The 72,089-nt window shown below is 41.1% G+C and overlaps 2 protein-coding genes across 2 annotated transcripts; both read right to left on the minus strand.

The window, feature by feature from the left end:
• Positions 1-13,873: 13,873 nt before the first annotated feature.
• On the minus strand, positions 13,874-21,510 carry LOC131233862 (ferric reduction oxidase 2-like). The gene is made up of 8 exons (XM_058230687.1): positions 21,245-21,510; positions 20,991-21,090; positions 20,273-20,467; positions 19,770-20,004; positions 17,237-17,564; positions 16,802-17,045; positions 15,790-16,499; positions 13,874-14,436 (listed from the first exon to the last, which is right to left on the minus strand). Exons 1-8 carry the CDS (start codon positions 21,414-21,416, stop codon positions 14,297-14,299), a joined length of 2,124 nt encoding a protein of 707 aa, XP_058086670.1. The 5' UTR covers positions 21,417-21,510; the 3' UTR covers positions 13,874-14,296.
• Positions 21,511-51,914: 30,404 nt separating this feature from the next.
• LOC131232330 (ferric reduction oxidase 2-like) lies at positions 51,915-64,471 on the minus strand. The gene is made up of 8 exons (XM_058228565.1): positions 64,276-64,471; positions 63,968-64,067; positions 58,729-58,944; positions 58,135-58,369; positions 55,603-55,930; positions 54,477-54,720; positions 53,154-53,863; positions 51,915-52,054 (listed from the first exon to the last, which is right to left on the minus strand). The coding sequence occupies exons 1-8, from the start codon at positions 64,469-64,471 to the stop codon at positions 51,915-51,917; spliced, it is 2,169 nt and encodes a 722-aa protein (XP_058084548.1).
• Between the last annotated feature and the right edge of the window lie 7,618 nt (positions 64,472-72,089).

The raw sequence follows: 72,089 nt of genomic DNA on the forward strand, positions 1-72,089 counted from the left end.
TAGTCGAGAGCAACGCAACACAACGGTCTAGTCTCACTACTATGCAGTCGATGTGCTAGGGTGGCCTAAGATGTGGAAGCTCCACCTCGGCCAGCGAGGCAGGTCAGACATGCAATTTGAAAGACAACCGATAGAAGAGAGACCTATTAGCTGCGGAAGGCATTTCCGCCCCTTTACTGTTAACCTCAGTAAAAAAAACTCTGAATTAGAGGATGGTCAAGCCTCCATCGACTCAAAAGGGAGTCTAGAAAAGGATCATGTAACCCAAATTCTTAACCGCCCCTGACACAATGACTCAAACTCAGAAATGCCATTGGAAGTAGTGCTAAGCGGCCATAAGAAGAGAATTGATAGAGATTGAGAATGCATCTCGACCAAGAATTGGGCAATCACAACCATTTTGGAGAATTCCTCAATCGTTGGAACAACTAACCATAAATATAGTCGAAACAATTCTGAAACCTGTCATGCACAATCATGTCACAGACAGTATCTAGTCATGCTCCATAATTAAGCAATATGGGCAATCGTGATGGCTAATCCAATTATCTCAGTAATGAATAGTTTTTAGGAGACGATCTGCTGATTGAGGAACTCGACAACCAAAGTATTGGAAGTATCACCGCCCATTTTTAAATAAGCGGAGGCATCTTCAATGGCCGATGAGGGTACCGGGCGTTCTGGTGTAAGTTCTAATGAGTATCACCACTTGAAAACACTTGGGAGCAATGTCTGGGTTCAAAATTTATTTTTGGATCATTGTCACTTATGGTGTTTGATTGCAATATAGTACTTACTCTTCCATCTAACTTTCAAGCCAGATTGTTCCAAACTTTTCAAATGATAGGTGATGTGGAAGAACTTTCTCCTCCTATAGTAATACAACATGCTTCCTCTAGAAAGATGCGAATGAGTGAGACTCCATATGTAAATATTGTTATCGTGGAGTGTGAATATTGTTATCGTGGAGTTAGGGGCATCATCTGAAAGTGTAGTTATAAAAAGGCTCACTCATGATATGAATCAACATCTTAAACCGTTGAACATATCCACCTACCTTGAGGGCTGCCTAGTCACCAAAATCATGTTTGACAACAAGGCTACCGTCAATCTTTTTCTGTAAGAATGATGCCAAAATTAGAAAAAACAACAGTCGATTTGGAATTTTTTAGTGTCAAGGTTTTAGGGTTCTAACTTAAGTGTTCTATAGGTTAATCATTTTCCTAGTCAGTTTAATTTTAGGCGATCTCACGAGAATTCTGTCTAACTAAAGAATTGTGGTTTATTGGATTTAGGAATCCGCAATCAATGTGGTACAGTGTGATCTGTTTGTGTGTGAAATCTAATTAAGTTCGATTTTCCAGAACAATGCTGATACTAGCAAGTTCTGATGTTTTCAAGTTTATTCAAGTATGAGCGCATGTGATTTTATATTTTGATTAAAAAAATTTCAGTACCACCGGAAAACATTATACCCAAGTATTGAAGAGCCGAAGTATTACACTTTACACCGCATTGAGGTGCATTTGAACACATTTTTTAAGCATGACTGCCAGCTTATAAAGTAAGCAATGGGTAATTTACTTTTAAAAAGGGACCAAATGAATCTTTTCCAAGTTGGAGCTCTGCATAAATTCACATCGTGTGGACTTTTCTTGGAACGTAAGGTAGAAGAGAGGACCTTTTAGTAAATTTCACTATGAGACAAAAACCTCATGATCAAAGACCACTTGAAAATACTTTTAGTTGTGACTGTAGCGGCAATGGAGGGCTCATGCGAGGGTTCCCGGCATGAGCTAGGGTCTCCTTTGTTTGTAACTTGTGCAGGTAGAAGGCTCCTGGAATTTCTGCAGTGATAGGTTGACGTCGTTTGTAATAAAGCCAAAGGTACCAACCTTCCTCAGCTTAGCAGATAGCCCCCCTAAATTGACCTGGTTGGCCGGCGGGGCTTCTAGTCCGTGGGTTGGATACGGGCACGATTAATTTAGAATTATTTGCATACTTTTTCACGAGGAAATGACAAAATATTTGACATTTTGCTTAGAAATTATAAATCAAATAATAAATAGTAAATAGACCGGTTTTTAAATCAATAAATTGCTAGTCGTTGAATATTATTTTGGTCGGACTTGAATCCGGTATAATTTTCCACATGAAAGGTCTAAGGTCTTTACTTTTCTAGCCAGGAGGTAATCACGTGAGCTTGGGTAGTACGGTGATGAACAAAAATACAATTTTGCTAAGCTACACACACCTACAAGTTAGGTAATCCACACGCCATCATATATGCCAACGTGGTAGACTGGTGAAATATCCAAGCTTTTCATCAGAAGAGTATTACTATATAGATTTTCTATCCCAAGAATCAGGTAAAATGGATGGTTGTGAAAAATCAACCGAAGTTTGATGACCCACCAACTTATTTCTAATATAATGCATGATTACGAAATGGATCATATATATCTTTTAGCAGTAACATCTACAAGGTGAGATCCACCTGTTGGATGGCTTGGATCTTCCATGCTCACATGTATGGTGACGTGGATAGCAGCCGACTTGTAAGCATGTGCAGGTTTAGCAAAGCTCGAGAGGAACAATCAAACATTATGGAACAAAGACCCGTGACTTTGACCAAAGGAGACGAAGTTGCGATTGCCTAATCACAACTTAGACTATTGGAGATCGATAAGGAAAGACGCGAGTTGCCTGTGATTTATGTGGGGTCCACTGCAATGTTGTGAAAACTCCACTCCATACATCAGTTATTATTATTATTATTATTATTATCTAAGGCATACACTAATACTAAGTTATCAAGCACTCTATATATGTGCCATGCTAACGAGATCCAGACTGTTCATCTGTTATGGCCTACCATGGATAGGCCATGAAAAGGAACCCGCACCAATCCGATGATTCTAGCCATTAATTATTGGAGGACTTTCTCCCAATGAGCATAAACCGTAGGATCGAAAAGATCAGGTTAGAAAGTCCCATCCAAGAGTTTAGAGCCCATTATAACACATAAGTAATTTATTATCCATTTCATGCGTATAATATATTTTTAAAAAGCTACCTCTTAGCCCTCCCCAAGGGCTTACTAAAAAAATGCAGGTTATTTTCAAACTTAAAATTAACGTATAGTTAATTTTAAGTTTGAAATTAAAAATATTAACTATTTTTGTAAGTTATAATATTTTATTATTTTAAAGATATTTTAGGATTTCAAAAGTCTTATAATAATTTAAAATATTTATTGAAGTAATGAGAAAGAGTTTGAACTAATTGAGATGTCATTTCTTATTTTCATAAAGTTGGCTATTTTCACATAATTGCAAATTTAAGCTTAGGATTTATATAAATACACTTTGGTAAACAGATTTTATTAATCAAACTCTTCATAATAATATCAATTTCCTTTTCTTTTATTCACACACAACAGATATGTTAAAATGGTACAATAAGATGTTTACCCTGGTAAAGTGAGTCATCAATCAAGCATGGCATATAATATCTTAAAAGGAGAAATTGATATGATAAGCCATTGTTTATTGTGATAGGGAAAGCACTGATCACATGGGAGCAAGTGATATCTCAAAATCATTTTTAAGAAAAGAAATATAGGGAATTTTTTATATATTTTGTTTTTAAGTGAATTTAATTATCACTCCCCCTTCCTTGCTTGGTGGCTTACCCTATTACAGCACACCATGGTTTACTGTATCATTACCCCTTTGAGCCTGACCCATTTACAAGCCAGAATCTAACTCCAAGCTGCAAAGTGAACTCAGATAAGATGACCAGCCAGACAGCTAGCGCACAGTTATTGGGCTTATTTATTAAACATATACAGTTGTGGTAGATTGGGATTTGGATTTCCTGCCAAAGCCTTTCACAGGAAGTTCCTGCACGGTAATGCTAGGTGGGCCTTACCGTGATATTTTTGAGAAATTCACCTGTCTATCCATTTTACAAGCTTATGTTAGGGCACGCGATGAATATGAGATGGATCCAAAACTCAAGTCGGCCACACGTGAGGGAAGAGTAGGGAAAGAAATGCCTACTGTTGTCACCTTCCTGAGCTCCCCCTTGACGTTTATATGCCATCATTTATAAAGTCAATCCCACTAGGATGAAGTGAAAAAAACCTAAAACTTAACTTGATACAAAACTTTTGTGAGCAGATAAATGTTTCAATAGTGGTTGTTCCCACTATTTCCTCACATGCAGCCAATTTAAGTTTTGTATCAACTTCATTTTTTGTCACATGTTCTAAAATGAGCTCACAAAAAGGATGGATGTGGCGGATTTTTCACAAACATCATGGTGGGCTCCACCTAGCATCCCAACATATGAACTTCTTTGGGGAGTGGTAAATAAGCCCATGGGCGCCCATAGTGTCATTGGCTTTACGCGTGTAGTCCTTTTAACACCTATTTGAGACATAAATATTTCATCAATTGATCTTTAAGGGGGTAATTTTGGTGAACTTTTTATTTGATACATGGTCTCAGTACGTCTACTCCTAACCAATGGAGCCGGACCCTTCGAGTAGGCTTCCAAACCTAAAACGAATAGGGTTTTCTTTATCTGAACACGGGTTTTGACCGTGCTTTCAAACAGGCCCTAAAAGATGCTAGCCATCAACTCATCCCTCTTTCTTGGACTCATTCGTGTATTTTTCTCTTGACTGACTTAATCTTGGGGACTTTTTCAGAAGTCCCAAGTTCACATTAGAAGTCCTTTATTCATGGACTCCTTTCACAAGCAGTGTCCGAAACAGGACCTTTTGGTAACCTTACCACCAAGAAGAAGTCACATGCATTGGATTACCCTCATGTGAAGGGATTACGCATGTGTAAGAGATCACGACCACTAGTTTTTGGATCAATTCATTGGATTACCACTATTTGTGTTTTCCCTTCATCCAAGTCTTTGACGTTATCAATAGGTTGGATGTCAAATAAACATTAAGGTGGGCCCTAGGATGTTTTTAACGGTGGACATTCAATCTATACTTTTTTCTATGGTGTGGTCCACCTGAGATTGGTTCTGCTTCATTTTTAGGCCCATGCCTTGAAATGAGTTGGAAAAAACGGATGGATAGCGTGGATATACAACACATGCATCAAGGTGGACCCCATGGTCATGGCAACACACACTACCGCGTTTCCCGCGTAACACATAATCCCCACTCCCGTTCTGATCGCTAACGAGTACCACGTGAACGGATGAGATTCCAGCATCTTGCTTTCCATACACGATTATCCGAAATTGTGGGCCCAGTCCATTAGAATCATTTTTCACTTTGTGAAGCACTTTCTTTAAAGTGTCACGGACGGTCGCAGATGTTCTAACGTGTGAAAGGGAAACCCCGAGGTCCACGCGGCTCCTCTTTCTCACCTGATAGTGCTTGCGGGGCGTAATCCGATCCGTGAACCGATTGGGTACGGCCCCGGCATTACCCAATACAGTGCATCCCTTACGGTGGGGCCCACCCTGAAGTATGTATTCTCTATCCACACCGTTCATCCGTTTTTTCAGATCATTTTGGGATATGAAGGAAATCCAATTCTCAAGTGGACTATACCGTAGGAATTGAAACAGTGGAAATTGACCGTCAATAGGCCATGAGAGTTTTGGATCAAGCTAATATTTGTTTTATTTTTTATTTTTCACTTCATCCTGGTTTATGTGACCTTATCAACAGATTGGATGGAAAATAAACATCATGGAAACATTACGGTGGGTCACAGGAAACTCTTAATGTAGAGCGTTTAATGGCCACTGTTTCCATCCACCTGAGATTTAGATCTGCTTCATTTTTTTGCATCATGCCCTAAAATGATCTTAAAAAAACTTATGAACGGCATAGATATAGAATAAATAAATCAAGGTGGGCCCCACGGCAAGGGCCTCACCTAATGCGCTCCCTATCCTTCAACCTGTTTTCGCTAACGGGCGGTCTAAATGGCCGGCAGTGGGTCCACACGGCGAAACCAAGACACGTGCATCATCAGGTATTGATATGCATGTATGAAAAAAAGAGGATTGAATCCCACCAACCCACTAGGAATTTAATAATTATAATAAAAGACTCTAGTTTCTTATCAACTGATGGTATGATCATGATACACACATCTTCACTTTAATTATGGCCCACAAATGAAATGTAACTTTGGTGGGCCGTTTTAGCATTTCTCTGGTAAACCTCTTATTAGATTCTTGCATATTGATCGTTGCTGCATGGGTAATGATCTAAACCGTCCATCCGATGGTCTTTGAAGTGATGCCACATGGCCCGAAAATGTACCAACTTTAAATTGGCAGAATAGGTGTTCACGTGGACAGTTAAAAATTATAATCAAGGGTGCCAATTCGACTAGTAAACACCTCATGAAGGATCTCTTAGAGAGCTTGTGTTTGGACTGTATTAGAATTCATATCACAAATCAAGTTGATTTGGGATCATTAATTGTTTTTCACAACTTGTATTGGGAATGTACTGAATTTAAAAATAAAAATGCATTGAATTCAATTTGATAATATATTTATATGAATTTGAATTTGATTACTAAAACAATTTTAATATATCAAATTGGTATACATATCTTCTTCTTTTTTCTTTTTCTTTTTTCTTTTTTTTTATTTAAATTTTAAAGGATACCTTCATTCAAGTTTGGAGAAAATATACATGGATTTGGACATTCGGGCTTTCCCAGGAAAAAAGGACCTCGGAGAAGCCTATCATGATCAACAAGAAAGAAGAAAAAAGGCAGACAAAGAAACGAAGCCGAAGAATGCCCGTCCCCGAAACAGTCTGCTCTAGGACACCATCAAATGCTCGCTTTGGTAGAAATCTTCCTGACCGCACCTAGGCCCATCGAATTCAAAAAAAGAAAAAGAAAAAAGGACCTCTAACCTGCGACAGGAGCTCCCTTCAGTCCCGAATCAAAGAATGCAATTGGGTAACACTACCCAAGCGGCCCATACCATTGGGCTGTGTACATATCTCATATTTGACATAAGAATTGTAATAAGCTGATTGGAATATGTACTTGGCTAAAGAAATGGCGAAATTTGAGTTTAGAGTACGCCACAAGCATAGGTCCACAATCCCGAGACTCATCAATATCTTTAAATTACCAGCTTAGATTACTAATGTTTAGACGGTTCGAATCATTCTATTGATATAATTTTAGTAATGCAACGGATGTAATTACAATGGATAATAAATTAGGGCCTATTTAGATCCTTGAAATATCAAGGTAATGTGGTGAAAAACTCACATCATTATTCCTTAACACCGGTTGAATAAAACCCTCAAATCATGGTAATACTTTGGAATCATCGCCGAGAAGGATGTGCAGAGGTGCGTTGATGTGGCATAGTTTCGTAAGCTTTATCATGATATATGTGTTATATCCATACCATCTATCCATCTTGCAAGATCATTTTATGAAAAGTGACAAAAAACAAGGCACATCCAAAACAAAAATTCACCAGACCATAGAAAACAGTGGGGATTAAATGCCTGCCATTGAAAACTTCCTGCAGTCCTCATAATTGTTGGATGAAGTTGATGTTTGTGTTTTCCCTTCATCCACACCCCATGAACTGATTGGATGACAAATAAACATCCTAGTAAGCCATAAGAACGTTTTAACGGTGGGCATCATTATCACATTGCTTTTTATGGTATGGTCCACCTGAGCTTTACATCTTTCTCATTTTTGGTGCCATGCCTAGGGGTGTACATTGAGTCGAACTGAGTCAAGATGGCCTTAGCTCGACTCGGCTCGGCCACTAGTTGACCTTAGTTCGAACTTGGATCAGCTTGGTCCTTAAGCTTGACTGGCCAGCTCAGCTTAGTTCAATCAACAACTCGAACCAGTTTGAGCCGAGAACGAGCTGAGTTTGCCTGTGCAGCATTTCCACAAACAACTGGACTACACCTTCAAAATCCCACTGTATGGGAAATATCAGCAATAGTTTTCAAGGTGTTTTATCAAAGACCTTCTAAGTAACACAAAAACCAAGAAACAAGAGTATTTATTTCATGTACATACCTTCCTTGCTACCAGCCACACTTCGTTGAGTCATTTCATCAAACACTTGGTGAGCAACATCAATATCAAAGTAACTGAGTCACCGAACTGGTTTGATCCAAGTTCGATTTGAGCTACATTCGATCCAAGTCGAGTCGAGTTGGGGCCAGCTCGAACTCGGCTTGAACTCATTTTTTAGCTCAAAAAATCAGCTCGACTCGGCTCGAACTCATCTTTGAACCAAGTCGAATCGAGCTTCTTCGAGTCGAGTCGAGTGAGCTAACCGAGTTATCTCGGTTCATGTACACCCCTAGTCATGCCCTAATAATATTACAAAATGGATGGACAATGTGAATATAAGATATATTAGGCAAGTTATATTCACACATATCTCATCACAATTGAGTACTTTATATGCATATCAAAGGTTAAAATTAAAGTTACCCTAGTAGTATTAGATATAAATAGTAATAATCATTACCCATTTACAAAATATTACAACACATTACTGTAATGGTTAAAACAAACAAAGTCGTTTGGCACCGTGGATTCGAGGGGATTTGAGGGGGTTTCAAATCTCCTAGTTGTTTGACAGCATAAAGTAACGGGGGGTTTCAAATCCACGGTGAGAGCTTAGATTACACCTAAAATCATTTCAATAGTTGTTGGTGTAACATCATTTCAATAGTTACAGGTGTAACATGTGTGTCACTATATATACACTATCATTCTATTGGGCACATGACCCATTAATGATGATCAACACCGTCCAAACATTGTCCATGTAAATCAGCACCGTCCAAACATTGTCCAGCATCGTCTAAACATTGTCCATGTAAATCAACGATTAAAAATCGTTTGTTAGTCACTCAGACATGATCTTGTGCTTGTGGCCCATCCGAGACTTGGAATTTCATCATTTTCGGGCAAAGCATATATTTCAATGGGCTTATCACAACCATTGTGTCAAAAAATATATATCTCACTAGTTAGATTTATTAAAGTTGATTTAGTAATTAAATTCAAACCCTGGCCTTTAAATATACAATGCATAGGTACTTTTGGATTAAAGTTGACTCACACTCCACGGTGAAACACACCGGGAGGATTTCAAATCCAAGGAGTTTCCAGGGGTTTCAAATCCACGCTCCCAAACAACTTTACATATGTGAATTAAAGGAAAGATTCGACCTCTTTATCACATGTGTGGTGCGTAAATGGGCTTACTTACATGTGGCTTGGCATACGTCATTTCAGTTGCTAGAATAATTTTTTTATATACATATATATATATATATATATATATATATATATATATATATATATATATATATATATATATATATATATATATACATATTGATACTAAAACTGGTTGGACCTGTCTTAAATTGGTTTTTATGGGGCCCATGACAGTGGACCCAACAAGCTTCTCACAAGATCCTTTCTACTGGGTCCAAAACCCAGCCAGATTTCTAAATGGTAAATAAATTAGGAAACAGCTAGAGCAAATTTGTTTTAAAAACCCTACTAAATATCTTAGTAGCACTAAAAAATACCCCAGAAATACCTGTAAAAGCAGGAAAAAGTAGAACAACTCCTAAATATGACTCAAATCCTATTAACCCCATTATAAAATTGTTTTAAATACAAAGCCTTAACCGTTCAATCAAAGTTGTTACATTTCATTATTTTTATTTTTATTTTTTAAAAAAAGAGAAGCCTTTACCGATCTATAAATGGGTAGTCTATTGTCTTTAATATCTTAAATCAATTCATAAATAGTGTCTGTCGATGCCATCGACAAACCATTCGATGCCTTTAAACAATTGCTCGATACCATCGAACAGCTACTCGATTGAGAATTTCAAAATTTGTCCAATTGGTTTTGGGTACCTATTTAATGCCATTGAAACTTAAGTTCGATGCCATCGAGACCCATCAAAGTGCAATCAAGAAAATTCGATTTTTCATATTTTGTCTCCGTACTATTTTGTTGTTATTTCGATGCCATTGAAGTGGGTTCGATGCCATCGATGATCTGTCAATAACATCAAAGTCTCATCTAATGTTTTAAATATCGTTATCATGTAATGTATCGCACCCTTAGGATACAAATACATATTGGTTATCGCATGGGATATCTCACTTGTATCATGTAATATATCGTTGTTGTTGAGAAACATGGGAATATTGGAAAATTGGTCAAATTTTCCAATGAAACTTCAGAGATTGTTGAAAAAGACATTAATACGCACTTAGAAATCAAAATTACGAATCCAAATATATTCAAAGTCTATTCATATAATTTATAAACGTAAGAAGAGATGTATGGAAACACTAGTAATACATTCAAAAGAAAAAGAAGAATCACTAGATCAGGTTACATATATGTTTAATTTTGTGTTTGGATACAAAGATTGTAACTGATTTGCGAGAAATTGTGAAGTTTTGATTTTTCTTAATTTTTTGCAACTTAACCCATCTCCCCTAAATCTTGAAATCGAAGTTCCAAATCTATGATTTTTCATGGAAAATATGAAGAATCATATATTTGTAACCATTTGACATTGGTTTAACGTGATTTGTAATAAAAACATGGATTGAAAATCGAAAATGCTCATTGGATTAAATAGGTGGGATATATCGGCACTACCCATGTGTTTCATATCGCATAGGTGGCATACAAGAAATATCGTGTGATATATCGGTTGATATTGTCGATATTTAAAACACTGGTCCCATCGAAAGTGCCATCGAATGTATCACAGAGTTACGCAAGTTACACAAAGTTGTGTATTTGTGGGATTTGTTTCTGATTTCGATTGTGATTCTTCCTAAAGCTATGCATAGGAGTGTAATCGGGAATGGGGTATGTACAAGAGCTTTCCAATTTGTTCATAGGGTTTCAAGGGTGTAGCTTGGGGTGATTTGAGATTATTCGGATCGGGTATTTTCTAAACTCTTGTAATTTCTGCTTTTATAGTGATTATATGTCGCTTTATACTATAGTTTTTTTCCTGAATGGAATTTTCCACATTAAAATCGGAGTATTTGTGTTTATGCTTGATTAAAGCGATTGGATTACTCTACTTTATTCATCTCTTTGTACTTCCACAGTCTCCCAACGTGGACAAGATGTCAAAGACTGGATTCATAAATGCCGCAACCACGAGAAACAAAGATTAGCTCATGGCATGTATTCGTAGAAAGAAAGAAAAAAAAAAACACCCTTCTAAGGAACCATGGATTAAGAAGCCATTTGAGTCGACTCAGACCCTGTCTGCACTAATACAAGTAAGTGCCACGAGTCAACCCAGGATTCAACCTTGAGTCATGTGGGTTAGGTCGCATTACTCTTAAGTAGGGAAAGCCGTGACTTGACTCAACTTGAACAAGTCACCAAATAAAATGCTAAGAGCTCCCCCAATAGACTCACGAAGCCCCGCTCGCACTTGCTTATGCAGCACAAGGGACATTAAGCTCACCCAAGGCTAGAAATGAAAGCCCATCGGACTGTGTGGCCCATGAACCTTGTTGATGGGTTGATTATGATAGAGATGAAGGAAAAACAAGAGCTTTTGAATTATAATCTGCTTACCATCTTCTAGTTAGAGGTGGGCATTGAGTTGAGTCAGACCGGTCCAACTCGACTTAATCGGGTTTTTACAAGTACTTGACCCGAACTCGATCCGATTCGGGACCGAGTCCAGTAGGGCTAACTCGATCTGAACTGATACCTTGCTTGCCTGATCCGAATCGAGTCCGACTCGGTCAGAAAAACCAAGTCAGATCGAGTTGAGTCTGTCCAAGCAATTTGGCCTAGGCTGAGTTAAACCGAGCAGGTGTTAGAAAGGAAACGGGAGGGAAATCGGGAGAGAGAATGAGAGAAATAAGGAGAATAGGGAAATTGGGAGAGAAAGAGGGAGATGAGGGAAATCAGGAGAGAAAGAGGTAGAGAAAGGAGGGAATGAGAGGAAGTCGGCTCGAGCTATGGGTTGGGTTAGGGTTCGGGTAGAAGAAGGGTAAATGTAAATAAATTAAAATTTTAAAAAAATCTGACTTTATACTACCCAATTCCGGTCCGGATCGGATCGGATCGAGTTGTTACATGACTCAAACTCGACTCGGTTTGGCATCAGATCCGAGTGGGTCTACTCGACTGACCCGACCCTGGCTTTCGGTTCGGGTCAGATCGGATCTGACTGGTTCGGTCGAGTTGGATCCAACGAATCGCGTCGGATCCTGCCCACCTCTACTTCCAGTACAGAGCTTTATTTGGTGAAGGTGGGCTCCTGATGTTCTCATGACATCCAATATTTTCGTCAGATGCACCCCCTCATGTTATTCTTTGTGTCCAATCCGTTCTGATCCAGACTAAGGAACCATCCGAGTCGACTCAGACCCGGTCAGTACTAATACAGGTAGGTGCCACAAGTCAACCTAGAATTCAACCTAGAGTCATGTGAGTTAGGTCGCATTACTCTTGACTAGGGCAAGCCATGACTCGACTCAACCTGAACAAGTCACCGAATAAAAAGCTACGAGCTCATAGAGCCCTGCTCGCGCTTGCTTATGCAGCACAAGGGACATTTAGCTCACCCGAGGCTAGAAATGAAAGCCCATCGGGCTGTGTGGCCCATGAACCCCGCTGATGGGCTGATTATGATAGAGATGGAGGAAAAACAAGAGCTTTTGAATTATAGTCTGCTTACCATCTTCCCATACAAAGCTTTATTTGGTGAAGGTGGGCTCCTGATGTTCTCATGACATCCAATCTTTCCATCAGATGCGCCCCCTCATGTTATCCTTTGTGTCCAAAAATCATGGCGATCAAATTTCATGTAAGAGAAGTAAAAAATGATTCAATGAAGGGTTAGGATCGCATAAACTTAGGTTAGAGAGGACTCGATTAGGCAGAAAGGCATAACCGTGCACTTTATCTTGATGGTAATAACTTTGCAACTGGTTATTTCTTTTGCATATAATATATATTTAAATGGCATGCCTCGTAGTTTAAAGCTTTAAGCGGCCCATGTGGGAGAATATATTAAGGAGATATACTCCAAGAGAGTTAAACACAAGATATTCTGTTCTAATATCATGTCAAACAATTAGTTGCTCTAAAAGCTCAGGCTGTCAGAGAATAGTATATCATTGTATGTTAAGGAACTTTAACAAAGTTTGAGATAGATAACAACAATTGATGGAAAATTGATTTATTGGAATGTTGAAAGCTAGAGTTGGATAGTTCTTTCTAAAAAGTTGATGAACAATGGCAATATCAATATTTTAAAATAATAATAATAATAATAATAATAATAATAATAATAATAATAAAATGATGTATTTTTGTGGAAATGTTGTGCTTTATTATTAATTTTTATTATTAATTATCTTAAGAGCAAAGATTTTTGTTACCATACAATCTTGTGTGATCAGGAATATATATCTTTATTATTCTTGACCTTTTGATGATCTTTCTTGAAAACTAATAATACATTAGTCGCAATCTAGCCCACCATGGGAAACCACCTCCAATCCCACATTCTCTGCTCATTGAGATGCTTTGGGTGTGTTTGGTTGCTTATTATCTGATTAGAATCACAATAAGACAAATAAATATACAAGAACAAATCCAGACTAATTGCTATGAATAGATTTATTGCAATCCAATTGAATTGAGCATCCAAACGCGGCCTAGGATTCCCATCTTAGTTAGTAATTTTGTTTCAATCACATAGAACCTTGAGACTGCCATTTCTCATTTTCACAAATCATGCTCCATGTCATACACTAATATGAAACCAATACCTACACTCGGCTATATGCTATCCTAGAATGCAACCCCCACAATCGAATGTAAACGGTGGGCCCCACCAAGGAGATTTCCTGCCGTGAGAACCAGACTGATTTACTCATCTGGCCTGACAGACCATCGAAACTATAGATTGACAATGGTCTGACTTGGCATACAGGTGTGGCCCACCTATAGAATGGATGAGCAGGATTTTCGAGACAGGAAATCTTCACGGTGGGACCCGTTATTTATATGGCTCGGATGTCCTGAACAAGTGATGATTGATGGTAGATGATAGGTTCCCCTTACATGTACCTACCATGGTAGAAGATACTACCATATTTATTAACATTTTTCAGTCAAACCCCAAAACTCACACGCTCACACCCAATGCTCTTGATTTCACACGTGCCTTTCTCTGGGGTCATGCCAATGGAAGTGCATGCCATCACCAGCTGAAGCTGATAGACTCAAAGTGCAAGTGGTCCGCCAAACCAGAAGAACAAATGGTTGCAACCTCATGCCTCATTTTGGTGGGACCACACACCAAAACTCCAACGCTGGATCCTTCACACTCCAACAGCATCTCTGCAATGATCACACATGTACAATCCAATATAAGCTGTTTATACTAGAAATAAATCAGGGCCATTGGTCGGCTGGCCAGTCTGAAGTCCCATTGGCCTCAAACCGACATGGGCCACAGTTGGGTTTGTTCTATCAGACACATTAGAATTATAAGAGGCCAGATCCTCTACAACGTTTGTGGAATCAGCTTATTCTACAAACATTGTATGTGGACCACTACAGTATGTATGTGCATGGCATTGAACCTGTCTAGAAGGCTAGCCAAATCAAGAAAATGGGTGGCTCAAAAAAAAATCTAACCAATCCAGCTATCATGTGGGCCACCATGTGAATTTGGAAGCTTTGTTGTCCATTGTTTATATCTTGTGGTCCACCTAATGGTTGTATATGTCCGATTCTTTAGAGGTTGAAATACATAAAAACAATGCGGCAAAACTTCACAAAAACCTTTAATTCATAGTAGCCTACATAATACCTAAATCCGAGGCGTCTTAGTTTTATGGTGGGGTGACTTGGATGCCGTAAGAACATCATGGTAGCCCCACATGCAAGAGTTGGAGAACAAGCTTATTCCACAAAGGTTGGAGATAGGGGTGCACACAGAACCAGTAGAACCGGTAAACTGGACCGGAACCGACCCCCCCGCATGGTTTGGTCCGGTTCTGAAAATCAAAGAACCGGTTAGTTCGGTTCATTTCTTAGTTTGGTGTTCTGTAAAATTGGACTGGACTGTGAACTGGCCCTTAGTCAATAAATATTTAAATTTTATTTAAAAAAAAAAACACATATAAATAAATAAATAAAACTAGACCATTCATCAAATGGATCACAACAAAAATAAACATTGGTAGCAAAATCATTTTGGGAACAAGAAAGGATCATAAAAACAAACCATGACAATATTTGGGCTGGATTATAAAAACAAACTATGCAATTGATTGGATTATAAAAAGCCTAAGACTGTAGAAACGAACCGGAATGAACCAGTTTTTTACGATCCGGTTCCAATTCGGTTGTAGGGTGCAACAGTCAAGTTTCTGGTTTTAGTTTTCCTAGAATCGTTAGGAACAGTTTGATTCCGATTTCACCCCAAAACCGGACTGAACCGAGCCGTCTGCACCCCTAGTTGCAGAGGATCCAGCCTCTTAGAATGGATCCATCAGAATGAAATGGGCCTAAAAGACGGGAAGGGCCACTTCATGCAAGCTTCAATGGAGAAGGTTGCACCCCTAGTTGCAGAGGATCCAGCCTCTTAGAATGGATCCATCAGAATGAAATGGGCCTTTAAGACAGGAAGGCCCACTTCATGCAAGCTTAAATGGAGAAGGTTTTAAAGGGTTAGTATCAGCTTACTCTTGAGATTGGGCCTTTCACCAAAGTGCACCTTGGTAGCTTGCACAAGAGACTGGTGGGGCAGGCTCTCCAGCTCCCTATCAGCATTGTAGAACCATGACCCAGGTGACACTGTCGGTGTCGCCGCCTCCATGTTTTGGATCTGTTGGGCTTTCATTGCATTTTGTTTCTTGTTCCAAAGCACCGCTGCACTCGCCGTTGTGGCTATGCCGACGCATATGAAAAGCAAGCTAAAGAGCGCTTTCGATGAATAGGAATAGATATTGTTAGTGTTATGATCGATGGGGTATATGTAGTAACGGTTGAGAATGCCCAGAAGTATGAGATACATGATGAATGAGGCTGATATGATTGCGCCGAGCCATAGCCAGTTGTTTTGGCCCAGCACTGGAGAGATGGGTGCGTCTGTTGGGCTGGGCTTGAACCACATTGCCCGGAGTTGTTTTTGGGCTTGGGCATTGGTGGGGTCTTTCTCTCTAGTGACAAAGGCCTCAAGCTGGAGTTGGAAGCGGGAGATGTCGGATGGGGTGCCAGTGATTGGAAGGAGGAGATCGAGCATGGTGAGGTCCTCAGAGTTCTTGAATGCACAAATGAGGAGGACGCGTGGGACCGACGAGCTTTCTGTGGTGCTACGGAAGATGAGCTCTCGAATGATGGAGATGAATGGAGTAATGCCGCTACCGCCACTTACCATTATCAATGCATCGTGCCTGCACCGTCGATCGATGTCCATTAAATTTAGTGGGCCATGTCCATTTCACTATGTTTGATTGGGCCACTAAGGTCATTGGATACATACAATGTGGAGGCTGGCAATGGGCTAGGTAGCTATCTTGTTGGGCCTCTAGGCCCACCATGATATCACAAGTGGAACCTGGGTTGACTTTCAGGCCCCACAATTGGAAGAACCAGGCCTGTCAACCTGGGCTGAATCAGGCCCATTGCCATCCTTAGATGTTTGGATCCATCAAAAGCCCAAACCTGGCCTTTTAAAAACAGATATTGTCCACACCTTAGGAAGTGAGTTGAAACTGGACCATAAGGTCCTTCAACTGAAACATCCAGACGGTCGACGGAAGATGGCGATGAAATCATCTGGTAGAGCTTTTGGGTCCAGCATCCTTCGTTCTTGATGATGACGCTGAGCTTATCGGGCTCCATGCTACTGTTAGAGGTCACAGTGAAAGGATGCCACTGAAGAGCCGAAATGCTCGGCATGTTGATGAACACGATGCTCGTCGGAGTGTAAGTCAGCCCTGCAAATCAGAGCTTCAAAGATCAATCTTGGATGATATAAGGTAGGACCCACAATCTATCTGGGCCACAAGATGTAAACACCAGCTCGGACCACTGATTCATTGTTAGACTCCAACAAAGGCCCATGAAAGAGCCCATAGGCCCAATGCCAGCCCATAGGAAGATGATGGGCCTATGATCAAATCCTCACCTGGGCTTTTGGAGAAGTTGAGCTCGATCGCTTCACATGGTAGGATGCGGGCCGAGACCAAACGGACGTTGCGTCTCGACTGTAGGAATCGCAGGTAGCGGTCGAGGAGGAAGAGATAGATGCCAGGTAGAATGTAGCAGAAGAACGAGATGCCGACGTGGAGTAGGAAGAAGAAAAGGAATATGAAGTAGAGATGATGTGTGTAGTAGAAGAGCTCGAACATCTTACGCCGTACACGTGGGATGCTTGTGGCCCACATGAGCAGCCCTGCGATTAATGCTACTTCTCCTGGCACGACCGCCACCCCGATCGTATTCCATTTTAGCAACTGCAACGTAACAAAGGGAGAATTACATTTAAGATGGGTGTGGAAGGATCCGTTTGGATGCATGATTGAATTGAATTGTGATCAATTGGGAAATCACAGGCACTATGTTAATCTGTAATGACAATGGAATACTTGGTTGTGTTTCTATGCATTTTAAGTTGGAGTTGAAATGATTATAGTGGTATTCTTAATGGATCATCAACTAGAGTTATTACAATTCATTTGGATTGGCCATCCAAACGCACCCCAATATAATTTCCATTTTGTGGTGTCTATTCATCAGGGTGGGTCTCACCTACTGAACAGATTGGATGGCTTATAACAAGCTGGTGGGGCCCAGTTCAACATCTGGAAGGTTCTTGATGGTGCGCGTCTGACATCACTATCGCTCCTTGTGGTGTGACCCATATGAGTTTTGGATCTTCCTGATTTTTGGGTGACTTGGAGTACATGAGGGGGCTCACATGATAGATGGATTGGATGTCATGCACACCTCACTGTGGATCCCGTACAAGAACTTCTCTGATGAGAAGTGCGTCCCACTTGATCAGGAAATCAAACGAAAAAGGTCCATTCCCATAAGATATACCCACAGCAGACTTATGCTATGGGTCTTTTATTCATTTATTTATTATTTAATGGGATCAAGCCCAAACTAGTGAAATTATCCAAGAAAGAGAGCTCATTTGACATCCTAAAGCATCGAAATAAAGTGGACCACATCTTCGATATGGTTCACCAACAGCCAGATTTGCCTGTAGTGGGTACACCCAAAAGCCAAAACAGAAATATCATCTTTCTTTCTTTACTCCTTTTACTTTTGTTTGGATGATTTTATTATGGCTCGACCACAAAAGCCCAACGGTTGAGACGAGGCTTTTAACAAACAGTTACTCAGTACCCTTAGGGTACTGAGTAAACCGTGTGGGGTCTACTGTTATTTATTTATTTTATCCACTCCGTTAATCCATGTTAACAGATAATTTTAGTATTAGGTCCCAAAAATGAAGCAAATTAAAATCTCAAGTGGACCACACTATAGGAAATAGTTTGATTGAACCTCTACCATTGAAAATTTTTTGGAGGCCAAAGAAGTTTTGGATCAAGCTGATGTTTGTGGTTTCTCTTTATCCATATCTTCCTGATCTTATGAACAGGTTGGATGACAAATAAAAATTAATTTGGACCCTAGGAAGGTTTCAACGGTGGAAATCATTATTCCACACTGTTTCCTGTGTAATGGTCCACTTGAGCTTTGGATTCACTTCAATTTTGAGATCAACCCCTAAAATTATCAGTAAAAATGGATGGACAGTGTGGATAAACCATATATATATTTACAGTGGGCCAACTGAGTTTACTCAGTACGATATGATTTTGTTATGGCTCGACCACAAAAGCCCAACGGTTGAGACGAGGCTTTTAACAAACAGTTACAGTTAAGAGCTCCAAACTGGACAGACACCCTCTACAACATCCAAGTCTTTGGGGGCCACAGTGCTGTAAATGTACAATCCGCCACATCCATCAGATTCTATACTCGATATTAGAGCATTTCACCAAATATCAGATAAATCCACAAGTCAGATGTGCCACTCCATATGAGATAATGGGGTATGGGATGCCGACCATAGACTTGCATGTGGGGCTAAAATGGTGTAAATCGTTCATCAAACCCGTTAATCAGATGTAACTCATAAGGATGAATATAAAATACAAAAATCATACCTGATATAAAAACTCAGGTGGGCCACACCGTCAAAACTTAGTGTTTTTGGGAGAAACTTTACATTGTTTATTAGTGTCGCCCAATGAGTTTCTAATCGGGATTTTCTTTTTTGGGTACAATTCTAATAATGGTTCTCACCTGATGGATGGATTGGATCTTACATATTCAACATGGTGGACCCCACAAGACAATTCCCCCTCCCTAGCTAGGCTAACATTAAATGCTCTTAAAGACATTTATAGAAGAAAATAAATTGCACGACTTCAATGCGCACAGACAGCACAGAGAATCAATGAGCGCATAAATCTCCCACCATTTAAAGACATACAGCGATAATCAAGCATTTCAAAAATCTAAAATTTCAAAAGTCCATTTTTGAAGGGATAGGAAATTCCCGCCCACCATCATCAGACAGTGAGTGCTATATGCGCACCGAGTCTTCATACGCACTGTGCGCATACAAAGAAAATTAGTACCTCAGAAATGTGACCCGTTGCAGCCCCCAAGATAATGTAACACAGACCATGCGCCGTGAAGAGGGTCATGACAATGTGTCCAATCCACATATGGTACTTGATACTTCCCTCCGAAGTGAGGCCCACCAGCGGCAAGATCGACGATCCTCGTGTGACTGGAAAGAAGAGAAATCCACAACAGATGTTGCCCAGCAATCCCAACCGTAGAGCTGCAGTATCTAGCTTAGCTTCCCACCTATCAAATTAAAACCTTGTATAATGTTTATAATATCCACTGATCTGATGGGTCCCATCATGGATTGAACTACTGCATCAGATGATCCTAGCCATCCACTGAAAATGGACAATCATAAACAGTAGTCCACATCTAAGCATGACCCAAGTAAATGATTAGGATCGTCCGATGTGGACGTTATACTATTATCTCTAAGATTGCCAAAAGGTGGGGCCCACACTGGATTTAAAAATAAAAATAAAAATTGCATGGGCAGAGATGTTCTTACACTTTCTCGCCGTCTGCCTGGGCGGACTGTGCATTGACAGCTTTGAAGCCGACGTGCAAGAAGCTGGAGAAACACCAGATGAGGAGTGCAACAAACATGGAAGAGAAGGCCAGCTCTATGCCTGAAACAATCCCCAATGGGCCTTTCACAATCGCAGGCCGTCTCCATATGGCAAGCCGTTGATTTCTACCATTGCTGCCATCCAAACCAATCAAGCAAGGATAGTACCATCATCTTCTTCATCTCATGAAAAACATATAATCCTAGTGGAAAAGGATGAGCATTCAAGTAGCCCACATGCCATGAAATAAAAGATCTGAGCCATTGATGGTCCAATCTGACCCACCATGGCCGGTGAACTGATGGTTAAAACTAATGTCACCAGCAGTTCACATTCAACATGAAAAGTTATATATATTTATATATATATATATATATATATATATATATATATATATATATATATATATATATATATATATATATATATATATATTCAGTTAATATCGTCCAGTCAGTGCAACTTCTAAAAACTAGGCCATCCCACGTCAGGGTCATATAGATGAATGGCTACGATCAACCGCTAAGGGACACACCCAAACCATCTTAACTATAAAATCATAATAAAAAAATCTTTTTGACCCTTGATTTTTATAATCATAATGAAACAATCAGGGTGGGTGTAGATTTCAATCCTCATATAAAATGCTACACATACCATCCATTGTAGCTACCATCTTTCTTTCGCAAATGGAGATAAACACAGCCCAATGCAGCAATGAATAAGATGGGAAATGTAAAGGTTAGCATATTTGCACCTGCAAAATTTTCAAAATAAAATAAGAAAAAAAAAATAAAAAAAAAAATCTCCTATCCAAATGGGTGGTGGTCAGATGATACATATTCACATAAAAGAATAATAATAATAATTAATAAATAAAAATTGAAATAGAGGGTGTAGAAAATCCCAACCTTGTGTACCGAAATAGGTAGAATTTGTTTCAGACCGTAGCTTTGGCTGCCATATCTGTCTGTAGGTGCTTGTGGGCATCATTATCCACATCATCATCCAACCAAGAAATACAATCCCAAGCAACACTTCCATTGCTGTTTGGATACTCTTCTTTCCTCCATTGGAATCCATGTCTCAAAATCAAAAAGACCCACTTTCTCTTTCTTATTATATTTATCTAAGGACTCTCCAACCCTTTTTGAGGGAATGTATCTTGGATACTCTTATTTATAGAGGTTTGAGAGGTGCGGTTTTGATTTTGAGAAAAAGATATCAAGTTAGAGAATTTTGGAAAGTGCGTGATTCATGTCCTTGTATATACACTTGCAATAACAGTAGTAAGAAAATTCCCTTTGTACGTCAGAACGCAAGTCAACCAGCTGCACGTGGGTTTGTGTTTCCGTACGCCTAGATGAACGAGTGTTTATTCGTTGTGACTCGAATCTGGGAGAGTCCCTGCAAGGACGGTGGATCTGGACCGTTTATCTGTTAGGCTTCTCCGTTGATATATTCAGGCTGTATGATCCTGGGTAATTGTCTAAGTGATACTCCCCTTTAGAATCTCATTGATGATAATATCCTTATATGGTTTTCTTTTCAATGGTCCACATTCAGCTGTACAAAGGGGTGGCAATGGGCTGGATTGCTGGTCTAATGGCCGATGACTGGTCTAATTATCCAGTATCTTTGTTACACAAAAGAAGGGATGATTTGAGACATTATTAGTAATCTAATTCAATGTACATGTGTGATTTAAAAGTAAATTTTATATTTTGGGTCATCTTAATTTCTATGGTTACAACCATTTATATGACACATGATGAAGTAATGCAAAAGAATATCTTAAATTCAGGCTATTTCTAATGTTTAATCATACCACTCGTCCCATAGGGTTGGCTTATGATGCAGGGAGGACGTGACGTGGTCTATCACTGTCTTCCTAAGGGGATATCTACTTTGAATCCGTGGGACCCTTTGGACCCCTCATGAAGAACTCTCAAACACACAAGAAATAAAAGTAGAAATAATTTTTAATAAATTAGTTGAATAATGATAAAATAAAATAAAATTATAACTCTTTAAATAAAAAAAACTCAAACTTAGAACAGAGTTTTAGACTAAAATTCCAACTCAAACAACCCTAAAAATGTGACGTACTATAAATTTATAGTAAACTTATTATTTATAAACTACTGCTATTCAGGAAGCGGATTGCGTACTGAGTAACTCAGTACGGTAAGCATACTGAGTAAACTCCGTGGGCCCCAATGTTATTCATGCATTGTATCCACTCCGTCCATCTCTTTTAACACATAATTTTAGGGCTTTGTCCCAAAAATGGAGTATATCCAAACCTCAAATGGACCACACCATTGAAACAGTGTGAATTGAACATCTACCATTGAAAAATTCTTAGGGACAACGGAAATTTTAGATCAAACTGATATTTGTGTTTTCCCTTCATCCATGTCTTTCTGATCTTATGAACATGTTGGATGACAAATAAACATCACTGGGGGCCTTAGAAAGTTTTCAATAGTTGAAATCAATAGTTCCACTTTTTTCAGTGGTATGGTCCACTTGTGGTTTGTATATGTATCAATTTTGGTTTGAACCCATAAAATGATCTGGAAAAATGAATAGACGGTGTGGGTAAACCACATGCGTTCGTGGTGTGCCCAACTGAGTTTACTCAGTACGATAAGAGCGTACTGAGTAACTCAATACGCAATCCGATTCCTGCTATTCATACTAGACTTCAAGATTTTCGGCCAAAAATAATAATTGCCCAATTTAACCCAACCACATTATTCTCCAATTTAGTCCAATACTGTCAAAGTTATATTCAAATTAAATTAAACCTACTTTTTATAATAAAAATGAAAATAAATGGGACTTTTAACAATTGATACGATAGAATCTCACAAATTAATTGGGCCCGGGCAAATTTGAGTTGGTTGGTTTGAGTAGGTTCTCCTACCCTAAAATCATATATAATATATCGAAAAAATCATCCCAATATGTAAAATACGAATGTTTTAAGGTTCTGACAGGTTTGAATCATTTCCGCCTCCGATGGGGCCTTCTCAAGTCCATCTTTGCCATGAAAGTCTCTACTATCCGCTTTACATCAGCCTATATGCCCAACTCGGCCGGACCAAGGTTGAGGTCTTCTTAGCTGGACTATGACTACGGCCAACCCGAAACTGGCCTAGCTATGCATATTGATAGCTAGAGTTATCCATTTAGCTTGATTTTCTTACGGCAATGCATGTGAAGTGGGAGAGATACGGATCTTGGAATTCTAAGGATACGTAATCTTTGTAACTGGACCATCTCTACATGTGGGCTGCGATGAGATGACACAAGTTGGTGATATGAGCCACGATGCATGTAAAATGGCAACTGAACACATCAAATCGGAGGAATATCCAACACACATCGGGCAACATGCATTGTGTCTAACGGTAATGATGTATGTGGGCCGTTTGATCTTGTACTAGTGTTGCCCAATTAATGTGATTTTAATTTCTACGGTGGACCATCTATGGTAAGCCCACCAACTGCACCATCCTGATTCAATGACCATACAATCATACATCTGCGATGTACCCAGATCAGTTCATCCTCCCAAGATAATGTAGATAGTTGTTTTGGAGTCAACCCTACAGCCATAGTCCATTCCTATTTTTTATCTTGATATGGGTTGTTTAGCCGTTCATAGCAAGATTCATGCAGCTGATGATGGCCGTTACCTCAGCACATCGCACCACAGTTGCATATTGGCTTTTTAAAGGTGCTGAAGAATGTGGTGATCTTATTTTCTCTTTATTCTATTTAGTTGAAGAGCTTTCCTGGGCCCACACACGTGTGGAAAGTGTGAGCAAGATCCGGGTGGTCTATCAGGTAGGCCACTCTTTGTAGACCTTATAGCCTAAAGATCAGGAAGGTTGATTCATCATGTGGGCCACGGTGTATGAAATAAGTGAACGGCTAAAAGCAACAGACGTTGTGTCGCAGAGATTGTCTAGTGGAATACCAACTGCCAACCTGGCAACCGAGGCGAATTTAATAGGAAACGGATTGGCTACTCCCCCTGCCACCAGCCAATGGCTGATGGTCGGTGCTCCGTGGGACCCACCATGATGTATGTGCTTCATCCATGCCGTTCATCTATTTTTCTAGATCATTTTATGGTATGATACCAAAAATAAGGTATATCCCAGTCTAAGCGGCCCACGTTACAGGAAATAGTGGTGAATGAATGTTGATCATTAAAAACCTTTTGGACACCATAAAAGTTTTGGATCAATCTTATCTTTGTTTTTTCCTTTCATCTGGGTCTGTATGATCTAATCAACAGATTGGATGTTAAATAAACAATACAGCGGGCTTTAGGAGGATTTTAATGGTGGATCAAGCCCTAAAATGATCTGTAAAAATGGATGAACGGAATGGATGAAACACATACATCATGGTGGGACCCACAGAGCACCGCCCATCAGCCACCGGGCTGGTGGCAGGGGGAGTAGCCAACCCGTTCCCAATTTAATACCACAACAGTTTCTAGAGAGCCCGTGTAACAGAAAGCTTCGTGGGCCCACTTGATGTGCTCGTAACATCCACTCCGTCCATCATCTGAGTCAGCTCATTTTAGGACGCTTGCCGAAATGTACTTTTGGTCAAGAACTCAAGTGACCACACTATAAGAAAATTGGTGATGTGATGCCTACCGCTGATATTTCGTTTTGCCCTTTATCCTGGTGTAACCCTCCTTATGAAGGATTTGGATGACATATAAACATCATAGTGACGCCGGAAGGTTTTATTGGTGGTGTCTCATCCCCACTGTTGCCTGTGGTGTGGCCAACTTAAGTCTGGATCACCTGATTTTTTGTTCGCTTCCTAACATGAGCCGGCGCATATGATGGAAGGAGTGGATGTCACACCCACGCAATGTTGCCCCCACAAAGCTTATTGTTTCATGGATTCCCTACCACCATTGTTGTAGATCTCATGGGTCTTGCTATTTTAGTGATGTCACCAAGTTATGTGGGCCTTATTATGATGTATGTGTTATATCTACACCATTTATTCATTTGGCAAGATCATTTTAGGACATGAGCTAAAAAATAAAGCAGAATAAAGCTCAAGCTAACACCATGAAAGAAAACACAGATACATCCACCATTGAAACTTTCTTAGGGAACATAATGTGTATTTGATCCAGCCAGTTTATAAGTCACACAGACATGGACCAAGGGGAAAAAAAAAAAAAAGGAAATACCAACTTGATTGATGACTTCGACGCCCTAAGATATTTTTAATGGTAGGCATTCACTCCCACTGTTTTCTAGGGTGGGTTTACTTGAGTTTTGGATCTGCCTCATTCTTTGGATCATGTCCTAAATTGTTGTTTCCATGTTGATACAAACACATATATCATAGTGGGGCCACAAAACTTGGTGACATCACTTTAGTAGCGAGATAGCTACTTAAGCTGTCATTAGCTAATCCGCGCGTCTTGGCAAGGATGTGGGAAATTTGAGCAGTGAATAAGATGGGTCCCTGACATAGGGATGCACGTGATGAGGTCGATCACCGTCTTCCTCAAGGATAACCACTCCAAATTCATGGAGCTTCTCTAGACTCCTCACATAGACTTCTCCAATTCACGAGGAAAAAGCAAGAAAAATATAAATAAATTCTATAAAATTCGTAATTTGATGAAGACAGAAATAAATGAGTTCATGACCCTTTAAATAGGAATACGAAGCCATGGGAGAAGTTTCAAAATCAAACTACAACTACAATTCCTAGAAATTGCAACTTATTATAAATAGTAAACTAAATAATTATAGATGGTCGTGAAGTTTCAAAATCAAACTACAACTACCTTATCGCACGTGGCGGACACTTTGAATGGAAGGAATGCATTGAAAGGGGGTGGAAGTAGAGCTACGAAGGAACTGGGCTTGGGGTTTACACGTGCTTGGCACATGAGATAAGGTATTGGCTCGAGCATGCTTGTGCCTGGCACAAGCACGAAATACTCGGACTGAGCTGACCTGGCACTGGCTACTACAGATATTGGTGAATTAGGGTGTCAGTGGGTCGGGTTCTCGGGACTGGCCCGTCATGGGTCAGGCTCACACCTGATTCCTGTGCCCATCTGGTTAGGTCGGATGGACTTGGCTGTGACCTGGAACTAGCTATGTGGGTCGGATCATGACCGTGAGGTCCACCTTGATGTATGTGTTGTATATCTATGTTGTTTATTTATTTTGTCAGCTCATTTTAGTCTATAGTACCTAAAAATAAAGCTGATTCAAATTTTAGGTAGACCACATCACAAGAACCAGTTGTCATTGAACACTCACCATTAAAAACTTCTTAAGTTACATCGTAGAAGTTTATTTGACGTTCAACCGATTGAAAAGGTCATACAAACTTGGATGAAAGGAAATCCGAAATATCAGCTTGATCCAAAACCTTTTGGCCCATGAAAAGTTTTTAATGGTTAAGAACCATATTTTCTCATGGTGTAGCCCACTTGAAATTTGGATTTTTTTTTTTTTTTTTTGGCTTATAACCTAAAATGAGATGGCAAAATACATAGATAGCATAGATATATAATGCATACATCAACATGGAGCCCATGAGAATCCTACCCACATTGATGTTCCAATTGCAGTAAGTCGCATCTAGCTTGGTTAGGCTTACTGGTTTAGCTTATTGATCAGTTGGATTGGGTCAGGCCAAATGGGCGTCACCATGATAATAATTATTTACACTATAAGTAAAGTAGGGATGGAGAGCACTAGAAAGAGAAAGAAAATGAAAGTGAGACGGAGGGCAATGGTGTAACTAAACACATGTGAATATGAGGCTAGCAAGGAAGGCTTATCAAAATGCATGGCTTCTAGAGTGGAGGTGGCTAGATTGCCATGTTTAGATTGGCCTTGTTTTTAGTATAATATTTAATATGAGCAGATACAACAGATGTACAAATTAAATGTTTTACAGTAATTAGTGGGTCCAGTGGAACCTTTTTTATAGGCTCCTTAATACCCGTGTGATCGATGGCTACACATAAAGAAGAGGAGTGAGGGCTGACTTCTTGCATGAAAAAGTTAAAAATAATGAAATGCCCATAGTTAAAGGGAAAATATTTCATTCCATTTTCCTTTTATAATTTAAGCACAAGTCCCTTCCTATAACTAATTGTGCCAGTGTAATTGGCCAAACGCTGCTACGTTGCATATAACAGGGACGCATGAAGTATGAATCTTTTAGCAGAGCAGGTAGAAAGGAAAATGGTAGAGCCACTTCTACACATCACGTGTACACAAGAATCAGGGCTGTCCATCTATTGGGCCTTATCATAGATGGGTGGCGTTTAAAAGTAAGACTTGGTGTACAATCCTACCCATCAATCCACATCAGTTTACTTCATTAATTTGAGCTGTTGAGAATTTTGGTTTTCTACCATCTTTTAAGGCCACTAATCACATGAATAGGATCACCCAGTCTACTTGTCGTTTTTAGTCCACTCGCAATCCAGCAGAAGCAACTTGATGGGCGATCTCAAATGATACGCCACCCACCCAGGTATGATGGCCCAAAAATCAAGCTGATCCAACCATCATGTGGTCCGCTGGGTGAACTTGAGGTTTTTTATTGTTTTCTATGGTGTAGTCCACCATGTTGTGTATATGTCGTCCAACCCGTCGTGGTCATCATTTAAGCCTTATCCTAATTAATTATGTATGTGCCATCCATTAAAATTTTAAAAATCAGACTGTTTCTAGTTCAGTTAAGCTTGGGGGCATTAACCTGGTTGGATGTCAAAATTGATTATTTTTCTAAGAGAGTAGTAACATTCATCTATAATCTATTGCATGATTTTTTGGATTTCAAAATCTATTACACTGACAAAATCTATGTACCTTTCGTCCTGGGCTCGTAGTCATAGCAAGTTACAAGCAGCTGGTTGTAAGTGGAATGTCCAACTGCAGTGACTTGAATATGAAATCCCTTCCTCACCAAAATTCTCTTCCTATAGGGCTGGTGTGCATGGAATTCTCAGCAAAATCAAATTTCATTTCAACGACTTTTCCTAAAATTCGAGTAAAATGATTTCTCAAAGAATGTTCTCTTGAATTTAGATTTTCGCAGTCACAGGAGATATATAGCCCTAGCTGTAATTTGATTTGTAGACCTCCTAACATTTTCATGGAAAACATTGAATTTCAGCTAAACAACCGCATTAACTACTAGATTCCACAGTTTTTCCATTCCAAGGGTGTCACAGGAGTTTTTCATGTCTACATTTCCAATACATGGAAATAAAATTCATATGAAAAACTAAAAATACATAATCGTGTAGAAAATGAATCTAGAATAACATATCTTTTTATAGCACGTGTTTCTCATGGAATTAATATCACATTCTTTTCCCAATCCAACAATTGGCTATGCACGTGAAGAGAGTGAAAGTAGTTTGCAAGATGTCGGAGAGAAACAGATACTAGAGGCTTGCACGCAATATGGTATGTTGGGCTAATTAAACACTTTGTCTAAAAGCTCGAGCATCAATTAATGTATATCAAGAGACTTTACACTCTCCCTCCACACCCAAGGTAAGAGAATATATTAACTGACTCATATTTGCTACTTCAGGATTCGAATACGACTTTCTGCTCAAATACCATTCAAACAACTACTCGCTCTAAAGGCTCAAGCTAATAAAGGATGGCGTATCAATGTATATTGACAGACTTTTAACACTCTAACAGAATTTATATCATTTTTCAATGACGCAAACCATTATGACAACTCTCAATTTTTACTATGAAGAACAAATAAAAGGTCTTAACTGGTTTGTTTCAACAACCATTTGATAATTTAGCTCAAATTCTTTGAGATAGTAATCACCAAGACCTTTGTAAAATCAATGGGTTCAAATGAGTTCTTTTGGTGTCTCCCATTTGTTGGACGTAGGCCAGTGGGGCCCACTGGTGAGCAATCACTAGTGGGTGGATCCCACATGTTTAGGCTTCTTCCCACCTCTTTCATTCGGTTGAGATTTCAAATTCAACTTTGAATTTGAAATATGATAGGAGATAGGGATTTGACCAGATGATATGGTTTCATCCTATCTTATCCGATCTCTCCTTCTTTTCCTATAAAAAGGGATGCGCTTTCTCTTGCATTGAATCATCAAAAATACCGAGAGTATACGGAGAGAGATAGTGTGCACTAGAGTCTGTCCATTTTGGCTTGTCCTTGGGAAGATCTAATCCATAGATCGTGATCCGGGGCCACTTATACTGTAAGATCAGAGGTGTGAAGAGATCCATCTGCTCCAGTAGTAGATATGTGGGCCATTGGAGCGTCAATCTTCTACTTTGTGAGGGTTCCAAAACTCGTGTAGACCGTCAGATCTTGAGGGCTCACCTTCTGAGCTTCCCTACAGTGGTATCAGAGTAATCAACGGAGGATCTCCGATTATTTTCATCTAAAAAGGTAAGTGACCCAACCTTTTTTTTTGGATTGGAATCCATGTTTTTCGAATGGTATCGAATCAGCATATGTACGGTGGATTAGTTTTTGTATTCACGTATGTCATATGTATATAAGCCCGATTATGTTTTCATACACATTATACATACTATTTTGTTGGTTTATGGATTGGTCCATGTAATGTACCCCATGAGTATACATCATAGGTATAGTTTTCGTATACGTGGAGGGTTATATTGGCTGGTGTACATCATGCCATATCTGATGCACACGTGGGGATTAGTTTGGCTGATGTTGTTGTATTGAAACACATCTCACGTTATGAGAGTTTCTGTACATCTCATAAAATATCTACTGAAACTTGCATGATGCTCATCACACCAGTTATATTGATGTCAGCCACACGTGGGTTTGATATCATGGTATAAGTTGTATCCAAACCGTCCATTTTGTTGGCTAGGCATAGTGTGGCCCACTACATGAACTTTTTGGATTAAAGAACCGTGGTATCTAAACCATCTTTTTAGCAAAGATGGTTTTGATATCCCAATGGACTATACGTATATATAGCTTCTGTACACCTGATGTGCATTATACCAACATTAGTTGTTGTATTAAAATACAACACTACCAGCAATAGAGGTGGATGAGGTATGAACAAGAGTAGTTGTATTGAAATACCAACATTGCTGTGCTATATTGTTGTGTTGTACAATGGCATAAGTTGTATCCAAACTGTCCATCATGACCAATGGATACAATGGTATAAGTTGTATCAAAACTGTCAAAAGATACAAATGTTGGCTATACACGCAATGGCTACTGTACACATGTTATTCTATACACGTGTTGTTTTGTACACATGTACACATGTTGTTCTATACACAAGTTGACGGTACACATGTTGGTTGTACACACAATGGCTATCTGTACACATGTTGGCTGTACACACATGTATCTGTAAACATGTTGGCTGTACACGCATTGGCTGTACACATTAGACCCTTGTATTTGTACACATCAGACCCTTGTATCTCTACAAATCATACCCTTGCATCTGATTATTTGATACAAATCAGACCCTTCTGTACAAATCAAACCCTTGTATCTGTACACACGTTGGTTGTACACGCATTGGCTGTACACGTATTGGCTTCTGTACACGTAACTAGATGGTGTTCATAAGTTGTTGTATTGTAATACATGCAGCAATTGTTGATGTATTCAACTACAACACGTGATAGATGTTATTCAAGTATAATGAGATACGTCACCAGCAACATATGTACATGTGGTGTAGTTGAATTGCCTGATATGCACTTGAATTGACTTATAAGCACTACACACGTGTGTTATATATGGCTGATAGACGTGTTTTATATATGGCTGATGTACACACGTGTGTTATATATGGCTATACACACGTGTTGGCTGATGTGCACTTAAATTGACTGATGTGCATAATATCAACTACAAGCAATAGATGTAATATTGTACTATAACACATGTGTATTGATGTTAGCCATACATATGGGTCTGATATATATAACACATGTGGATTCACGTTAGCAACACATGTGGATCTGATCCGTGTAACACATGCATCTTATCACGAGGTATATGTTGTATCCAAACCGTCCAACGGCATGGATAAACCACATACATTTAAGGTAGGCCCAAAGGAGTTTACTCAGTACGCAATCTGATTTCCATGTCGCCTGTAGCAATGTGGCACATGTACATGGGATTAGGGCTGCTCATCTAGTGATGATGATGCACAAGTGAAGTACTGTGTGTAATGAATGCATGTATGCTTGTGATATAATGGGACCCATAATATCAACTGTTAGATTACTGTATTATGGTCCAGTTGCACATTTGTGGTAATCCAAAACTCTACAGCTTTCTTGCAAGTAATACGTTTTTTTTTTTGACATGTACATATATATGCATATAAATGTTGTTTCCTTTATAACTTTTTCTTCACTGTTGATTAAGAGATTATTAGTGATCGAACTGATCATCAACTATGATGATCAATGTTGATGAAAGGATCCATCATCAACAATGATCATTAACGGTGATGACCAGATCCATCTCTAATGGACATGATCACTAGTGAAGATTGAACTTTCTTCATATTTAAGCACTTTCTTTATTTTTTTCTGATGATAATATGTGTGATATAATTAGGCTTGATGTGTTTAGATCTAAACCCTCCTTATTTTTCATTGGAAAATATAAAACATAGTGCTTAGATGCTCCCTATAAAAAATAAAAGTTGTGCATAACTTGAGTGGGAGTTTATTCTCCTTCACCAAATGATGCATGCAACCAATAATGGAAAGTTGCACGTTATACTAATTTATTCTTATAAAAGCATTAAACTCATCTTAAATAGAGAACTTGATTGTTCTACACCGCCTATTCGGGTATGTGGACTTTCAGATCTCGTTAAGATGTATTGACTACTTTTATACTCTGAAAATTTGTATAACACGTAGAAATATTGATGATTAGAGTCAATACCTTAGATCATAACTAAGTAGCGATACTCATGCAATGTAGAGATGGTCACCAAGGCGTTAATCGCTGAACAGCTGAAAGGACAACATTTCAACGGTAACAACTACGAAAACTGGTCCCGCGCAGTGCGATGCCTTCTATATGAGGACGACATATCACACATGTAAGACCCGTATCTTAGTCCGTACCGTTCCGTTGGCTTCCGCGGTCCTTCCGGTCAAATTCTGGCAACCTTCGCACCGTATCTGACGTTTGCACACGATCCTAAGCCAGGTCCCACGCACCGACGTCGGCTTGATCCGAAAGTTGTATCATAGCGACCGCGTCGTCGCCGCTGTTCCAACGCCGTGACTTGCGCACTGAACAGATACCTAGGCAAGAAGATGCCGATCTGTGTTTATTCTGAAGAAACACCGCGCGTTGCGAATTTCGAAGGAATCTCTACAATTAGTCCCATCAATCAACCATTAATGCAAGCCTTACCTCAAGTACAACAACCCATTTTCTCCTTTTTCAAAAGTCTACCCTCTTTCCACCTCACCACTCCTCTTTTTCCAAATTTCAACCGCAACCATACCACCTTTACAAAATTTCAACCCAATCTATCACCCATCACACCTCACCCATCCATATCACCTCTCTCTCTCTCATTTCTAAAATCTCCAAGCAACTCAAGCCTCTCAAACGTCCAAGCTTTCCTCTCCCTCCCAAGTGTGGTCCACCTTCTCATCTTCCATCTCAACCATCTAAACCCCATCAACCTCCATCAAAGTTGAAGCTAAGGAGCATTGGAGTCTAAGGGACTAAGAAGAAGGAAGATAAGGTAGGTAATCCACCGTTAAATCTTGATCTTTAGGGCCCACTTATTGTGGGACCCATTTTGATGTATGTGTTGTATCAATGGAGGGCCCATAGTGGCGGGGTCCCTCCTCTCTATCTCACCGTATATTTCTCTCTCTCTCTTTTGTTGTGATGGTGTGGATCCCACCAATATGTGTTATATCTACCCCGTCCATCGGCATCAGACGGTGTGGCCCACCCTATTGCAGGTGATGATCCACACCATCCACTGTTTGGATGGGCCCAATGCATTTTTTTATATATATGTATATATATATGTTATATTTTATATAATATAATATGTTTTTATATATATATAATATAAGATATATATTATGTGTATATGTACTTATATATTGGTGGGCCACGCCCGCGTGGGACCCACCACAATATTATGTTTATGTATGTCGTCCAGCGTCCCTGGACGCTGGATGTTGGCAGACAGTCAGTGAAGTGTTAACTGGCTTGGGTGTGAGCTTTCTTTAAAAAAAAAAAGGAGAAAGAAGTGGTGGGCCACTCATGCAGGCCCCACCTTGATGTTTTTATGTAATCCAAGCCGACCATCCTATTTCCCAGATCATTTTAGGCGTTAAGCCGAAAAATGATCTCAATCTAAACTTATGGTGGGCCATAGCATAGCGAACAAGTTTTCTACCTTTGATTTACTCCCTGATGCTCCTGTATATCTGAAATAGCCCAATATTGGACTCTATGGGTTTGTATCGAGCCACAGGGACTAATGGCTGGTGTGGATCTTACTGAAGGGGGCCCCGCCTAGGAAAAATCGCAGAAAAATAACTTTTCAAAAAAAAAAATTAAAAAAAAAAAAAGAAGCAGCAGCAGCAACTGCTGCCACTGACAACAGGCGCAGGCAGCGCCTACGCTGGACGTCTTAACGGACGGACGAGGCAGGGCCTCACGGCCCAACTGTGGGCCCCACCTTGATGCGTTTCGTCCATCAGGACCGTGCATTTGATGGGACCCCAAGGACCATCGGTCCATCCCAAAAATCAGCCATATACGGAACTCAGGTGGGCCATACCATCTAAAATCATGTGAAGACATGCCTAGAACATATAAAATTGCTTGGTGGGGCCTACCTGAGTTTTGGATGTTGCTGAAATTCAATCTGGACCGTTAGTCCAATGGGACACACATAATGGGTGGGCTGGATCTGTGGACCACATCACGGTGGGTCCCAAGTTTGGGTGGCTCATCAGCCGTTGGAATGGCAAATAAACGTTTCTGTGGGCCCTGGTCCACGTGACCTTGCAACAGATTGGATGATGGATAAGTATCACGGTGGGCCCTACCATGGTCCACGTGACCTTATGAACAGTTGAATGGCAAATAAACATGCAGTGGGCCCCAGTTCAGTGGGCCCTCCTCTGGTCCACACGACCCGTGAATAGTTTGGATGGTAAACAAATAAACATTTCAGTGGGCCCATTTTGGACGGAAAAATAAATATTACAGTGGGCCCTATCACGTGACCTTATGAATAGATTGGACGATAAATAAATATTACAGTGGGCCCTACCTTGGTCCACATGACCTTATGAACAGTTGGGTGGAAAATAAACATTTTGTTGGGCCCTAAGTTGGGTGGAAAATAAACATTATGTTGGGCCCTAAGTTGGGTGGAAAGTAAACATTAAGTTGGGCCCTAGGCTGGGTGGAGAATAAACATTATAGTGAGTCCTACTTAGAACCCACCTATGTATGTATTGTAATCAACACCCTCCATTAGTATGGGCTCCACCATGATGCATGTGTTTCACCCAACTGTCCAATCACTTTGGAAATAATTAAGGCCCATTGTTGAGGCCCATCTTGATGTATTGGTGGTCCTTGTTGAGGCCTACCTTGATTTGTATAAGGCCCAAATTATGAGGCCCATTGAGGCCCACCTTGATACAGATATGGGGCTCATGCTATGTAGCCCATTTGATGTATTTGGGTCCTTGGGTCGAGGCCCAATAAGATATACAAAAGGCCCATTGCAATGTGTGATTCATGGAAGGCTATCCCTTGGGAGCAATGTTGGTTTGATGTCCACATTGTGAGGATAATGTTGGTTAAATGTCTGCATTATGACTCTCCCTAATGCCCATTAATAGGCCCGTACCTGTAGTTTATAGGTTGTCTAGACCCATTTTCATTTTGATCAGAGCCCATCACCACATAACATGTATAACATAGATCCATGATTCATGATCATACGAATATGTATGCCTGATATGAGAAGTGACTGATCATAGCAAATGCCTTCGGGCAGATCGTTATGGGCTCCTTGATAGGCGGAGTCGCCCCTCATGAGCGCTCGATACGCGCGGGATTGTTACATGTTTGGTAGTGTGATTCATGCACTTGCATCTGTGTGATCATGATTATTGTATGCCCTAGCAACATCAGGGCCATAGCCTCCACAGACACATCGTGGGAGGCTGAGTTGGATACCGAAAATGTTTGGTTCTAGCATACGGGCGGCATAGATGTCCCTGGGTGAAAATCTCTAAACCCGATGGTACCAGAGGATGACTCCAACGTCGAGACCGAGTGAATATATGAGCACATGAGGGCCGAATACCAAGAGGCCGCGTCTCCCACTGTGTCGTGGTCGGTTGGAAAGGGGTGTGGCCTTACTCGCCCGAGGGTAGGGGGCAATACTAGGATACTAGGCTGAATTTGACCAGCTCGCGAATGGGTCCGCTATCGACGTGCCGGATAGGTATTGGCAGACTATTGGCCAGGCAGATAGTGAGGTTTCTTACGCTCACTTGGACTATGCGGCTAGGAGGGCGACAGTGCCATTTGAAGTGTATTGAACCCCGGTGATTATCCAAAATGAAAACTGTACTGATACATGTTGAGGATTGGCATGCTTGAGTTGCATCTTGCATCACATGGCCGTGTTATGGCCAATAGCATTCATATCTTGCACCGTATAGCCTTGGTACGGCTGATTGCATTCATGTGCTCATCACCATGATTCCGCATTACTCTGACCTTGTATTTTGAGCACGCTTATATTGCGCACATACTTACACCACCCTCTAAGCTTTCTATAAGCTTATGCATGATTGATGCGTGCAGGTGACGTCAGGACGTAGTCGCAGCCATAGTCTCGCCGTAGTTGGAGCGTGTAGCCGAGCTTTTGGAGTTTTGTTTCTTTCGTTACATTGTATTTTCCTTTCTAGACGTATTGTACTCAAAAGTTTTTAATCATAGTGGATTTTGTGGTGGTATTCTTGTAGTTATTGTTTGTGGGTTATGCTTTTGGTTATGCTCATTATGACTCAGACTGATGATTATAAATCCTCCTTATAGTATCCTAGGATCGGAACCTGGTGAATGGGTGCCGGGGTCCGAGAATGGAGTTCTACGGAGGCTGTCGGCGCCGGATTTGGCGATCAGGAATTCTGTGAGCCTGATTTCTGAGTTCGGGGCGTGACAGAAGTTGGTATCAGAGCATAACTCGGGAATAACCAAGAACAACATTACATGTCTACTATGAATGATTTAAGTCCTAAGTTCGGATAACCTAGTGATCTTTTATTACAGATCCTTAACGTGCGTGCTTTCGCGAGCCTTTTAGTTGATAGGCACCTTCGCTCTTTCCTGTAGGACATGGCGCGCAGGAGAGTGACCCGATCGACTCCGGCACCACCACTTGAGACTCCGGCTCCACCACCTGCGGCTCCCGCACTACCACCTACGATTCCTGCTCCACCACCAGAGATTCCTACTGCCCACCCTGAGGATGTCGCTCCTCTACCAGAGATTCATACCACCCATCCTGAGGATGCTGCTCCTCCACCAAAGACCGGTGCGGATCCGACCGTATCCGTGAGTGCTTCCCAGTTACGGCAGATGCTACAGGCTGTGACGGCTGCACTTCAGGGGGAGAGCAGACACCCGGTTGTTTCACCGGCCCAGGCAGAGCAGGAGAGCGCGAGTGCCCTACTTCGAGAGTTCCGACAGTTTGATCCTCCGCGTTTCCAGGGCGAGCCAGATTCGACAGCAGCTGAGAGATGACGCTCCAATATGGAGAAGATTTTCGATACCATGTCATGCACGACCGAGCAGCGAGTTCGGTTGGCAGTGTTTCTTTTCCAGGGCGAGGCCGAGCACTAGTGGAACTCGGTTACCCGCGTCGCAGGACCTGACTACGTCTGGACATGGGATGATTTTATAGACTGATTCGAGGAGCAGTATTTTCCTAACCATATTCGACGTCAGAGAGCACTAGAGTTCGAGACTTTGGTGCACGGAGACATGACTGTGGCACAGTACGCAGCCCGTTTCATGGCGCTATCGAGGTTCGCGCCGTATATGGTTGATGATGAGGGGCGGAAGGCCCGCCGTTTCGAGAACGGCTTGCGTTACGGTCTTCGAGGCCGTGTGATGGGGCACGAGCTCCCGACTTTCGAGACAGTGGTGCGGAGGGCTCAGATTTATGAGACATAGTGGGCTGGCACGCAGGCCAACAGAGATCAGAGGAGGGGTCAGAAGAGGCAGACCCCCTCCAATACCTCCCAGCAGCAGCGACGACCACAGAGGTATAGGAGCCACCCACCTGCTAGAGCCCCAGCAGCACCTCCAGCGCCACCCCAGCAGCCATTTACAGGGACTTATTTTGGATGTGGTGGGACAGGGCACCGCTTGTCTGAGTGCCCTCGCTCTCATCTGCAGCAGTCGAGAGGGACACAGCAGCCTCATCTACAGCCGCCGAGAGCACCACAGTAACCTCCAGCACAGCAGCAACCTTAGCAGCATCATCCAGCATAGCAGCGACCCCATCAGCAGTGACCACAGCCACCTCAGCCGCCGAGACCCCAGTAGCAGCAGAGGCAGCAATATAGGCCGCCGCAGAAGCAGCAGCAGCACCAGGGACCTCAGAGGGGACAGGCACCTCCCCAGTCAGCTCAAGCTAGATTTTACAGGGCTCAGCAGGACCCGCAGTCATCTGGAGGAGTCGTCGAGGGTATACTTCCTGTCTCTTCTTGCATCGCTCGAGTATTATTTGATTCTAGCGCTTCTCACTCATTCATATCCGAGGATTTCTGCCGATCGACTGGATTGCCGACAGAGTCTACTAGTGAGGGATTGACCGTATCGACGCCCTTGGGGAGGACCACAGTATTGGGCCGTTTCTGTCCATCTTGCCCGATTCTTGTCGGTGATATCTTTTTGCCAGCTGACTTGTTTGTGCTGCCGATAACAGATTTTGACGTTATCTTGGGTATGGATTGGCTTGCCGAGTACCACGCTATCTTGGACTGTTCTGCGAGGACAGTCACATTCTGCATACCAGGCTTGCCATAGTTTCAGTTCGTTGCAGAGTCCCGAGGAGAGCCGTTATCTTGCTTGATGTCCTGCGCCATTGAGGAGCCTGTTACCATTTGTATTGATCAGTGGCCGGTTGTCTGTGACTTCCCCGACGTGTTCCAGGAGATTTCAGGATTGCCTCCGCGCCGTCATATTGAGTTCCAGATCGACCTTGTGCCCGGTACCGCGCCTATCTCGAAGGCCCCGTACCGTATGGCACCGATGGAGTTGCGAGAGCTGAAGCGTCAGTTGGACGAGTTGCGTGACTTGGGATTTATTCGTCCGAGTAGTTCGCCTTGGGGAGCGCCAGTACTCTTCGTCAGGAAGAAGGATGGCTCGTTGAGGCTCTGTGTGGATTATCACGAACTCAATCGGGTCGCGATTAAGAACAAGTACCCGCTCGCAAGGATAGACGATTTATTTGATCAGCTGCAGGGTGCACAGTTCTTTTCGAAGATTGACCTGCGTTGTGGTTATCATCAGATTCGTTTCCGAGAGGAGGACATCCCGAAGACAGCTTTCAGGACGCGTTATGGTCATTTTGAGTTTCAGGTCATGTCCTTTGGACTGACCAATGTACCCGCGATCTTTATGCAGTTGATGAATAAGGTCTTTCGTCCATATCTCGATCAGTTTATTGTGGTCTTCATCGACGATGTTCTGATATATTCGAGGACCCGTGAGGACCATATGCAGCATCTAGAGATCGCCTTGCAGACCCTTCGTGCCCACCAGCTATATGCGAAGCTGGAGAAGTGTGAGTTCTGGCAGGAGGAGGTGAGATTCATCGGTCACATGGTGACGAGGGACGGTGTCGCAGTGGACCCCTCGAAGGTTGAGGCAGTGCGTCAGTGGGGCCAGCCCACGACTGCGTCCGAGATCCGTAGTTTCCTTGGTTTAGCGGGATACTATCGACATTTCATTGAGGGCTTCTCCCGTATTGCAGCCCCGTTGACCAGGTTGACTTGAAAAGGCGCAGAGTTTATTTGGAGTGACGCCTGTGAGCGAGCATTTATGGAGCTGAAGGACCGTCTGACGTCTGCTCCTATCCTCACTCTTCCCTCGGGGAGTGATGGATTCGTGGTATTTACTGATGCTTCGCGTATTGGATTGGGTGCTGTCCTGATGCAGCACGGCAGACCTGTAGCATTTGCGTCTTGTCAGCTCAAGGTTCATGAGCTGAACTACCCCACACACGATTTAGAGCTGGCAGCAGTCGTCTTCGCACTGAAGGTGTGGAGACACTATCTCTATGGGGTTAGGTTCGAGCTCTTCTCCGACCATAAGAGCTTGAAGTATCTATTCTCTCAGTCCGAGCTGAACATGAGACAGAGACGCTGGATGGAGCTTCTGAAGGACTATGATTTTGACCTCCAGTACCACCTAGGCAAGGTGAATGTGGTGGCAGATGCCCTCAGCCGTCAGCCACGAGGCCTGGTGGCACACATGATGATTCAGGAGTGAAAGATGCTCAAGGATATGGCAGAGTACGACTTCGATTTTGGTCTGCAGTCTTCTATCGTTCAGCTTTCGAGTCTGTCGATTCAACCCTCTCTTGTCGCGAGGGTGATCGAGGCTCAGCAGACAGATAAGTCGTTACAGGATTACCGAGCAGAGGCGGCATCTGAGAGTCAAACAGATTGGCAGATTGGTTCTGATGGTGGACTTCGCTTCAGAGGCCGATTGTGTGTCCCGGATATTCCTAAGTTGTGTAGAGATCTTATGACCAAGGCACATCGATCGCGATTTTCCATCCACCCTGGCTCGACGAAGATGTACCGTGATATGAGGAGACAGTATTTTTGGGCGGGGATGAAGCGTCAGATTGCCAGTTTTGTAGCCGAGTATGACACATGCCAGCGTGTCAAGGCCGATCATGAAAGACCCCCTGGTCTATTGCAGTCGTTGAGTGTCTCAACGTGGAAGTGGAAGCACGTATCTACAGATTTCATTATGGGTTTGCCGAGGACTCAGCGCGGTCATGATGCCATCTGGTTTGTCATGGATCGCCTGACAAAGTCGGCACATTTTCTTGCGATTCGTACGACTTGGCCTTTGGACCGGCTTGCGAGGTTATTCATTGAGGAGATTGTAAGGCTGCACGGCGTACCAGTCTCGATCGTTTCTGACCGAGATCCGAGATTCACGTCTCAGTTTTGGAGGAGTTTTCAGAGAGCTATGGGCACTGATTTGCAGCTCAGTACCGCGTATCATCCGCAGACCGATGGCCAGACCGAAAGGGTCAACCAGATCCTTGAGGATATGCTTCAGGCCTGCGTGATTGACTTCGGTAGTAGCTGGGATGAGCATTTGCGATTGGCTGAGTTCGCATACAACAACAGCTATCGGCCGACTATTGGCATGGCTCCTTTTGAGGCATTATATGGCAGACCGTGCAGATCTCTGAGTTGTTGGACTGAGGTTGGGGAGCGGCGTCTCCTAGGTCCCGAGCTTGTGCAGGAGACATCAGAAGTTATTGATATCATTAGGCAGAAGATGCGCACAGCTCAGAGTCGGCAGAAGAGTTTTGCTGATCACCAGCGTTGTCCCTTGGAGTTTGATGTAGGGGACCACGTGTATCTCAAGGTCTCGCCCATGAAGGGCGTAGTTAGATTTGGAATGAAGGGCAAGCTTGCCCCGAGATTCATAGGACCTTTCGAGATCACTGAGCGCATTGGCGCTGTGGCCTATCGGCTTGCCTTACCATCTCAGTTGTCTGGCGTCCACAACGTTTTCCACGTCTCTATGTTAAGGAAGTGTGAGTCAGACATCGTTCCTGTTATCGATTGGCAGTCGTTGGAGGTTCGTGAGGACGCTTCTTACATCGAGCAGCCAGTTCGTATCCTTGATCGGAAGGAGCAGGTCCTCCGAACCAAGGTCATTCCCTTGGTGAAGGTTCAGTGGGGTCACCATTCCGTTGATGAGGCGTCTTGGGAGCGCGAGGCTGAGATTCGAGAGCACTATCCTCATCTCTTTGATGATTGATCATATGTTGTATTTTGTACTACCTTCGATTTTATTGATGATGCCTTATTTCCTCTTCTATCATGAGTTAAGTCTGCTTGCATTAATTGTGTAAATTTCGAGGACGAAATTTTTATTTGGAGGGGAGAGCTGTAAGACCCGTATCTTAGTTCGTACCGTTCCGTTGGCTTCCGCAGTCCTTCCGGTCAAATTCCGGCAACCTTCGCACCGTATCCGGCGTTTGCTCATGATCCTAAGCCAGGTCCCGCGCACCGACGTCGGCTTGATCCGAAAGTTGTATCATAGCGACCGCGTCGTCACCGCGGTTCCAACGCCGTGACTTGTGCACTGAACCGATACCTAGGCAAGAAGATGCCGATCTGCGTTTATTCCGAAGAAACACCGCGCGTTGCAGATTTCGAAAAAATCTCTACAATTAGTCTCATCAATCAACCATTAATGCAAGCCTTACCTCAAGTACAACAACCCATTTCCTTCTTTTTCAAAAGTCTACCATCTTTCCACCTCACCGCTCCTCTTTTTTTAAATTTTAACCACAACCATACCACCTTTACAAAATTTCAACCCAACTCATCACCCATCCATATCACCTCTCTCTCTCTCTCTCATTTCTAAAATCTCCAAGCAACTCAAGCCTCTCAAACGTTTAAGCTTTCCTCTCCCTCCCAAGTGTGGTCCACCTTCTCATCTTCCATCTCAACCATCTAAACCCCATCAACCTCTATCAAAGTTGAAGCTAAGGAGCATTGGAGTCTAAGGGACCAAGAAGAAGGAAGATAAGGTAGGTGATCCACCGTTAAATCTTGATCTTTAGGGCCCACTTGTTGTGGGACCCATTTTGATGTATGTGTTGTATCAATGGAGGGCCCATAGTGGCGGGGTCCCTCCTCTCTATCTCACCGTATATTTCTCTCTCTCTCTCTCTCTCTCTCTCTCTCTCTCTCTCTCTCTCTCTCTTTTGTTGTGATGGTGTGGATCCCACCAATATGTGTTATATCTACCCTGTCCATCGGCATCAGACAGTGTGGCCCACCCTATTGCAGGTGATGATCCACACCATCCACTGTTTGGATGGGCCCAATGCATTTTTTTATATATATGTATATATATATATGTTATATTTTATATAATATATATAATATAATATGTATTTATATATATAATATAAGATATATATTATGTGTATATGTACTTATATATTGGTGGGCCACGCCCGCATGGGACCCACCACAATAGTATGTTTATGTATGTCGTCCAGCGTCGACGTTGGCAGACAGTCAGTGAAGTGTTAACTGGCTTGGGTGTAAGCTTTCTTTTTAAAAAAAAGGGGAGAAAGAAGTGGTGGGCCACTCATGCAGGCCCCACCTTGATGTTTTTATGCAATCCAAGCCGACCATCCTATTTCCCAGATCATTTTAGGCGTTGAGCCAAAAAATGATCTCAATCTAAACTTATGGTGGGCCATAGCATAGCGAACAAGTTTTCTACCTTTGATTTACTCCCTGATGCTCCTGTATATCTGAAACAGCCCAATATTGGACTCTATGGGTTTGTATCGAGCCACAGGGACTAATGGCTGGTGTGGATCTTACTGAAGCGGGCCCCGCCTGGGAAAAACCGCAAAAAAATAACTTTTCAAAAAAAAAAACAAAGAAGCAGCAGCAGCAACTGTTGCCACTGACAACAGGCGTAGGCAGCGCCTGTGCTGGACGTCCTGACGGACGAACGAGGCAGGGCCTCACGGCCCAACTGTGGGCCCCACCTTGATGCGTTTCGTCCATCAGGACCGTGCATTTGATGGGACCCCAAGGACCATCGGTCCATCCCAAAAATCAGCCATATACGGAACTCAGGTGGGCCATACCATCTAAAATCATGTGAGACATGCCTAGAACATATAAAATTGCTTGGTGAGGCCTACCTGAGTTTTGGATGTTGCTGAAATTCGGTCTGGACCGTTAGTCCAGTGGGACACACATAATGGGTGGGCTGGATCTGTGGACCACATCACGGTGGGTCCCAAGTTTGGGTTGCTCATCAGCCGTTGGAATGGCAAATAAACGTTTCCGTGGGCCCTGGTCCACGTGACCTTGCAACAGATTGGATGATGGATAAGTATCACGGTGGGCCCTACCATGGTCCACGTGACCTTATGAACAGTTGAATAGCAAATAAACATGCAGTGGGCCCCAGTTCAGTGGGCCCTCCTCTGGTCCACGTGACCCGTGAATAGTTTGGATGGTAAATAAATAAACATTTCAGTGGGCCCATTTTGGACGGAAAAATAAATATTACAGTGGGCCCTATCACGTGACCTTATGAATAGATTGGACGATAAATAAATATTACAGTGGGCCCTACCTTGGTCCACATGACCTTATGAACAGTTGGGTGGAAAATAAACATTTTGTTGGGCCCTAAGTTGGGTGGAAAATAAACATTATGTTGGGCCCTAAGTTGGGTGGAAAGTAAACATTAAGTTGGGCCCTAGGCTGGGTGGAGAATAAACATTATGGTGAGTCCTACTTAGAACCCACCTATGTATGTATTGTAATCCACACCCTCCATTAGTATGGGCTCCACCATGATGCATGTGTTTCACCCAACTGTCCAATCACTTTGGAAATAATTTAAGGCCCATTGTTGAGGCTCATCTTGATGTATTGGTGGTCCTTGTTGAGGCCTACCTTGATTTGTATAAGGCCCAAATTATGAGGCCCATTGAGGCCCACCTTGATACAGATATGGGGCTCATGCTATGTAGCCCATTTGATGTATTTGGGTCCTTGGGTCGAGGCCCAATAAGATATACAAAAGGCCCATTGTAATGTGTCATTCATGGAAGGCTATCCCTTAGGAGCAATGTTGGTTTGATGTCCACATTGTGAGGATAATGTTGGTTAAATATCCGCATTATGACTCTCCCCAAGGCCCATTAATAGGCCCGTACCTGTAGTTTATACGCTGTCTAGACCCATTTTCATTTTGATCAGAGCCCATCACCACATAACATGTATAACATAGATCCATGATTCATGATCATACGCATCATATGTATGCCTGATATGAGAAGTGACTGATCATAGCAAATGCCTTCGGGCAGATCGTTATGGGCTCCCTGATAGGCGGAGTCGCCCCTCATGAGCGCTCGGTACGCGCGGGATTGTTGCATGTTTGGTAGTGTGATTCATGCACTTGCATCTGTGTAATCATGATTATTGTATGCCCTAGCAACATCAGGGCCATAGCCTCCACAGACACATCGTGGGAGGCTGAGTTGGATACCGAAAATGTTTGGTTCTAGCATACGGGCGGCATAGATGTCCCTGGGTGAAAATCCCTAAACCCGATGGTACCAGAGGATGACTCCAACGTCGATACCAAGTGGATATATGAGCACATGAGGGCCGAATACCAGGAGGCCGCGTCTTCCACTGTGTCGTGGTCGGTTGGAAAGGGGTGTGGCCTTACTCGCCCGAGGTTAGGGGGCAATACTAGGTTGAGTTTGACCAGCTCGCGAATGGGTCCGCTATCGACGTGCCAGATACGTATTGGCAGACTATTGGCCAGGCGAATAGTGAGGTTTCTTACGCTCACTTGGACTGTGCGGCTAGGAGAGCGACAGTGCCATTTGGAGTGTATTGAACCCCAGTGATTATCCAGAATGAGAACTGTACTGATACATGTTGAGGATTGGTATGCTTGAGTTGCATCTTGCATCGCATGGCCGTGTTATGGCCGATAGCATTCATATCTTGCACCACATAGCCTTGGTACGGCTGATTGCATTCATGTGCTTATCACCATGATTCCGCATTACTCTGACCTTGTATTTTGAGCACGCTTATATTGCGCACATACTTACACCACCCTCTAAGCTTTCTATAAGCTTATGCACAATTGATGCGTGCAGGTGACGCCAGGACGCAGTCGCAGCCATAGTCTCGCCGTAGTTAGAGCGTGCAGCCGAGCTTTTGGAGTTTTGTTTCTTTCGTTACATTGTATTTTCCTTTCTAAACGTATTGTACTCAAAAGTTTTTAATCATAGTGGATTTTGTGGTGGTGTTCTTGTGGTTATTGTTTGTGGGTTATGCTTTTGGTTATGCTCATTATGACTCAGACTGATGATTATAAATCCTCCTTGTAGTATCCTAGGATCGGAACCTGGTGAATGGGTGCCGGGGTCCGAGAATGGGGTTCTACGGAGGCTGTCGGCGCCGGATTCGGCGATCAGGAATTCTGTGAGCCTGGTTTCCGAGTTCGGGGTGTGACAGCACACACTCGATGAAGTTCAAGAGAAACCCATATTGGCTGAAAACGAAAATTTACAAGAATATAGGGTTGCGATGACTCGCTATAATAAGTGGCGAAAATAAAATCGTTTAGCTCGTAATGTCCTTCTTAGCACTATACATAAAGAACTCATACCTACGTATGAAATGCATGAAACCACTAAGGGAATCTGGGAAGCACTGACAAATACCGTAAAAGTCAGATGCGAAAGTTCGGGCTATGGAATTAGAATTCCAGGATTATAGGATGCCAGTCGGCTGCCCCATCAAAGATCATATCTGTAAGATGGAGCAAATGATAGGTGCCCTTAGGAATGTTGGGTGTAAACTGACTGAAAATCAAAAGATTATAGCCATGCACCATTCCTTGCCTGAATCTTAGGCCCAAATCAAAAGAATTCTGAACCATACTGATTCTATCACTACGTTAAGAGACTTTTGTGGCCACTTGGTACGTGAGGTTGAAATGAATGCAATTCAGCCAGGTTCGGCCAAGGCCTTTATAGCAGAGACCCATAAGCGGAAAGCTAACAAGAAATGGTTCAAAGCTCGCAAGAAGGCGAAAAAAATAACTAAGAACAGAAGACCATGGCACCTCCTCCAAATCTCAAGAAGGGGAATGGAAAGAAGAAGTAGAAAAAGACAAATATATTCTGCTTTGTCTGTGAAAATTTCGGTCATTATGTTCGGTAGTGTGCCCATAAAAAGACGGTAATTTCTCAGTCACTAGATACTTTGTATGTAAGTGTTTGTTCTGAAATCCTTTTTGTTAATATTATATCTAACGAATGGATTTTGGATTCAGGCACAACAAAGCATGTGACACAGAGTCGTCGAGGACTCGAGGAATTTCGGCCTGTAGCCAAAGGAAGTTACAAGCTGTACATGGGCAATAACGCTGTTGAAGACGTACTAGGGATTTACGTTCTCTATCTTCGTACGCACATAGGGTAAACAATAATCATTTGTGATACTTTTTTTACACCGAGGATGTATCGGAATTTAATTTCTATTTCTAGGTTATTATTTAATGGTTTTGATATTTGATTTTTCGGGACAAGAGTTTCTTTAAGACTGAATAACCTCATCTTTGCATGGAAAAATTTAATTTCAAATTTATTTATTCTGTACGTAGATTTTGATAATGCCCCTCTTGCTTTATCTGCTATGTCGAATGATATTGTAGTATTTGAATCTCAAAAATGGCACGTGAGGTTAGGTCACATAGGAAATGATCGTATGACAAGACTAGTACGTTCTGGTCTGTTAGACTCCTTATCAAAATTTGATTTGTCATTTTGTAAACATAGTATGTCCGGGAAAACTTTGAAGAAACCATTTCCCAAAGCGGCTAGGTCCAAAGGCACACTAGATATAATTCATTCAGATATCTGTAGACCCTTTAATGTACATGCTAGAAACGGATGTCAATACTTTGTCACTTTCATTGACGATTACTCGCGCTATGGATATGTGTATCTCATCTCACACAAATCTGAGGCTTTTGATTGTTTTCTTAAATATAAAGCTGAAGTGAAAAATCAGCTTGAAAAAAAGATTAAAATCATTCAATTTGATAAAGGTGGCGAGTATACATCTGAAACTTTTAAATCATATTGTGAAAATATTGAAATTATTCGGCAGTACATAATGGCTTACACTCCACAACAAAATGGTGTTGCAGAGAGAAGGAATAGGACACTATTAGACATGATTAGATCGATGATGGCACAAACCAATCTCTCTACCACATTCTGGGGAGACGCACTGTTAACAGCCATTTACGTCCTTAATAGAGTCCCAACCAAATCCATTCCTAAGACTCCATATGAGATGTGGTCTGGGAGGATTCCTTCTCTGGCCAACCTACGCCCTTAGGGATCTTTAGGATATGTTTTGCTACCTACTCCGCATAGAGGTAAACTTGATAGTAAAATCATTAAATGCGTGTTCATAAGGTACCCTATACATTCAAAGGAATACGTTCTAGTTTATGAGGACCATGGACGATGGATTGAGATACAATCCCGAGACGTGACCTTCGTTGAAGATAGATACCTAAGCCGAATGAAGCAAAAAGTTCCCTTAGAATTTTTTGAAATACCCGATGTATCTCAAGAGAGTGGGAGTTCTACTTCTCACGATGATGATGATGCTCCTATCATTCATCAGGACGGTGGGAGGACATCTCAGTAGGCTCCTGAGTTACATCGAAGCGAAAGAGGATTGATTTTCCGAAGATACTTTGATATTGAGGGACAAACATTCTCTTGCGTTGCAGTTAATAATGATGAACATGATTCGTATCAGGATGCATTATTATTTTCTAACTCGGCTAATTGGGTGAATGCTATGAACGAAGAGATCGCTTCTATGGAGAAAAATAAAGTCCGGGAACTTGTTGATCTGCTTTCGAATCGCAAAGCGATAGGTAATAAATGGGTACTTAAGATCAAAAGAAAGGCAGATGGTGCATTGGACAAGTATAAAGCACGATTAATTGCTAAAGGTTTTACACAACAAGAAGGCATTGATTACGAGGAGACCTTTTCACCTGTTGTAAAGTTCTCCTCAATCTGCATGATCTTGTCCATTATCGCAAGTTTAAACTTAGAGTTATATCAGATGGATGTAAAGACCGCATTCTTAAATGGTGACTTGGATGAAGAGATATACTGCAACAACCCATGGGTTATGTGGACAAAAAAATATTAAAAGAAAGTTTGCAAGTTGTTGAAATCTATCTATAGGCTAAAGCAATCTGCAAGACAATGGTACATGAGATTCCACTTGACTATCACCACTTTTGGATTCACAATGAGTGAAGAAGATCATTGTGTATACATGAAACGGTCTGGAAGATCTTTTCTGATACTATCTCTATATGTAGACGATATCCTGTTAGCTAGTAATGACATGCAATTGTTGATATCGACTAAAGATTGGCTATTCTCGAACTTTGAGATGAAAAACCTCGGTGAAGCCAACTTTATTCTTAGGGTAAAAATCATCAGGGATCACCCTAAGAAATTTTTAGGCTTATCTCAAGCAACCTATATGCAAAAGATTTTAGAGCGGTTCAGGATGAAAAATTCAAAAGTTGTTGAAACCCCTATGGATAAAGCTACCAAGCTAGACCGGAAATCGTGTCCCAGGACTGAAGCCAAGAAATTGACTATGTCCTCAATACCTTATGCAAGCATAGTATGGAGCTTAATGTATGCTATACTTTGCACCTGACCGGATATTAACTATGCAGTTGGCATAGTCAGCCGTTATCAGAGTAACTCAGGACAGTCTCATTGGCAAGCCGTCAAACGTATATTCCGCTATCTCAGAGGAATAAAAGATCTAATATTGTGTTATGAAAGCACAAGCCTCGAACTCAACGGATATTCTGATACTGCTTGGGGTAATGACGCCGACGAGGGAAAGTCTACTTCACGGTATGTATTCTTACTCGGAGGAGGAGATATCTCATGGTCGAGTAAGAAACAGACATCCACAGCTCTTTCATCTATGAAGGCTGAGTACATTGTATGTTGTGCTGCAGTTCAGGAGTGTGTATGGGTTTACAAATTTCTATTGAGTCTGAGTGTTGTACCGAGTGTTCGTCAACTTATATCACTGAAGATAGACAATACTTCTGCCATTGACTTGGCAAAGGACCCTAAACACCACCAGAAATCTAAGCACATTAAGATCAAGTATTACTATGTCCGTGATCAAGTGAGAGATAAGAAGGTCGCCCTCAGCTACATTCCTACTAAGGAGATGATGACTAATCCCATGACGAAACCTATAGCTAGAGATCTATTTCAGGTTCACGTCAGGCAAATGGGATTGAGGAAAGTTTGACTGATGCACTTGTTTTGTAATACATTCGATCTTTCATGAATAATATATTCCATTTATTCAGTATTGAACAGTAATATAAACTAGGTAAGTAGATCATCAGCATTTACCTTGAGATAATGTAGGATTTCTATTTTTTGTCGGCAGGCCAGTCACCCACTTGCACGGGTTGACCAACCTTGAATGCACAAGAGAGGTACATTTGGGGCTATGTTTATACATTGAGGTATGAACTTCCCTTTATTGTGAATAATAAAGGATGAGGATATGAGTGAGTCGTATCCGCCTATAATCTTATAAAGATTGAAGATGAGACTGATAAAGTCGAATAATATAATCGCACCATTCCGTTATATGTGATCAATGTTATGGCCTGAAATTAAAGACAGGTTATAAGGTTATGAGATGAGTCGTACCTCATGTAGAATGACTTGCGTATTGTAGACCCCACATTTACCTAGTATTGTCTACTTTACGACGTGGATTGTAGCCACGTGCTGGGACTTTTTACCTAAAGATTGCTTTGATTCGATCTAATCATTGCAACGTGCGAGTAGCCAGTCCCGTAGGTGACTCCTTGTGTCCTTAGCTACCCTCTTCTTGTATATATGAGGATGAGATTGAGTGTCGCTACTTTAGTGTACTATGACGAAAGGTCCTTGATTAGTCAGACTCAATTACGCTAGGAAAGCAGCTTGATTAATTCCAAATTACACATCTACGTGGGGAAGATCACATGACAGCTACACCAAGTTTCTAAAACTATAAATACACACTTGAAGACTTATCCGCCGGCAGTATCGAGTTATTTTTATTAGACTTTTGCAAACAATATTTTTCTTAAAAAACATATATATATATATATATATATATATATATATATATATATATATATATATGATTATTACTTTAAATTTGTTTTAATCGAAGTTTGTGAAAAATCAAGTTTTCAGAATAACTCGATAAGTTGGATAAGTGCGTATGTTAGCCGAGTACTCTAGGTCGGGAGTCAACTCATCCGGTGTGGTCATGCAGACTAGGACAGGCATTGCAAAGCTTGGGTTATTGAATACTAGTTAGGTGGTCACTTAGTACTTAAGCACCTGTGAAAAGATTACGATGATCCAGCTGGTCCCACGCCTCTGATTCTTTGGATCGCAATATTTGGTCTTTGATTGTTGTTAGGCAAGTTAAATGGACAAATTTTTGTGCCTATTCCACAATGTAATTGAGTGGGAGATGTTGGACATAGGCCAGTGGGGCCCACTGGTGAGCAATCACTAGTGGGGGGGTCCCACATGTTTAGGCTTCTTCCGGCCTTTTTCATTCGGTTGAGATTTCAAATTCAACTTTGAATTTGAAATATGATAGGAGATAGGGATTTAACCGGATGATATGGTTTCATCCTATCTCATCCGATCTCTCCTTCCTTTCCTATAAAAAGGGATGTGCTTTTTCTCGCATTGAATCATCAGAAATACTAAGAGTATACGGAGAGAGATAGTGTACACTAGAGTTTGTCCATTTTAGCTTGTCCTTGGGACGATCTAATCCATAGATCGTGATCCGAGGCCACTTATACCATAGGATCAAAGGTGTGAAAGATCCATCTGCTCCAATAGTAGATAAGCGGGCCGTTGGAGAGTCAATCTTTTGCTTTGTGAGGGTTCCAAAACTCGTGTAGACCGTCAAATCTTGAGGGCTCACCTTCCGCGCTTCCCTACACCATTAAGGATAAATGGTTTATCTTTTTTTTTCTTTTTCTTTTTTTCAAAAGGCAAGGAACACACTCTTATTTCTTTAAAAAAGGCATACAAGGCAAAAGTACAAGAGGGCCAACCATCTAAGGCATAAGAAAAGAGAAAGAAGAAAAGTAGCGAAAAGCCCACATCCCAAGATAGGTAGAAAGCCCGTATCCTAAATATGGGAAAGGAAGCACCCACTCTCTAGGCTAAGGTAAGCCCACACTCCCAACCAGAAAGAAGAAGTTTAAAAAAGAAAAAAAGAAAACAATGATAATTGGTTTATCATTAAAAAAGCCCCAGATCCAACGGGTAGAGCCCCAACATGTCTTATTGCGCAACAGACGTGCAAACTTCTTTATATGGATCCCAAAACCAGAAACCGATGCTTAGATACATGTTTGTACCACATTCATCAATTTATTAATACACGTTGCTAACAACCGTAGCAAACACCCCCTTATTAACATTCCCAATGGTGCTAGACATTCACTTCCATGCACCAGCATTCACCATAACTCTCTTACTCTATTTCACCAGTTAAAGCTAATAGCCTCGAAATGTAGATGGTTTCCCACACCAGATGAGCAAATAGCTGCAACCTCATGGCGCATCTCTGTGGGCCCAGACACCATAACTCCAACGCTCGATCCTTTCGACTCCAATAGCATATCTGCAGAGATGGACCACACCCATTGAGGCAAGGAGAATATAGGAAATGGAAATGACCGGGTACAACTCATTTGCACCAATATCGTGCTAGTCACTTGTATTGGGTATGTGGACGGTCTGATCATTGATCTGAACTGTGATTCTTATGGCCCACCATGGCAATCTGACACTAAACAATCTTAACCATCACAACAATAGCTTGCAATCAGATAGTTACAATAAATATGAATATTGATTATTGTTGTTCTGACCGCTCAGTTGAGTGCCACCAATTGGATGGTTAAGATCAGCTAATTATTAAAATGATTTTTTTTTTTTTATCTTTTAGATAAGCAATTCAAGGAGGGCCCCAACAGGCAATGCTGTTCCTTTGCAAGTCCTTAAGTACCTGTAGAATAAGGTTTCTCAGTGTTGCTTGTGTGGGGCTCACTGTCTTGTGTATGGCATTATATGAGTCCCAAGGCCATACCATAGAAAATAATGGACCACAGATCAAAAACTTCCAAATTCATGTCAGGAAGAGTTTAAAAAATGGGTGATGTAACTTGAGTTCAAAAAAACCCTCCTAGCATAAAAACCCCTTCTGACTTTTAAGAAGTGTTGCAAGGTCCATGTGATAGTTGAATCATGAGCGTCCAACTTTTATGGTGGGTCACCCTACTGGACAGGTTGAATGCCATACACACATCACAGTGGGCCCCACCCACAACCCATGCACATATTCTGCAAGGACTTGAGCATGGTGAACCAGGTAGAAATGGTGTAATAATTTTGAGAGATGAAACACCTGTGGGGTGAATCTTAATATGGTCCAATCAAGATCAGATGGTGATTGGAAGGTGGGACTGCTTGATCAAAACCACACCCAAATGTCCAATGAAAGTGGGCCCACTTCCCATCAGTGTCTAACTTAATTTGATGTAATTCATAAAATTCAACCCATAGTAGGCTTTCTTTGTGACACCTTAATTATATCATGCCCCACTAATCACAAACACTTGTAGCAGTGGACCCACTTTCCATCACTGACCCATCTTTCAATATGGTTGTCCCATACTGGATAATTCCCAACACCATGATGAAGACCAATGATAGCTTACTTTTAAGATTGGGCCTTGCACCAAAGTGCACTTTGGTAGCTTGTACAAGGGACTGGTGTGGAAGACTCTCCAGCTCTCTATCCATGCTGTAGAACCATGAGCTAGGCAATGACGTCGATGTCCCAACGTCCATATTCTGGATTTGGTTCACTTCCTTAGCATCTTGCTTCTTGTTCCATAATACTGCTCCGCTAGCCGCTGCGATTATACAAACGCACGCTAACGACATGCTTAGAAGTGCCCGCGCTGAATCTGAGTAGACATTGTTGGTATTGTGGTCGATTGGATATATGTAGTAACGTGTGGTAATGCCTAATAGTATGAGGAACATGATGAATGAAGTGGAGATTACGGCGCCTAGCCAGAGCCAGCTGTTGGGGCCCATAATCGATTTGATCGGCATGTCTGATGGGCTGGGCTTGAACCAGATGGTCTGGAGCTGGTTCTTGTTGTTGTCTATGGTAGGGTCCTTCTCTTGGGTAATGAAGGCCTCGATTTGGAGTTGGATGTGGGATGTGTCACAGGTGGGCCCAGCGATCGGGAGGAGGAGATCCAGCATGGTGAGATCTGTAGAGGTTTTGAAGGCACTGATGAGGACTATGGTTGGAGGTGTGGATGTTAGTGTAGGGCCCATGAAGATGAACTCTTTGATGATGGAGATGAAGGGAGTGATGCCGCTGCCACCACTCACCAGGACTAGTCTATCATACCTGCACTTATTTTATGAATCTATGTCAAAAGGGATGGATGAAGAGTCCTGCAATGGCTACTCGCAAGGATAGCCATCCGATTCCACACATGCCAAATTTCCACGTGTGTGATCCAGTCCGTTCTTCTTCTAGACCACACTGCCTATGTTCTGTGCCTGATTGTCAGGTGTTCCACACATGGAAAGTCTATTTTTTCCAAATAACTCTACTCTGGAGAATCATCACATACGTTGGCAGATTGTAGATTCGAGCTGTGTGGAACCCACATGGTCTGAGTGCATCCAAAGCGACCATTGGATGCACCGCCTCATGATCCATAACTCATGTGGACCACAATGGGAGCACATTGAGATATGTGAACGCCCACAATGGAAACTTCCAAACCGAATGTGGGGTCCACCAAAAAATTCAGACCATTCAAAAACTCAGGTGGGCCACAACAAGTTTTAGGCATGATCATACATTAATTGTTCCTGTGGTGTGTCCCGCCTCAGTTTTGAATCGGGATGATTCTTTAGATGCATAGTTTTGATTCCACACATGCATCATAGGTGGGCCTCAAAAAGCTCTAAACCTTTGGTAATTACCATCTAATGTTACAAAGAGAGTAAACCTTAGGAAATGAACTGAAGCTGGTCCATAAGGCCCTTCAATGGAAACATCCAAACGGTCCATTGGGACCGGTGACGACAGCATTTGACATAGCTTTTGGGACCAATCTCCTTCTTTCTTGATGATCACACTCAGCCTATCAGGCTCCAAGTTGGAATTGGAGCTCACAGTGAAAGGATGCCATTGTAGAGATGAAATGCTCGGCACGTTGATGAACACCATGCTTGTCGGATTATACGTCAGCCCTACAAAAATGAGATTCGATGTGTGACCATTATTTACATTGAGGCCATGTTTGGACGCGACATAGAATTGAATTGTGATAATTAGTTTGATTGAGCTGAACACGGACGCGCCATAGAATTGAATTACTATAATTAGTTTGATTGAGCTGAAAAAACCATATTGATATTAGTTTCCTAGGCCGCATCTGGATACTGATCAATTGAACTGAATAGCAATTCACCCAATTCATCATTGAGGGAATGACCACAGTGGATGCTACTCCAATTGTAATTTGGACTCAAACAATACAAATTGCAATTTGAATGAAATGTGGCTTGCAACACTTTGGTCGTTTTCTCTTTATTGGATTCAACTGTAATGAGTTATTGCAATTCGATTCAGTCCAATGTCCAAACGCAGACATGATCTTCATAATTAGGGACTAGACTATTTATAATTTGGTCATTATCAAGATGGAGTTTAAAGGAATGTAACTGCAATCTATTTGGTGGGCCTCATTCACACCATCAGATGGCACACGTAAAATTGATATGGGCCACATGTGTACCTTGAATTTGGACCATTGGATTTTTTCGAAGCACCAATTTTTCTCAAACGCATTATCTGCCTAATCAGCAGACTAATCTTATTTTTTGGTCTAGGGCATGGTCACATTTCACACTACCTGATGAATGGCCCGTCTGACGCCTGTGCAATCCAATGGTGGAAACGAGGCAGGGTACAGCATTCTGTCAAAACACATCTGAGATCTCATAATGAATTTTCACTTAATTTCGTCTGGCCATAAAATACAGTTAGCTCAATTCAATTCATAATTGGAAAGTGCATGCATCCAAACACATCTATAAGTTAACCATAATTTTTGACAATCCTAGCTGTACCTGGGCTTTTGGAGAAGTTAAGCTCAATGGTTTCGCAGGGTAAAAGGCGTGCAGAAACCAATCCGATCATCTTTCGTGATTGTAAGAACCGTAGGTATCGGTCGATCAAGAAGAGGTAAAAACCAGGAAGAATGAGGTAAAAATATTCAAGTCCGATGTGTAAGATGTAAAATAGTACAAAGAGGATGTACAGCTGATGGCTGTAGAAAAACAGCTCGAACATTCGACGGCGGATGCGAGGGAAGGCCCCGGCCCACATTGCAATGCCGAGGAGTAGCGCTAGCTCTCCGGCCACATTTGATACTCCAACCTTGTCCCATTTTAGAAGCTGCAGCATAACAGTGAAACATGGAAATTTCAGCTTTGGTTTCAAGATTTGGATTATTAATATTGGATGATGATGTCCATCTGTGTGGCTCATCGATGATGGGTTCAAATGGCTAGAATATTGATGGATGATCTGGATATTTCATTTGGTGGGCCCTATATATAACGAATAAGAGCTGTGCTAATATCAGATCAATCACGGTATCCTACTCGCATGTCTGGTTATCCTCAAATTGAGAGTCAATATGAAATGACAAACGGTCGATGTTGGAGAAAATTGGGAACCTAGAATTTTCCCGTTGGAGTGATTCCTGTACAGATTACACAGATCATCCACCAGTGAGCAATCTAGATCATGAAATGGTGCCGCTTCATGATGACTCCCTCAAAGTGTCCCACGTGCAACTTGAGCTCCGCTCACCAAAACCCTGCTGGCCGAGTTGGGCTGGGTTGGGTTGAGATTAGGTTGGCTCAGGTCGAAAATTCTTGACTCGACCCAGGTTAGGTTGGGCTAGCTGGCCTTAAGCAACTCGATCATACTTGAACCCCACCTTGTTTGCAGTACACACAGCCCACCTTCTTTGCAGTACACACATATATGAACTATGACTAACATGATATAAACATAAAATGATCATGATGTCCTACATGAAAAATAGGATTCTAGGATTCATGTCTAGGATAAAATTGGGAAGCTATCCATGATTGAAAATAGGGTTGAAACTGTCCATGCATTGAAAATAGGGTTGATGATCGTTGGTCCACACAGGATAAAATTGGGAAGCTAGGGAATTGAGGCAGTGGAAACGGTGAGTCTCTAGTTAGGAGATGTCACCACTCTCTCTCTCTCTCTCTCTCTCTCTCTCTCTCTCTCTCTCTCTCTCTCTCTCTCTCTCTCTCTCTCTCTCTCTCTCTCTCTACTCTTCTATATGGTAAATCATAGTTTTCCTAAGTTTTGGCCAAAGCTCTCTTATGGTGTTTTCTATATAAGCAAAACATGTATAGAGGAATATTATGACATCTTCTAGAATTTTCTAAGGGTCTTTCTCTCTCTTGTGGTGTTTTCTATGTAAGGAAAACATATGTAGAGTATTATGGTATTTTTAAGAATTTTTTAGGTGAGAAATTTTGTGCAGTGAAAGAATATGAATTAAGACATACGTTTTGTAATTTTGATTTATTTTATTTTAGTTAATAAGAAAGTTTTATATTGTTGTCCATCTACATAAGTATATTACCAAACCACGTAAATCTCCATAGCTCATCTATTGCTTTTCGTTTGACCTCTTTTTTCTTTTTCTTTTTTTCTTTTTTTGAATCTTAACTTTTATAATTTTATGTTATTAGCATCGAATGTATACATGTAGCTGCACAACAATTAGATAATATTTGTACAGGTTCCAAACATGACCTACTAGTTGGGTTCATCTTAAATTATTAACCCAGAACCCAATCATATCCAAACCTAACCTTATATCTAGTACATATACAAATAAGTCATGACTAACATGATACAAGCATAAAATCATAGCCTGCAAGTAAAATGAGGCTCATGTTTGGAACTGTCAATATAATGGACTGTATGTTATGTAGGGTGTATGATCAAAACCGTCTATGCATAGAAAATAAGGTTCAGGGTTGGAATGGAAAATAGAGTTCATGATAAAACAGAACTACGTCCACATGCTTAGTGGTTTGATGATTGGATCCTTCCATGTCATGGACTCTATACTATGTGGAGCTGACTAGAGTAACAAAGTTGCATTTCCACCATTACCGTCTTTACTAGCTGCTGGCATTGACCCTACTCGTCCTGAATCGCATTAGGTTAAGTATATTCAAATAATCCGGCCTGGGCTTGCGTAGGTAGCTTCGGTTGGGTCTAAGATTAGGTCAGGCCTCAGGGAACTTCTCCTGAGGTTGGGTTGGGCTTGCACCTTTACTAGCAACCACCATAGATGTAGTACCCAGTGGGATGATCTGGAACATCTACCTAGTGTTCTCCATCAGTGATGTGCAGAAAAGCTACCCCAATGGAATTGGTCCTAACTATATCAGGTTGGGACCATGAAATGGACAGTTCAAATAAACCGGTCACCAATCGGATGGTTATGATCATTGGATGCAACTTTTTAACCATCATTGAGCTATATATGCTGAGGCCCACTAGATGATCAGTTCCTTTCCTCTCTTACATTTACGTACCTCACCCAAGTCATTGGTCACTACCCAGTAGAGAGTGTAACACAGGCCATGTGCTGTGAAGAGGACCATGGACATATGCCCAAGCCATATATGATACTTGATGCTAGCCTCTGAAGTGAGGCCCACCAGTTGCAAGATGGAGGATGCCCGAGTGACCGGGAAGAAGAGAAAGACCCAACAGATGTTCCCGATGAATCCAAAGTAAAAACCTGCACTACTCAGCTTACTTTCCCACCTGTAAAAACCAACCCATGACAGAAGAAACATACATATATAAGAAATATAGAGGCCGAAAGTCATGCCAATGTGCCACACATGTAAATGGTCCATACCAGCTCCCGGGATTTAAACATAAGACACTCCGCTTTGATATCATGTCAAACAACCACTTGATCTAAAAGCTTAAACTATTAGAGAATGGTGTATCAATGTATATCAAGGGACTTTAACACTTCTCACATGAGAATTGTCCATGTTCATGGTTGTCCGACGTGATGAATGGCCCGGATCTCACTCACATGTGCTGCGTAGGCATGTCTGTTGCACGTTGACCTCTTCGAGTATAGATTGAGAAGGGTGGAAAGAGGATCGTACACTTTATCGTTATCGTGGCCATGATGATGAAGAACAATGGCCTTGTGGATGTCAGAAAATCGGATGGTCAGGCAGGTCGTGGACAAGGACCAGATCAGGAGTGCAACGAACATGAAGAGAAAGGCCAGCTCCACTGCTGACACTATACCAAGTGGGCCTTTCACAAGCACAGGCTTCGTCCATGAGCTCAAACCACGGTTTTTACCATTGCTGTAACTGAAAGTCATGTAAGCATTAATAAAAACTAGGAGTATGGCAAGTGTGATGTGTGGAGCAAAGACAGGATAGAGAGATAAAAGAAAAGGAGATTAAGGGAATGATGGACGACCCATTCTCACTATTTCTCACATATTTTTGAGCTGATGTCTTAACTTGAGCTAATGCAACAGATTTGCAAAGTGAATATCACAACTATCAAGGTGGGCTGCATCGACTCTGTCTCACACTCTCACACACTTTCATGTGGGCTTTACGCAAAAGGGAGAGTTGATGTGGGCTACTTGCAGGAAGGATTTAAAGTACGAAGATCCCCTGGGAAAAGTTAACTTTGGCCTATTTGCAAGGGTGGCTACATTTTTCATTCTTAAAATATCCCTACCTTTATTTAAAATGTCTTGCTAAGGCATATTCCGATTAAGTCAATAAGTTACTATTTTTATGCTTTAGTTAGTTCGGTAAACATGACTGTAAAGATAACTATGTGCTTAAAGTTGCTTATCCACGTATTTTTTTATTTTTTTTTAGCTTTTTAACTTTTTAACTTTTCACCTCTCTCTCTCTTCATATAAAAGGAGGCCCCACATGATGGATTGCCGAGATCGAAAGTGGGGCCCACACGATGGATGGTCCACATCAAAGGTGGCCCCCGCATGATGGATCACTCATATTAATGTAGCCCCACATAATGGATGGTCCACATCAAAGGTTGGCCCCTAATGATAAATAGCCCACATCCCACATCAAGGTAGCCCCACATGATGGACGATCCACTTCAAAGATCAGCTTCTAATGATGGATGGCCCACATCCAAGGTGAGCCCCGAATGATGGGAAACCCACATCGAAGGTGGCACCCACATGATGGAGAGTCCACATCAAATGTGGGCTCCACATGATGGGCAAGTAATAATTGTGGGCCCCACGTGATGGATGATCCACATCAAGGTGAGCCCCACCTGACGGATGGCCCACATCAAAGGTGGGCACTACATAATGGAATGGACGGTGCACATTAAAGGTTATCCCTTAATGATGAATAGCCCACATCCAAGGTGGGCCCATATGATGGACAGCCCCTACCAAAGGTGGGCCCACACAATGAACGGTCCACACCAAAGGTTGACTCTATATATGTAGCACCCAATATAAGTTCATGAGGGGACCAATCAGAATTGAGGGATAGATACTGACAATGTTGGAAACCAAACCTATTTTTTTACTTTTCGGTTTATAAGTACATTGTTCACCAGATATACTTTTAACTGCTATAGATGTAGCAACCAATATAAGCTCATGAGTTGCTTACCATCCAAACGCATATTCAAAATTTCTCCCGGTAGAAACTAATACGGGTAATTATCCCCCCACTTATATAGTACAGTACTCTAACAAAAGATTGAGTGGATCTATTATCCACGTGGAATGGGATGATCTGGCATGAAATGCCCGTAGCAGAAGTCCAATGTGGGCGAAGGCCATCCCAGTTTTACCATGAGAAGTGGGCTCCAGTTACTTTCACTTTCATTGTATGGCGGGATCAAGTAGTGCCCATCTTCTGTTGGCCACCGGTTCTTGATAACAGTGGTAACGGTCACTGATAGTGAACTTCTGCTATAGATGTTTTGCGGTGGATCGTTTCTTAATATAATTTAGCCAAAGGGGAGTGGATTAGGTGCGGCCCAGCCTCAGCCAAGACGGTGCAGCCCTTTCCATGGGGCCGTTGGGGGATGCAGAACACAGAAGAATCAAGCAAAGTATTCCAATCGCTCAATCAAGCCCAAAAAACCATAACATAAAGTGACAGGTATCACTGTGAAAGCAGAAATTACAAGATAGAGAGAGAATACCCACCTTGATGCATGCATTCTACATGCACACCGTCCATCCATTTTTTTCAGGTTATTTTAGAGCATGAGCCCAAAAACACAGCAGATCTAATTCACGGGTGGACCATACCATAGGAAAAAGTAGTGATTGACCATAATGGACTACGAAAGTTTTAGATCAAGCTGATATTTATTTTTTTTCTTTTCATCCAGTATACATGACCTTATCAACAGGTTGGATGGAAAATAAACATTACAGAAACAATACTGTGGGACCTAGGAAGTTTTTAATGGTTGGGCGTTTGATCAACACTGTTTCCTATAGTATGGTCCACCAGAGAATTAGATGTTCTTCATATTTTGGCTCATTCACTTAAATGATCTTGCAAAACAGATGGATGGTGTGGATATAGAATACATACATCAAGGTGGGTCCAACGGTAAGGGCCGCACTGTCTTGAATGAGGCTGGGCTGCACCTAATCCACTCCCTAGCTAAAGCACACATGCCAACCTCGATCTGTGTTGGATATCTGAGCCATTCCTTGTGGGATTTAATCTATATGCGGAATAGGCCCACGGATCTGTCTGTGCATGGGACATGGCGATCAGGGGTCGGATAGCTTACCTAGCTGAGACGCCGCCATGGAAGCCGGATAAGAATACCAGAAAACCTGTAGAGCTTAGGATCTTCCTCTCCTTCACACCCTTTCTGCAAATCAGTAGATGGGACTCGAATTTCTGCTGTTGGTGTAGGATTGGGGACCCAGCTCTCTTTTATAGAGTCTGTGGAGAGGGAGTTTGAAACCCATCACAACTCTCTCTCCCATGCTCCACGTTGTAGCATCCTAGTTCAACTCAAACTGCTGTCTGCGTAAGACAGCTATAGCATTCCAGCCCTAGTACGCAGAGCTGCGCAGATAGACTGCGCAGCGCATCACCTGAAGTGGGGCCCACTGGTCTACTCAATCATCCAGTCCAACTGTATAACAATCCAGACCGTTGATCAGTGAGGCCCACTAAATAGAGTTCTTACATTCCTCAGATAGGTGCCACAGTTTGGATGGCCTGGCCCAGGCCAGGGCTGGTGGATGTGGTGGATTGTTACAGACTTCTTTGTGTTGGTGGCCCTCTTCTCAGAAGATTTGAGAAGTTACTGGAATCCCAGGTATTCCTCTGTTCCCTAATGTATTCCCCTCTAATATTTATAGGTCTTGGGAGCCTGTTAGTGTTGCTTAGACCTATGGTTTGGGAGCCTGTTAGTGTTGGACCTATGGTTGTCTGAGAGTTTTGTGGGCCATTGTTGAGCTGGTGCAGATCTGAGTCTTGGCATCGACTCTAGGCCCATGGATTCTTTTGTTTTGCATAGTTGTTGTTGAGCAAGAACTTCTTGAGCTGTGTTAGAATTTATTTTTTTTTAATGAGGCTTCCTTATATGATATGTGAGGCTCATTTCTTTCTATGTTATCCACCTAATTGCTTATAAAGTCCTTTTTTATTTAACAAAATTAGAGATGGTGTGCTCCAATATTTTTTAAATAATAAAATAAAATAGAAGGAGATAGGAAAACAATATAGTTTTAAAATGATTGCCAACAGTCCAGCTCAACCTATTCTATTGATGCATCTGGGTACAAGATTGTTTTTAAAGCATGCCATTTATCTGAATTGTTTTATTGTAATTTTTTTTAGCTTTTGTCCTGAATTATTTTATTGTAATTTTTTTGTAGTTTCTGTACCCCTGGAATGATATGATAGGTAAGGCTTTTTTTATTTCTTTTTCTTTTTTGTCGAGACAACTCGAATGACTTTGCATCATTTTATTCATGTCAACGTAGTCATGAGTGATGTGCTCCTACATTTTTGGCAATAATAATAATAATAATGGCTCCATTTTGAGCCAGATCAAGTCCATGGTGGGGCCACCACTGGCCTTTTTTTTTTTACACACACACCCCCACACACTCATGCCGTAGGATATCACCAGCTATGGATACTCAAACCCTTTACCGGGTGTTGAAACTCCCGAGAGTCTACCACCAGGGCCACCACTGGCTTAAATGTCTCGAATGGGGAGCAGATTAAGTGTTACCTGGGTAGCATGTTAGTGTGGGGCCCACCTTGACGTTTGTGTTGTATATCCACACTGTCCATCCATTTTTCCAGCTTGTTTTAGAGGTCCTACCAAAACTTAAGAAGATTCAAATCTCAAGTGGACCATATCGTAGAAAGCAGTGAGACAATGATGCCCACGGATGAAACCTTCTTAGGACCCACCGTGATGTTTATTGTCTATCCAACTCATTCATAATTAAATCACACAAACCTGGATGAAGGGAAAATACAAATATTAGCTTGATTCAAAACTTTGGTGTTCCACAAGTTCTCAATGGTCAATCATCACTATTTCCAGTGATGTGGACCACCTGAGATTTGGATCTAATTAAGTTTTAAGATCATCACTTAAAATTAGCTTAAAAAGTGGATGGATGGCACGAATATACAAAAAATCATCAAGGTCGCCCACACGGGTAACACCAAAGTGTTACCTGGGTAACATCAACTCAAGTTCCCATACTTTACTATCTCTTGCCTCATAGATGTCCGTATCGGGAACTTATCACATCAAGGCAAGGTTATCCATAGATGCCACCAAGAACGAGGAAAGAGGCTCTCCGCTCATAGTCACACTAAGAAATCGTGCTCTCTCATGCCAACATGCTACTTGTGTAGGACATCGATCAGGACCATGGCGACAGTAGACCCCACTATGAAGATCACCTGGACAAAAATCAGGCTGGTCCGCTCATCAGGTAGGCCATGCAGTTGAAATTATTAATGGATGACCAACAGTCTAACTCAACATACAGGTGTGGTCCATTCAGTGAGCGGATCTGCCTTGCTTTCGAGAAAGATGATCATTATCTTTTCCATGGTACTGATTTCCTGTGCGAGTGGCATGAAATTTACTGTAGGTTATCAGTTTTATTATTATTATTATTATTGGTGATACTTATAGCCTACAAAAGCAACGGTCAAAAACAAATATGCTAAACGGTCAACATTGAGAGTGGGAAAGTGAAGGAAATCAACGGGTAAAATTGTCTGCTAGATGTGAATTTTGAAAGATGATCCATGCCTGATAGATCCTACTGTATGGACGGTCCCAAGAACATGAAATGAAGATCCTACTCACCTTCCCTTATATTCACCACCATTATCTCCCAAATGAAGATACACACATCCCAAGACAGCAATGAATAGAACTGGAAATGTGAATATCAGAAGGTTTGTGCCTGAAATATCAAAAGAAATGGTAAGTGAATGAATTAGAAATGGACATTTACACCCATCTTGTTTGATAGATACTCCTTTTTCTCTTATTTCGGTAATAACAACTAGTGCAACTTTCTACTGTTGCATTGTTAATAGTAGGAAAAATGGGCTATCAATAAAAAATGTGTGGGTGTAAATAGTGGGACCCATATAAGAAAAAATCCCAACCTTGTGATCCGAAATATGTGGTCAAATCGACACGTGTGCTTATCTTGACCACCCACTTCTCCGTCCACAGATTAGTGGGCCTCAGAATCCAAACCAACAAGACCCCAAGAAAAACGAGCCCAAGCAGCAGTCTTACTGCTGCAAGAATGGCCCATCTAGCTTGCTTTGAGATAGACCCTTCCTTGGCTAGATCCATCTCCACAAAACCCTGCCAGGAATGTGGCTTTAACACTCTTATTTATAGATGATTGTTTTAATAAAATAAGTTATAGTCGAATTTCAATAGAGAGGTTAATTTGCTATTGCATAAGGAATGTGTAATCTAGCCAGTAAGTGGGACATGTTGGTGGGACATAAAAATCAGGACAGTCCATTTGTTGGGTGGGTCACCCTTTTATGAAAACAATGGATGGTCCTGAAAAACTTGTTAATGGTCCACATTCAACATACATTAGGCTGGCCTGATGAATGTCCTTGTTTTGCCTATGGTCATCTCCATGGTGGGGACCAGATGCTGCACCGATCAGATGTCCCGCACTCTAGCTAGGCTGTTATGTTTCTGTATTGCATGTGGAGATGGGCGCATGTGTAGGATACATATATGTATGTTTATAGATTATTACATTAGCAAAATAAGGTAATGAAGTCTTTTATTATCAAAGATCTTGTCTTGGAACTTACTTTGTTGTTGGTTTCGCATCGTGATATTCTTTAAGACTTGTGGAGCAATTTGGATGGTCCATTTTTTTATATAAATATTTTCAAGGTGGAAATGCCTGAAAAAATGGGTTGTACGTCAAGATATTACAGCCGGTTGTGGGTTTATCAATCCTTGTATATAAAAGACAGATTTCGGTGTTTGAATGCATTTAGTAACGTATCAAGACCGTTGGAAACGGTTGAAAAGAGGAACATTTCTAAAGATGAACATTTCTTCTTCGGCAATGATGAAAAATATCCCAATCTCTGTAAAAGGTAAAGTCATGACAGGATCCAATACATAAAAACAATACGAGTGAAGAATCAGAGAAAACAAGTTGGTGAGAAATCCTCCTGCTAGTGATTCGTAGCCAAACGGCGCTTCAATCTCTCCTCCGCTATCTTCGAGGCGAGCATCATTAGGATAAATATTTATCAAGAGAACCGGTTATTGGTTGGCTTAAGATACAACCTTTGTTTGCAGGAGTTGTGCCCTTGAAACTATGTGGCGTTTTCAAGGGAAACATGCAGCGCAACTGATAGGTATTCGGTCCTTAGATAAGTGGTGGTCACATGCTGTTGGATCAATAGACCATGAGGTCCTCTTGATCTCACTCGTTTGTGGGGGCGATTCCGTGATAATTTATACATCTGCTTGTTAGTCAAACTTCTAATTAGTTTTCTTTTATATTCTTAATTTTGGTATTAATATTATTTTTTCTTAAAGCCATTTTTAAACCAATAAAAGGAATTTTTATTGCAAAAATTCTCAAGGAATCAATGTTTTACTAATTAATGCCTTAGAGGGAGGTGATTTGTGAGGAATGAAATTATAAAAATGCCCTTACCAAAGTTTTTCTTTAAAAATTATTTAAAGTCGATACTTGTGGGGCCCATGTGGTATATGTATGACATCCAAATCATCCAACATATATATGCACCCCACCATGGTGATCATGCGAATTAAAAATTAGGCCAATCACTATTATGAAAAATGTTTTGATTAAAAATTATTTTCAATAAAAAAATTATATATAAATATATATATATATAAGAGGTTTGTAAAAATAAAAAATAAAAAATAAAAACTGAATTTTTTTGTTTTAGGAATTGTCCCATATCAAAAAGGAGAGAAGAAAATTTTCTAAGTAGGGTGTTGACTACCTTATTATTTGCTTGATGAATCCATGGAGTATCGAGACTTCGCACTCGAACACGCACGGGCTTGGTGTGGGGCCATGGGCATGTGAGATTGTGTGGCTATAGAGGCACTAGTGGTGCACTTCGCACTTCGTATGTGAGTATCGTATTGTAGGTGGCTGGAGTGTTGTGGGTAAGAGGTTTGATAGAGACATGTCCCCTTCATATAGGAGCTAAAACTAGTCATTTAAGAGGCTTAGTGTAACTGCTCATGCAGTAATAAACCGGATCATGCAGAAACTGCACGACTAGCCACTGAGTCTAAAGAGCTAGCATGCAGTTAGTTTTTCCACATAAAAAATGGTCAGAAATTGCCAAATAACAGCTAATTTCTCACCAACAATAAGAATCGGTCATCTGGAGTTATGACCCTGGACCAAGATGTCCAGCTTCCCTAGTCTATATAAACAGAGCTTTGATTATTCATTTCATCATAAAAAACTACTCAAATCACTCTCTCATATAAATCAGTAAAAAGCTCAAGAGAAATATACCATGTGGATAAGTTGGATGTCAGACACATACCATGTGGGCTCAACAATTTTGGATTCTCCCCTTTGTAGAGAGAAAAAAAAAAAAACCAAGAGAAATATTGTGTTTTGTCCTTTAAAAATGCACTCATGGGAAATATGGGTTCATGGAGGCACTATTGGGTAAATCTGAATCATGGAGGCATTTTGTGTTAAAAATCTCTAAAAATAAATATTAAGTTGATTAATAATATGCCTATGTCAATGTCCAAACCAAAACCCAAAAAGCAAAAAAGAATAACAAAGGACGAGGCACTAAGATTTACATAGTTCAATAATATGCATATGTCCATGTGGCAGTAAAATAGAGCTTTCTCTTGCATTAAAACATGAGAAATCAAGAATACAAGGCTTACTGTTTTCTCCCATTCTTCTACTATATATAAGGAATCTCTTATCAATAAATGCCTAAAAAATCACCTCTAATAAAAAGAATCGTGATTTCAAAACTCCCAATACTCACTTAATAGCATTTTTGTAACAACGAATGATGAAGATTAAAAAATCTTTCTTGACCTTGGAATACAGTGTTACTTAAATTTCTTTAAATGTTAATGAATGTCAAGATTATAAGTGTAAGAGAGGGTACCATAAACCTGAAATTGTAAAGAAAATTCATATCAATTAAGTAGTACTTACCATTAGGTAGATGCGACGTGACTACATATGCTAGTACACATGAATCTAAAGCAAATGCTTTTCAACTAATGTGGACGTAAAAAAATTGTAATCAAAAGTGCATGTTGTCAAAACATTTTCGAAAATGTATGTATTATTACACGAGGGATTTTTCTTTTTCAATGTGACACACAGTAAGATGTGTATTTCATCTATGATTCCAAAGCAATCTTTAAAATATGAAAAAAAACCAAAAACAAAAAACAAAAAAAAAAAAAAAACAAAACAAAACAAAACAAAACAAAACAAAACAAAAAACAAACTAACAAACAAACGTTCATTGTTTTATAATCTCTAAAGAATTTCTAGGATCAAGAAATTTTATAAATATGCGTAAGGTCTTGAATTTTCACTTTTTGGATTTTCAAAAACCCTTAAAAAAATTTAATATAATTAACTTCTATTATCACTTACTGACCATTAACACTCAATGTTAGTTTATACATGGGTGGTACTAGTAAAGAACCACACAAACCCAATTAATCAGCCGTAAGAAGCTAATAAATTTGTCTGATCACGTAAACCTCAAATCTAGCCTTGTGATTTGTTCATTTAGGGTCCAAATTTAACCAACCTATCGTTGACTAATCGAGACAACCGTTACTAAATAAATACTTACCTAAAGCTGAAAAAGCTAGGGGTCGAATCTTAATTAGCAAACCAAATCAACCCAGCCACTCATTTAGCATACGAACTAACGGTTTAGGGTGATTATGAATGAATCGTCATTTTCGCTAGTTGCGAATAGAGCACATTATAAACTTAGCTAATTCAAGTCCTAATAATTGCGCACAAGAAATCTTGATACCTAATTCATTCCAGAAATGTCTTGATTATCCAAATAAGCTCTAGATAGCTCATTAGTGGGTCATTAAACTTAAGACTATAGAAAGACGTTCTTCTTTGTGGGCTTGACGTCCATTGCGAGACATCGAGCCAAGGTTACATCTCGAATCACTCAACTTGGATTCGCAAGGCGAGTGCTTGAGTTATGCGAATACCTTAGATGAAAATCTGGAACTTAAGTGAAACTAGCCACTTTCTTCTTTCATGAAGTTGTAACTTTCGAACCATCGATTCATGGCCAAAGTCAGGGTACCAACTAAAGATATTTCCCCACACATATCCGTATAGTCACGGCCCTGATCGACCATCGGTGACCGTAGAACAGACTTCTGATCATACCCCTCAATCGGTGTATCTAAATGGCAGGTCAATCATATCCATACATAAATCATCATTAGGGCTAACTGTCCTATGGTGTATATAAAAATGTACACCCCATAATGAGCCCTAGAGGTTAGAAACACTCTCCCATAGGACTAGTATAGTGAAAACCTTGCCCTTAAGGCTATTTTTACCAAATCTGGCACTATAAATACCTATCTATTTCACACCCCCTCTCCCCATATGAATTTTTTCTTAGAAAGGGAGAAGAGAAAGAGGAGAAAGGAGGAGAGGGGGAGAGAGAGAGAGAGAGAGAGAGAGAGAGAGAGAGCTTAGGGTTTGAGTATTGGTGCACCTCCACCCTCTCATCTCCTCTTTAGTCGCCTCGCCATAGCCGGAGTCATCGTCGGAGTTTTCCCGGCAATGGTTGGAGATAAGTGTTGAATCTCACTTATAATTTAGGGTTTCAATAGTTGTTTATCCCTAATCTCACAAGCTTGTATGCATGTTTAGGTCTTTCAACAATTTTTTCTAAAAACCTAACACTGGGAGCGTCATAAATCGGGTGAATCGTCACAAGGTGAGGACCATTATGCCTAGGTTTTCATTTATCGACCCTTGAGGATCTCAGTTAATGATGTCTTGTGGTGAACGGTTTGTAAATAGCTAGCACATCTATATTTCGAGTTTGATTGCAATATGTGACATTGGTTGTTTATGGATGCTTACATATTTAATAAAATGCTCAGGTGATTAAATGTGTTATCTAATAATGCTCACATGTTTGGTCGAATGTTCAATTGGATGTATTGATTTGTTGATGCTTACATGTTTGATTAAATGCTCTAGTGAATGTATTATTCTATAAAGGCTCACATATTTGATAAAATGCCTAGGTGATTAGATGAGCGTTCTATCTATACTCTCATGTTTGATAAAATGCCTATATGGTTATGTTGTTAAATTTATGTTGACGGCATAACGAATTGCTAAGTTTGTAGTGATGCTTATGTTGCTTACAATATCAGGTAAATCGCCCAAACCAAGGGGTAGCCCTAGAATTAGGTCGGCCACCCTAGGCTTGTTCAATCGACCCAAGTGAACGCAGTCGACCGACAGTAACTAGACTACACGGGATGCTTGCACCCAATGTCGATTAGGTCGGGGTTCTCCAAGGTCAATCAAATTAGTCTACTAGCTAACTGATCATATATGTGTACAATGTATGACACGACCAAATTGAATCTAGGATACTCCATTCTCAATGGATGGTCCATTTATAACTGTTAGTGCGATACGATCCCCCTAAGACTCATGAGCCGGGCATAGTGGTATGGGATACCATGTCCGAGCTGTCGGCTTACATTGGGGTGACGAGCCTCCCCATAGTAACCAGTGAGTACTAATGAAGGTGATAGACCATTGTTCGAATGGCCCCCGTCAAATTACCCGGCCGATGGTTGCGTGCCAGAATACCGTTCGAACAACCCGGGTATAAATGGAATTGGGTGACGAATCTTTTCCTTTGTGTGTTTTGGCTTTATATGACAAGTCCGCACCTCAGAACTGAGTGATCATATCTAATATTGGGTGACGACTCATACCGAGTTGATCCTCATATATTTGAGTATCATGCCATACATCTGGAATTGTTGATTCGTGATATAAACGGGTGATATCTAAATTTGTATCAAGGGACACTGGTGAGGAGCTGATACGTGTTACAACGAGCCACGTGATTCGGATAAGGATTGGTGATATGATGTCGGTATCTTAGATTCGCTAATATGCTGGATGAATGAAACATAATAATTAATCGGCTAACATACGCATCAATCGCATTGCATTAGATAGGATGTAGCGATTTGGCGTTGGAGTCGCGTGATGAGGGAGTGTTGGCATTTATGAAATAGACGTTGGAGTCGTGTGTGAAGGAGTATTGGATTGAAAGGTGTATGCATCATTATATAATCTCATCCTTACATTTAACAAAGGTATTTAGGAAATGTTTGTTTTCTTGTTTTATCATTACCTGCTTTAATTGGGTTGATAACATATTTAACTTAGAACTAATAGAACCACTAAGTTAGCTACTTATTCCAACATGGGACGGTGTTTTAAAATACCAACCAAGCATACATTAATGCAAGTACTAGTGAGACCTCATACGGGTAGGATTAGATCGTCTTGTGTCACCGTCATTATGTTTTGGAGGATTTGGCATAAACTGAAAATCATACACTTTGACCGTCTTAGGTATGTATATTGTGACTTGTATAAATCCTTATTTTGGGCGATCACCACTATTAGAATTGTATTTTTGATTATTAGCACTATATTTCTGAATCTTTAGTAATTTCCACCTTGTTTTGGTTCCGCTAAATTGAATTGCGCAACTCTAATTATTCGGGTATGAACTTAATGTAAATTATAGAGGACACATGCGTATTTTATTAAATTAACACCTGGGAATTCGGGACCGGAATTTATGTATTCGGGTGCCGATTTTCGAGGCATTACAATATGTCCTAAAGTTTAACAATTGAATACAAAATTTTGTTAAAATATCAACTAATAGTTTCACATAAACATTTCAATAGGTGGCACAGAATGTAACTTTTTTTACTGCTATATTTTTGCCACTATTATTTTGGGGTTACTGTGGATGTGCCACACAATTTATTACTCTTGTGAAATATCCCGCAGTCAATTTCAACTATTTATTAAGTGATCCAGAACACATTTTATGGCTTACCAAACAAAAATCACACCCATCAGATATTCGAATCCATCCCTTGTGCTTTTTTTTTTTAAAGTCATCCTTTTTTCAATCCATTGATGGGATGGTTAGGATTGCCTGATAAAAGTTACTCTTTAAAATCATAACCAATTCTTAGATGGTCTCCAATAAATAGATTGATCAAACGTTGATCAGACCTACTTTTGTAAATGATCTTGGCCATCCAAATTAAAGGCGGTCAGATATTTACAACTGTAATATTAGATACAATATTTACATCGTAGCCCATCAAATCCTTGTGGGACCTAATCTACAGCCTATATCAAGTGTTAGCTGTCTAAGTGTCCCAATGCAACTATGAGCATTAAAACTTATATAACTTATTGTGCCCTAAGAACACTGCAGCATTTCTTTTAAAATATTTACTTGTGTTATATATGATTGTTGCACCCATTTGGTTTTTTCGGTCAGGCTTTCAAGATTACGCCGGTTGATCCCGTGACATATTAGCCACGCAAACAGCGAAAGTGTCTGCAGCACGCCAAGGAATATCCCTGTGACACGACATGGCTTAAGCTCTGTAGGGCCTACCTTGATGTATGTGTTTTATCTATACCGTTCATTCATTTTGTAAAACACAAATATAAGCTTCATCCAAAACTTTTGTGGCCCCGATAAGTTTTCAACGGTGGGCGTTCAATCCCTACTGTTTCCGTGGTATGGTAAACTTGAGCCTTGAATCTGCATCATTTTGCTCACGCCCTGAAATGAGCTGTTAAAATGGATGGATGGTATATATG

The sequence above is a fragment of the Magnolia sinica genome, chromosome 18 (assembly GCF_029962835.1).
Source record: "Magnolia sinica isolate HGM2019 chromosome 18, MsV1, whole genome shotgun sequence".
Classification (NCBI taxonomy): domain Eukaryota; kingdom Viridiplantae; phylum Streptophyta; class Magnoliopsida; order Magnoliales; family Magnoliaceae; genus Magnolia; species Magnolia sinica.

Bases quoted from the DNA above. Each gene is read 5' to 3' on its own strand.
- LOC131232330 (XM_058228565.1), bottom strand. From the start codon at position 64,471: ATGGATCTAGCCAAGGAAGGGTCTATCTCAAAGCAAGCTAGATGGGCC. The intron at 58,945-63,967 runs GTGAGTAGGATC...CATGACTTTCAG, and splicing joins GGTGGTGAATATAAGGGAAG to TTACAGCAATGGTAAAAACC. The intron at 53,864-54,476 runs GTTTACTCTCTT...AAATAAGTGCAG, and splicing joins GCTTCAGTTCATTTCCTAAG to GTATGATAGACTAGTCCTGG.
- LOC131233862 (XM_058230687.1), bottom strand. From the start codon at position 21,416: ATGGATTCCAATGGAGGAAAGAAGAGTATCCAAACAGCAATGGAAGTG. The intron at 21,091-21,244 runs GTTGGGATTTTC...AAAATTTTGCAG, and splicing joins TACCTATTTCGGTACACAAG to GTGCAAATATGCTAACCTTT. The intron at 14,437-15,789 runs GTAAGCTGATAC...TGATCATTGCAG, and splicing joins TGAAAGGCCCAATCTCAAGA to AGATGCTGTTGGAGTGTGAA.